Source organism: Gossypium raimondii, chromosome 12 (assembly GCF_025698545.1).
Source record: "Gossypium raimondii isolate GPD5lz chromosome 12, ASM2569854v1, whole genome shotgun sequence".
NCBI classification, from domain to species: Eukaryota; Viridiplantae; Streptophyta; class Magnoliopsida; order Malvales; family Malvaceae; genus Gossypium; species Gossypium raimondii.
This window is the reverse complement of record NC_068576.1, coordinates 52,826,368-52,898,456: the sequence shown is the minus strand read 5'-3', so window position 1 is coordinate 52,898,456 and position 72,089 is coordinate 52,826,368. Positions and strand designations below refer to the sequence as shown.

At 32.4% G+C, this 72,089-nt stretch overlaps 3 protein-coding genes and 1 long non-coding RNA gene across 5 annotated transcripts; 3 read left to right on the top strand and 1 right to left on the bottom strand.

Annotated features, from left to right (window-relative positions):
* Positions 1-24,988: 24,988 nt before the first annotated feature.
* On the top strand, positions 24,989-29,690 carry LOC105765120 (probable trehalose-phosphate phosphatase F). Of its 2 annotated transcripts, none has more exons than XM_012584064.2 (13): positions 24,989-25,215; positions 26,847-26,943; positions 27,043-27,586; positions 27,683-27,823; positions 27,928-27,999; positions 28,125-28,250; positions 28,372-28,431; positions 28,518-28,619; positions 28,706-28,783; positions 28,933-29,002; positions 29,079-29,149; positions 29,245-29,337; positions 29,436-29,690. In XM_012584064.2, the coding sequence occupies exons 3-13, from the start codon at positions 27,287-27,289 to the stop codon at positions 29,487-29,489; spliced, it is 1,167 nt and encodes a 388-aa protein (XP_012439518.1). In that variant the 5' UTR covers positions 24,989-25,215; positions 26,847-26,943; positions 27,043-27,286; the 3' UTR covers positions 29,490-29,690. The 2 variants fall into 2 exon arrangements, with proteins under 2 accessions (XP_012439518.1, XP_012439519.1); XM_012584065.2 differs by having other exon boundaries at positions 24,991-25,215; positions 28,375-28,431.
* Positions 29,691-32,387: 2,697 nt separating this feature from the next.
* LOC128035333 (uncharacterized) lies at positions 32,388-33,698 on the bottom strand. Its single transcript, XR_008191727.1, has 2 exons — positions 33,631-33,698; positions 32,388-32,785 (listed from the first exon to the last, which is right to left on the bottom strand). It is a non-coding gene; the product is annotated as an uncharacterized LOC128035333 (long non-coding RNA).
* Positions 33,699-41,079: 7,381 nt separating this feature from the next.
* Positions 41,080-44,925, top strand: LOC105765117 (acid beta-fructofuranosidase). Its single transcript, XM_012584061.2, has 7 exons — positions 41,080-41,558; positions 42,020-42,028; positions 42,922-43,778; positions 43,864-44,025; positions 44,118-44,353; positions 44,428-44,515; positions 44,622-44,925. The coding sequence occupies exons 1-7, from the start codon at positions 41,168-41,170 to the stop codon at positions 44,826-44,828; spliced, it is 1,950 nt and encodes a 649-aa protein (XP_012439515.1). The 5' UTR covers positions 41,080-41,167; the 3' UTR covers positions 44,829-44,925.
* Positions 44,926-53,556: 8,631 nt separating this feature from the next.
* On the top strand, positions 53,557-57,203 carry LOC105765118 (monocopper oxidase-like protein SKU5). Its single transcript, XM_012584062.2, has 9 exons — positions 53,557-53,974; positions 54,276-54,385; positions 54,469-54,739; positions 54,839-54,977; positions 55,223-55,589; positions 55,893-56,258; positions 56,348-56,426; positions 56,529-56,728; positions 56,830-57,203. The coding sequence occupies exons 1-9, from the start codon at positions 53,834-53,836 to the stop codon at positions 56,924-56,926; spliced, it is 1,770 nt and encodes a 589-aa protein (XP_012439516.1). The 5' UTR covers positions 53,557-53,833; the 3' UTR covers positions 56,927-57,203.
* The last annotated feature ends 14,886 nt before the right edge of the window (positions 57,204-72,089 follow it).

Here is a 72,089-nt window from a genome sequence, read left to right as displayed (position 1 = left end):
TTGGTATTATGTAATTATTCATATCATTTGTTAAAAATAAAATTATTGTTAAAGTTATAAAAATTGAATTGAATGTTTGAAGCGAAAGGAACGCAAGATAGAGTACATTCGTTCTGTACAAAGGAGGAATTGACGGCAAATTATCCAAGTAAATTGAGGTTCAACATTTTTTGCTAACTTCCGTGTTTGCTTTCAGTTTAGCTCTTATGAGCTTCAGTTAACTCATATGAGTTTCAGTTTAACCCTTCAGGTTTTAGTTCAGCTCTTTTGAGCTTCAGTTTAACCCTTATGGGTTTCCGTTCAGCTCTTATGAGCTTCCGTTTAACCCTTACGAGTTTCCATTTAGCACTTATGTGCTTCTTTGCAGCCTTCGGGCTTCCGTCTACGATGTACTCATATCCGTAAGACGTTCTCCAATTTGACAAAGGCTGGTAAGTGACATATGGATATTATTTAAAGACCTAACAGTGTTATCGATTTTGAGATGAAATAAGTGAATTCATCATTTAAAGTTGTGATTGGCAGGAAATGTGTAATGAATGATTTACTTAAATGAATTATTATAGTATGTTCGGTAAGATTTAAGTTTAAAGCCAACAAACTTACTAAGCTACATTAAGCTTACTTGTGTTGTTTAATGTTCTTTATAGATTTTCGAAAAGTTAGGAGGTCGGATCAACACATCAAATCACACTATCCAACTTGCTGGTAGATTTTGCTAAACATACTATGTTTTATATGGCAAGTATAGGGATTAAAATGGTTGTGTAAATATTAAAATTACATTTTGGTTATGTTTTCATATTAACTTATATATGTATGGTTTGTCATGTTTAGTATAAGTGTTAGTATGGGTAATGAATGAATTGGCATAGCATGTTAATATAGTACTTGCATGTGTGAATTAATTTATGTTCTAGTTTAGATTGTTAGAGTATATGTGATAATATGACCATAATAATGATAGAATTAGTTGTTTTGAAGATCTTGTTATGGCCTATATGTGTGAAATTTGAAATGTGTAGGTTGGAGTCGAGAATGAGTGAGAAAAGAGGCTACAAAATGACCTATTTTCGTCCACACGGGCAGAGACATGGGCGTGTGTCTTAGCCGTGTGTGATACACGACCTGGCACATGGGCATGTGGTCTAGCCGTGTGTCCCCTGCACCTTAAAATTTCAAAACAAAATGCTCAGATTTCAGCACACAGCCTAGCACACGGGTGTATGGTTGGCCGTGTGACCCAAGTCAGAGAGTTACACGGGTAAGGAAATGGGCTAGGACACGGCCGTGTGCCTCACATCGAATACCCACACGGCCTAAGACACAGTTCCTGCCCCATGGGCGTGTGTCCCCTGCTTCTAAGAAAATTTTTGAGATTTTGAGAAAAATTCCCTAAGTATCCAGTTTAGTCTCAGTTCACTTATAAGGTGTATATTGGGTCTCGATGGTCAATCTAAGGGACAATATGAGTATTTTATAACTGATTCTTGATATGTATAATAAGAGTTGTGAAATGTTCATATTTAATCTGTAAGGTCCGGTAATGCTCTGTAACCCTGTTCTAGAGTCGGATAAGGGTTAGGGGTGTTACAATTAACCTAGAACCAGTTGTTCTTACTCTCGAAAGAGATATTAACATTATTTAGGAATTTTTATGGATCAAGACACAAGTGAATAAATCGTTTAATTCAGATTCATAATAATAAGTGAAGTCTAGGTGGATTCTTTCCTAGGTATTGTCTATCTCATTGGTTATCTTCGATTATTTTCCTATTTCATTCTCTGTTGCATTCTTAGTTAGATTAGTTTAGTAATTTTAGATTAAAAACAATCACTCTAATTTGTAGGCTAAATAATAGAAAAACGGTAATTACTAGTACTTCTAGTCGTCATAGATACGATATTCCCTACTCACCATAGCTATACTATTGTTCGATAGGTGTGCTTGCATTAGTCGTATTTTTAGTTAGTTTAGTGATCATCAATTAAGTTTATATAAGTTTTTATAATTAAAGTTACAGACTATTTGGGCTACGAACCCAAATATAACAAGGTCAATGGTAATTATGCAAATAGAAAAAGTTTTCTTGCATCATATTACGAGGTATGATACCATTTGATAGAACAGTTCCAGACACAAGCACCATAAACAGTTCAGGAACTATTTAATTTAAGACATTCAAAACTTCAAGATGTGGTTAAGAAGATATTTGTTGCTCTAAAAAAGTATTTATCATATTAACAACATCACCTTAGTGTAGTATAAAAAAATAAGGTTGAATCGTACTAGCATGTTGTATATTTCATAATTTCAATCATAGGTGGAATTGAGATGAACCCTACTTCATAGAGTACATGGAAGAATGAGATATTAATAATTTTAATGATGCATATTTAAATTAAGATAATAATGAACTCGGTCAAGGAGCATATATTAAATATTAAAGAGGAATAACTCAACAAATATGCACTAGAACATTTAGATAAAATTGCATATGATGTTTATTTTCTTACTATTTTATTAGTAACCATGCTATCAACTACTTTTTAATCGAACATAATAATATGATGATTTGAATTTGATTATTATTACTTGCTTATTGATAACTTTTATAAAATATAAATTATGTAACTGTGAAATTACAATTTGTAATACCAAACATGACATAGGGAATTATGATGTAATTACACTCTTTCAACCAAACATGTATAGGGAATTACAATTCTTTATAATTACAAGAAAGTGTAATTACTAAGGTAGTAATTACACTTTCATTCTTGTCCAAACAAACCCATTGACTAAAAAGTTGTAAGCTTGTTACAAAGGCTTCCTCGTCTACAACCATCACCCATATTTCACCAATATTTCACATATTGGGACTTCCAAACAGCTTGGTACAATGTCTTCCTCGTCAACAACTAGTGTATGAGATACTCTTCACTCATTTACTTCAAATATAGTACATAATAAAAATTTCCCAACTGGTTTCAAGAATAGTATTTTTTTCAACTAAAGCCAAATTATAAACACAAATAAAAAACAATTCATTTCTTTTCAAAATTATGTATTTTTTTGGATTGTTTCATGGAATTATGGTTATGAATAGTACTAATATATGAGGATCCCAATATTAGTTCGAAATTTTAAAACAAAGTGGTGGAAAAAATTCAATGACTAGAAACATAATTCTTAGTGTTTAGATGGATTTTTCAACAAATATTCAAGATTGTGCAAGTCCATTGCCTCAAACTAAACTGTTGCAAAATTTACTGTTAGCGCATTGCTAGCTTAGGCCAAGACCAAAATAGAATATTGAAAGCTTATGGCTAAAATGTTTAGCTCAATGTACTTTGATTCAAAAGACAGTAAATCCTCAGCATCGTAAATTAAAACAATGGATCTTGTAGATGGTACTACAATAGTGACAATCACTAAAACCAATAAAAAATGATAAGAATGAGATAAATAGTGAGATTCCCTACAAAGTTTCTAAAATGTACATGCAAAAGTCTTCAAAAGAAAAAAAGATGAATAGTGAGGTTCCTCGCATAATCTTCAAATTTAAGGAATATATTCTAAAATGATTCAAGGAATAGTGAGATTCCTTACAAAGTTTATGAGATGAATAGTGAGATTCATTGCAAAGTTTCTGAAATGATTCAGGGAATATATTCTAAAACAAGATGAATAGTGTAGATTCCCTGCAAAAGTATCTAAAATAGTAATAATGTATGCAAAACTATTAAAATTTTAATGATGTATGCAAATAGATTCCTTAATAATGTCGTTGTAAAAGAGGTAAGAGCCCTCAATAAAAAAAACTCTCAATTTGGAGATGAAAGGCACGTTTTAATTTTCCCAAAATTCTTCTAAGCAAAATTTTTCCATCTTCTCAAAAAATCCCTCCATCAAAATTTTTTACAAAAATTTTAACTTTTTTAAAATTTAAAATTCTAAATTTTCATTTGCATCCATCCTTAGATCCTTGAGCCTCATTTGTATCAGAGCAATAAATAAACATGTAATTTTAAGTTTTAAAACTTTTTAAAAAAATTTCAATATTTTTGAGTTTTGGTTTAACTATATTTATTAATATATTGTTATTATCCATTTTGGATGAGTCCAAATATGTGTCAAACCGTCAGTGTTGAAGCTATCAAAACTATCTCAATTTTTATTGTTTTAAGAGGCTGAAGACACATAATGTTCAATGATTCATTATTAGGAACAGTTGAAACAAACCTATGTACTAGCTCTATACATTTTAATTGCTTCCCAAATTTTATGGTTTCAATAATTGATAAAAAAATATTTTAAAATCCTTGACCCTTCAAGTTCATACTCATACTTACAAGAAGCATCCTGGAATGGAAGGGCTAACATTAATTTATTAGCTCCATTTTAAAGTCATGTACTTCGTAGTCAACACTACAACTTTAGTCCATAGCTCAAAAGGAGAAACTCTTTTAATAGAAACAAACACCTTAAGATTCCACCGTATCCTAGTTCAGAAGCATCTGTTTCTGCTTTCTACTTGTGTCGTATGGTGAAAACACCTAGAAAAAAACGACTGTCATTACTTGTAATAATTGATTGTTAGGTCAAAAAGGTTTTTGTAATTTTTAACATTCAAAAGCTCAATTGAGTGCAATATATATAGGGGCTTATTTGATTTTTTTGAAAAAAGTTTAGGGGCTTTTAAAACTCTATAGCCTAAAATTTAAGAAAAATCAATATGAAGAAAGAAATTCTGGTCAAATAGTGAAATCTTAGTTTTGATTTATAAGTTTGATCATCGATGCAAAGATAAAATTCATTATTCTTCAATAAATTAGTTATAGTTGTCGACATCGCACCTAACAACCAATCTCTTCTTACCTTCTCGATAAAGCTCGTTAACATTATTTATCTTATTAACTAACAACCTTATAATGAAGAGCCTAAGATTTAATTTATTAATACCATAAAAAGCTAGAGAGGCCCAATTCTAGCTAACAAAAACACACAAGTTCTTTTAGACTAAATTACATATCCATGTAACAAAGAATTGCATAATTCATCATACACAATCATGCTCTTATTAAAATAATTAAACAATTATAGATTTAAAAATATTAATTGAGAAGACAAATATTCTAAAATATCAAATATTCTAAACTAATAGCAAATGCGATTAGGTATAGTTCTGAACTTAAAACTATGTATTTCAAGTGCAAACTTACAAGCCATTATTGAGAATTTTGTTGATGTTTTTAGGCTTTTTTAAGTGTCAAAATAGTTTCGTTAGACCTTTTAATTCCTTTCAAATAATTTGACAAATTATGGCAATACGAGTAACTCGTCCATTGAAGTGGAAAAGTGAAGGCAGGCCATACAAGTGAGCAACTTGAGGTTTTGGGGTAGGCCTAGCTTCGGGTTCTGCATGGGGATGAAAGTGTAGAAAAGAAGAGAATATTATTATGAAGAGCAGCTCTCGAGCTCGTTCTTCTCAATCCAAAAGCATGCCGATAATGGGTGTATGCACTTGCATAATCTTCATCAGCTCCAATTTGTTTGATCCAAATTCATTATATTTTTGTTGTTAACCATGCTTTGCTAAAACTAAATGTTTTATGAGGATAAATGATATACAAAAAACACCGTATTCTAACATGTTAGCAAGCTTATCTTTGACTGCAGGGCTCCAGCATCCTTCTTGGACCTTTTGGCCCAGAATTCTTCAAAGAAAACTGGTGCAGTGATATGAAATGAACATGGGTCAATTCCAAGAGCTTTGGACCAATGTTGAGCAGCCCACTCTTTAAGGGTTGGATTATCAAAATGAGGATCACAAGGATCTAAAATACAACATAACTGCCGTTGGTGCCTTGATCTTGACAGTCGAGTCTGGTTTTCAGGTAATATATTTATAATGTCTGCAACAAATACAGGACATTAACTTTGTTGAGCACCAAACCAACATTATCGTCAACAACACTTGGTTTATTTCCTCAAACGGCCCTGCTGCATCATGTGCATGTGCAATTATATGTTCAATCTCTCCACCATAATTTACTTGCCTCTATTTATTTATTACTACTTTGGGTATTTGTTTAATGATCACCAACTGAAAGGGAACAAACTTCTAGACATATTATACTAATCACACTTGTCTTAATAATTAATCAAACTGTGTTTTTCAGGTAACTGAGCAACATCAGTTTTTCTGGAAGTGGATTAGGTTCAGATCAGTTTTATTAATTCCACTTGATATTCTCTTCTTAGTCTTTATCCAAAACCAAAACAATCATTTTAAAAGTACATTTAACTGATATTCAAATCCATATATGCCAATTACGCTGTTTCCACCGATTGAATCCTCCTAAATCTCCTCATTGGCTATACATGCATGTAATTCACCATAGAATCCCAGGATTATATGTCACCATCTTCCTTTCTCTTTATCGTGAATCTCTTGCTTTAATCTCAAGGATTGTCTTTAATTATGACAAGTTGAGGGGTAGATAGAGAAGAAAAAAAAGCCCTTTGAGAGTAGGCAAAGGACAGCAAAGTGAGTTCCAAACTCATTAAAACCTTAGAATATATTTGAATGAATGAATCATAATGATGTCAATAATGTGCAGTGAAAGCATCAACAGGTTCAACTTGGCTCTGAACACAACACCTGAGCCAAGGAGTTATTGAGTTTAAAAATGAACTCGGTGAATTGGCTGATATATGGTTTCCTTTAAATAAGTTATCCTTTTAGGCCCAATTGGTCACCTTCTTGTACATGATTACACCCAAAACAAAAGACAGTCATTAAATGCTTGATAGAGGAAGTCCATGTCCTCCCTTTTATTAACTTATCCCTTCAAACCAAGTCTTGATCTTGACCTTTTTGCCTCTCTCAATCACGCACGCCTGATTATAATTATAATGCAAAGTTGGGTGGTGTAAAAGTATAGTATTTTTAGTGCTGACTAGATAGTTCTCTTAACCTTTTTCATGATTTGGAAGTGAACTAACAATCACAAAAGAAAAATCCCCGTAGTTCTGGAAAGATTAGGACTTGCGAACTACTTTTTTAACATAATATGCTTCACATGATGAGTTTAAAAATTGGGGGTAATAAATAATGATCATAGACGCTCAATGGTCAACATGAACAGAAATGAGTACTTATTTTGGATAGCGATGACCCTATAAGTTTATTTCTAGGATGCAAATAATTACAGAATACTTTATGAAATGTGTAGTTAATGGAATCCAATTAAACAATTAACCTATTGGATCTCGTCTTATTGTTCTTAATTTTTTTTAAATCTCAATAAATTTAGCTCTATACCACTTATTTTGGTTGATTAACAAATTTAAGTTAAAAATGATTGAAAGCATGAAGATCGGAAACACAGTAAAAATAGGTGTGGGTATAGAAATTGTTTACCCAATTCTAAAGTATTTCTAGTCCTATTGTGAGCCCTCACTCTTATATATCAATCTAAGATCACTTTATTTCACTTAGACTTAACTACTTGAAAACAAGATACTAAGCGTTCTTACTCAATCGTCCATAATCAATCTAAGCGTGCCTTCTTTAATTAGGTATTTAGGCTTACAACCTTTTAATCAGTGTAAACGTGTATTTCCTTGAAATGTGTTCAAGAAAGTCTTATACATTGAAATCAAATCATTGGAGATCTTGAAGTGTTAAAAATCAAATGAAACACAATCACATGTAAAGTTTCCTATAATCTTCTTGCTTGATACTCATCGAGTACTACTCAAATTTCTTAAAGGATGTAAGAATTAAACCTAGATATTTCAGTAAAAAAAATTGTTAAATTGCATAATCCATCAGTTGCAACTGATAATGGAGCATGCAACTAACAATAATAAAAATAAATAAAAAAAATCAAAATTCCAAACTTGATAGACATGTAATCACATGAAGCTAGTTAAATTTGAAATAAATTTGTTACCAACTTAGAGATTTCTGGAATCTCCTATGACAATAAACGAAATAGGCCAGAGGGCATAGGAAAACTTGTAATTAAAAGCAATAGGTGACCGACAGCATGGTGTTCCATTAATGCACTGAAAATTTGTTTGAAACCAAAGCTAGGAAGTAGCTGTCTGTTTGCTTATGTTGTGTTTCATGCAACTCCGAATCAAACTGATGCTGAAGAAAAATTGAAATGACAGAAAAGGGAAAAAGGCTTCTAGGTTCAACTTCGAACTGTATCGATGCCGCATGGAAAGGGGACCCTTTGTTTCCCCTTGTCCTTTTGTTTTCTTTTGACAATGGTGTCCAAGGGTTTGGTCTGGGACAATAACCAGCTTTTGATGGACCACCTTTTGCATGAGACGCACCATGTCCCATGCTTTTGGTCCTATCGTACTCACTGCTTCATTACTGTCGCAACGTTTTCAAGAATACTGGCTCGATTTGATATTAGGTTTCTTTTTTGTTTTCCTTTAGATGCTGTTGAAATGTTTTTGTTACTGTAAAATTATTGACCATTTGTTAAATTAAATGAACTTAATTATCACTTTTCTGTTGCAGCAAAGAGGTGGTTGGATTTAAACCCACAAATTTACTACATTTTTTTTGAAGTTTGAATACTATTCCGATTCAAACAGAACTATATTTATACTCAAAAAGAAAATATTAGCCTTTGAAATAAAAATTTGTAAATTAAAATATCTGTTGGTATGAATAATAGAGATTCATTTATTAAAAGGAGTCGAAGCTCCTATCTACCCTATCTAATTCTAGCTATGCCCCATTTTATGTAGACGATATTATTGTAAAAAAAACAAGAGTAGTGATGTGATGGGTAGAAAAATACAGGAGGAATGTAAACAGTATTTATCATAGGGTAAATATTTGGGTTCAATAATGTGGCCGAAAGTTTCATAAAAAAACAAAGGAATTGCATGCCCATTTGAAAGATAGCATTAGAAAAGAAGCCTTAAATTTCCCAAAGGTCGTATGTTGCCCTTGAAATTCCCTCTTTTCTTCATTAAAGCTTAAAAACGACCTTTCAGGTGCAGACAAAGGGAACCCAGTTTTCCCATTTTTCATTACGAGTCAATAGTATTATACTCGGCCGTGTCAGCACCGAGTCAGACTCTCTCTCTCCATTGCATCACCCTCCCGTCACCCACCTAAAAAGTAATTTTCAAGTTTGTAATTTAGATACTAAAAGAAGTTTATATAATTTATGAAAAACTTATCTTTTCGATGAAAAGTTTCAACCATGTCAGCAGGAGATTGGTGTCAATGATTGGGCATTGTAGTGGGGATAGTGGGCCAGGGTTTGAGTTTTGTCTTTTACGGTGGGGCAACCACATTCACCCTGGTGTATCCGACGCCACCCTAACCGTACTTCCATTTAGGATAAATTTCATTCAAAGTCCATAAATTATTGGTAAATTTATGTTTTAGTTATTTAATTTTAAAAAATATAAAATAATTATTAAAATGTTTTAAAAAAGTTATTTAAGTTATTGAATTATTCAAAAGTTTTTATTTAAATCATTAAGCAATTAGGGTTTTTTTAATCCAACTAATAAACTCCAAGCAACAATTCAATCATTGCTACGATGGATCCGTGCCCATTGATGAGTAGAATAACACACCTTAAATCCAAATCAATCTAATGGTCATTGTTCAATATCAAAGAAGAAAGCTATTTGAATTTTGATTCACAAATTTGTGACTTTCAAAGTTGTTTTATGAAAAACCTAAATTGCAAAAGAGAGAAAGAAGAGCTTTCAATTGGTGTAGATGGTGCAAACAAATAAGGTCATATAACAATTTAACAACTTAGGGTCCGTTTCATTGCCAGTAAAATATTTTTCGTAAACTGATTTCTGGAAAATGTTTTACTTTTCTGTAAAATGATTTACTGGAAAATATTTTCTGGTGTTTGATTGAATCTATGTAAAATATTTTCCGCTGTTTGGCAGATTTCCTGCAAATATTTTCTTGAAAAGTTGTTTTTACATATATTAAAATATATTAATAAATTTTTATATTTTAAATTGTTTTTACATATATTGCAATGATTTGTTTATAATAATACTCAATTATTAAGCTATAATATTAATCGTTATAAATTGAAAAAAACTAATATCAAATAAATTATTTGTAATTGTGTTAAAAAACAAGTATTGAATAATTATAAATTGCTTGAAACCACAATGCGTACTAGAAATTAATAATATTATCCAAATACATAATTAGTAGTACACCACATAGTAACAACATTGTCCAAGTGCATAATATTACACCACATAAAAGTATCAATATCTTCAACCTTGAGAAAATTTTTGAAGTCAAATTTTTTTATGCTTCTTACTTTTAACTAAAAAAGCTTTGGCCTCGGATTCATGACCCACTAGATAATCAAACACAGAACACAAGAAGCCATCACCAAATCCTTCTTCCTCCATCAACATCACTTGTTCGTAAAGCTGTGATGTCTTATCGGCAGTAAATTGTTCCAAAGCATTAGCAATTTTGCCAAGTTGTTCACCCACAAATTTAATTTGTTCATCAACGAGACTTTCTTGAATACTTTTTCTTTTACGTTTGGATGTGCCAGATGAAGATACATTTGTTCTTACCTCTTCAGCCTCTTCATTGTCCCAGTCTACAGGCATTGAATTTTCATTACCATCATCCAAATCTATGACAGCAAATGTTCTGGCAAAACTCCCTGTTGCCATATCTTTGCCAACAACCAAAGCCATTCATCATAATGATCAATGCTTTTATTCAAAAATGGTTCATACTTCTTGTGTGCCTGTTGGATATTATACACAATTAGAATAACAAGTAAAATATAATTGAAATATACTATACATATATATACATATATTACCATCACTGCTGCATCATATGTCGCTCTATCACATGTGATCATTTTTATGTTATCATCCCATCCAAAACCACTTTCACCTCGAATTTTGCATATAATCTACCACTGGTTTTTTACTGTCCTCAAATGATTTTCCACATGCTTTGCATCGCATTGGACTTGGAATCTTTCAGAAATGGCATCGACAACTCGATTAATAGAAACTGCTTTGAAAGTATTAGAAGGCTTATTTCCTTTTCGAGCCTCATTTGCTAGAATTTCAAGGAAAGCATGTTCCATTGTTTTTGTCCACCTGAATTGCTTGGAGGTCCTTTCTTTGTTGCCCTTACCCATTCTACATTAAATAATTGTCATTGTCAATCATTTCAATATCCAACAAGCTTAAAACATAATAATAAATTCAATATCCAACAAGGTTAAAACATAATCAATATCTAACAAATTCAAGACATATATCAAAATCCAACAATCTAAAATTTCAATATCATTATCCAACCAACATTTACAAAAAAAAAAAACAATTTTAATACTAAAACTTACATAACATAGAAACAATAACCCTAAGCCCTAAATCTACCTAATATTTCTAGCCATATAATCAGTCCACATAGTTTCTGCAATCTCATCTCTCTTAGCAGACCATTATCTTGCTTCTTGTCTTTCTTATCGCTCCGTGAGAGTTTGTATTATCGAATCAGACTCAGACGCCTCGTATAATCCTTGATTAAGTAAATCACTAGGATCAACTCCCATTATATGATTATGAATGATACAATAAGCCAAAATTATATCTACTTGAGTTTGAAAATTCCAAAATGGTTCAACATCTAATACACGAAACCGTTTCTTCAAAATCCCAAAAACACGTTCAACAGTGATCCGTAACGATGAATGGCGAAGATTAAAGAGTTCCTTTGCATTTTCAGGCCCTTCAGCATCAAACTCTTTTAAATGATATCGGACACCACGATATGGGGTAATACATCCAATTCGGATGTCATATCCAGCATCAGTAAGATAATATTTACCTACAATTTTACAATACATAATTAATACTAATAAACTATGAGCTTACTAGAACTATTTTTGATAAATATTACCTTCCGGAATTCTTAATCCTCTTGGGCGTGAAAGTGCATCACTTAAAATACGAGAATCATGTGCTCTACCTTCTCAACTAGCTAGAACATAGGAAAATTTCAAATCAAATATAATGGCAGCCAATACATTTTTTGTCGTCCCCCCTTTACGGCTACGAAATCTTCCTTGCATGCTAAGTGGAACGGATACACGAATATGAGTTCCATCTAATGCTCCAATACAATCTTTAAAATAAGGATAAAACCTTGGATTGTTTCTAATTTCACTAGGAGTTGACTCATCAGGTAATCTAATAACTAGTCTATACAATTTCAAAACAGCTCTCAATACAACCCTAAAGTAATGGTGAACTGTCTGAGTTCACATATGTATTTACCTACCATCAACCAAATATAACAATTCACCACTGCCATTTTGCAAATAATTTGTAACAACCACAAATGCATATTATACCAAATCATATATCAAGCACACCACAAACATATAACAACCACAAATGCCATGCCATTAGCAGACCAGAGTCAAGAAATAAGACATTCCTAATACGCTCAACACTAACCTCTTATGAAAATATCAACCAAGGCCACTAATAGGAGTAAGAATGCTGAGGTAAAGGCTAGGACAGCAAGAACTGTATAGCTGGAGGTCAAGCATAGAAAGAAATTAGAACCGTGTCAGCAAGAACATTAGCTGCAACAGTTGATGCAACCATTTAAAATCTTGGAAATATTTGATGTATCATGCTAGGGCATATGTAACATCCCTTACCCGAGACCGTTTCCGGAGTCGAGCACGAGGTATTTCTTAGCTTATCTTACCAATTCGGAGCATAAAAACTAGGTTTGAAAATTTATTTCACTATTTACAGCAAATCTGTCCAATCGCGCAGCAGTTACTAAATTAATTATAACTTGAGCTACAGAACTCGAAATTTAATTCCGTAAATTTTCCCTAAAACTAGACTCATATATCTACTCACCATAAAATTTTTAGAATTTTTGGTTCAGCCAATTAGTACAGTTTATTAGTTAAAGTCTCCCCTGTTTCACCACCTGACTGCCCTGACCTCTAGTCACTAAAAATAAGTTTTCTCACTGTAGGATTTTCATATGAAGTTCTTACTTGTTTCTACAGAAAATAAACTCAATGAGAAATCTATACATATAAACTATAACTCATAACCATTTTTTACAATTTTAATGATTTTCTAAACTCAAAACAGGGACACCAAAACAGTTCTGACCCTATCTTACTAAAATTCACATATCTTAAAATATAAATTTCCTTTTGCTACACCGTTATTTTTCTATGAAAATAGACTCAACAAGCTTTAATTCCATATATCATTCACCCTCTAATTCATTTTATACTATCTTGGGTGATTTTTCAAATTCACGTCACTGTGCTGCCTGAATTCTGTTTCTTTGCAAAATTTTATCCTTTCATGATTTCCATGCATAATTTATCACCTAATCTTTCATAACAACAAACACCTTCATCCTTAACCATTTTAATGACCATACATCATCAAATACTTACACATCACTCATTAGCAAAATCATCATTACAAACATACAAAATAACTAAATCCCTATACATGCCATAACTCAAACGTGTTTCGATATAAAATACCGAAAGCGATTGTAGTTGATAGTGTGGACGATCTCCGACTTCTTTAGGATCCTTGAAGTAGCTTTGCAATACTATAAGAGAAAGAGAAATAAAAGAAGTAAGCATAAAGCTTAGTAAGTTTACTAGCAAATAAATAACAATATTTAACTTAAATAATTAAACTCAATGTCTATATCTCTAGTTTACTCTTTAGTTAATCTCATACTAGTTCTCTTACTTGTTTACTTAGAATACTTGTGTGCATAACTTACTCAATCCTTGCTGCATCATTGAACATCAATTGATAGTATAATAAGTTCTTAAGTCTTACAACTTACCGAGCTTGCCATTTATGCCTTAAACGAACTTTCATGAACATGATTCATTTACAAGCCCGTTGAGCTACATTGGAATAATAAGGATACTCGGGTCTCTTCGATAATAACATGCCAAAGCCATGTCCAGACATGGTCTTACATGGGATGTTCTCATGTTAGTGCCCATGCCATGTCCTGACATGGTCTTATAAGGACCTCTCATCTCGGTATAACGCCATGTCCTGACATGGTCTTACATGGGACCTCTCATCTCAAGTACAACGCCATGTCCCGAACATGGTCTTACATGGGACCTCTCATCTCGGTGCCAACGCCATGTCCAGACATGGTCTTACATGGGACCTCTTTACCCAAATGTCATGACATTCAGTATCTAGTACCATCCTTATGTATCAACGGACTTTTAATTTTAATTCTCTATCATTTCATGCTTAGATCATCATCAAATAAATTCATAAAATAAATTCATAGTTGCTGGAAAATAACAGCATTGATAATAAATATTGAAATATTGCATTTATTTACCGTAAACTTACCTCGGTACCAATTATAGCCAAATTCACCAACTTAGCCTTCAACTTTATTCTTCCCTTTGTCTAACCTCGAGTTTCAGTACTTCTTGATCTAAAATAGTAAATTTAACTTATTTAATAATCACATTCATCAAAACAGCCTCGACTCTAACTTTTCAAAATTACAATTTTGCCCTAAACTTTACATAATTACATTTTTGCCCCAAGGCTCGGAAATTAAACTTCATCTCTTATTCTTATGTTTTATAACATTCTGAACATTTTTCCTTCTATGGCAACATCAAATTCCCACTCTAACATGTACTTATGAACATTAGGTATTTTTACCGATTATGTCGTTTTACTGCTTTCACTTAAAATCGCTTAGCAAAGTTGTTTAACATAATTTATAGCTTCATATTCTATCATAAAACATCAAAATAAAACTTTTCACCTATGGGTATTTTTCCAAATATAAACCCTAGGTTAAATTATTGCTAGAATAAGCTAAATTAAGCTAGGGATCTCAAAACGTAAAGAACATTAAAAGCGGGCTTGGGATCACTTACTATGGAGCTTGGAAGCTTGAAAACCCTAACTATGGCTTCCCCTTGCTGATTTCGTTCATATGAAGAAGATGAGCATAATTTGTCATCTTTTTCCTTTTAATTCATTTTAATTACTAGATTACCAAATTGCCCTAACTTAAAAATTTTCTATTTCACTTATCTCATGTCCATTTTGTCTACCAAGTTACCAATGGTATAATTACCATATAAGGACCTCCAATTTAAAGTTTCATAACAATTGGACACCTCTAACATGTAGAACTCAACTTTTGCACTTTTACAATTTAGTCCTTTTGACTAAATTGAGTGCCCAAACGTCGAAATTTTCGAACGAAATTTTCACGAAGTCATTTTGTGAAATTGTAGACCATAAAAATATAAGAAAAATAAAATTTTTCTCATCGGATTTGTGGTCCCGAAACCACTGTTCCGATAACCTCAAATTTGGGCCATTACAGCATATATGTTCAAATTGTGACCAAACATTGGTAGTTGATATTTAAAACTGGCAATTCTCAGTATGCATTATTGACTATGAATCTTATTTGTGCCTGCTTGAATTTCGACAACACAGCGTGTAAAGAAAAGCAAAGATCCGAGATGGGAAGAAGAATTTCAGTTTATGGTGGATGAACCACCCACGAATGATAAAATTCACATCAAGCATTCAAGACATCCTCCAGATAGGGCTCTGCATCCCAAGGTGCATAACAGCTTATTTTCTCATTTCTGCATTTGAAATATAAATACATGTTTTGTGTACTCGAATAATAATACTTGTTTACATGTATGACCAGGAATCTTTGGGTTATATTACTATAAGCCTAGCTGATCTTGTGAATAACGAAAGAATCAATGAAAGGTATCATCTGATCGACTCTAAAAACGGTCGGATTAAAATCGAGATGCAGTGGAGAACTTCTTAGATATGCCAGCAATTTGTTTATGAGGAAAGGAAGGTAGTCGTGTTACTTGAGACTACAGCACTGTCACTATGTTTCTTTCTTCCTTTCCCTTCTCCTGTTGATCAAGCTTCTTGACTCTCTTTTTTAGTGCGTTATTAATTAGTATGTTAATAAATATCAACTTCCTTGCAAATTCCTATGCTAAATAAACTAATTAGTATGTCAATATATATCTGTTGAAATATAGATGGTAGGGGACTAGTTTTAGATTAAATTGATGAAACCTTTTCGTTTTTACATGAAGTTGATGGAAATATGCAAAGAAATCTCAGTAAAACTCAAATTACAGCACCTCGCTCTTTAACAGAGAGCGTTCTATTTTTCAGGCTATTAATTTCTATCCTATAAGAATATTTTGAGGCAATTAATTTCTAGTCTCAAAAACCAATTCTTTAGTCGATTGAATATGGTTAGCATATGAGAAAATGAACGAACAAAATGGATCAATATCAGTGAAAACAAGCAACACATTTTCAAACAAACGAATCAATATCAGTGAAAGCAAGTGGAACAAAAACATAATTTAACAAATATCTTATCACTGTTTCATTTTTCCTTACAATTTGAAGGATTTGACGGATCATAATCTCGTATCTATATGTGTGGGGTAAAGAAAAACCACAAAAACACCTACATTTGAAAAGGGAAATTCAGACAGAAGGATACTAGGCATTCGAAAATGGTGTAAGAGGAAAATCAATTTCAGTCAATGTCTTGTAATTTATTACTGTAAAATAACAAAACCAGGACAGCACATGTCAAAATGAAGAAATTTCCTTCCTAAACAAAAATGGATCAGTGGCAAAAAATGGATCTGACCCCATACAGAGAAAATACTAAACAAAAAATAGATCAAACCGCAAATGACGAAATTCGAAACAGATCTGTTACCTACTGCTCCGATAAAGGCTTGCACTGCAGCAGCTGCGATATCCGTTTGTCCAGGTTCCAATACGAGTTCGAGCCCACAGAAAACCACGGTGATAATCAATAGAGAGGAATGAAGGAATGAAGGAGGAAAGTGGGGGATTACTGGAAAAAGATGAGAATGGAGTTTTCTAACAGAAATGAAGGAATGAAGAAGTAGGGACCGGAAAAATCGATAGAGAGGAAAACCAGTAAAACGTCTTACGGAAATTGAAAGGGGAAGACATTTTCCGTAAATTGTAAGGCATTTTACCCGTGTTTTGGAGTTGATTTTCCAAATGGAAAATCTTTTCCGCCAAACAAACATCGGAAAAGTTGGAAATGATTTTCCGGAAAATCATTTCTGTCAATCAAACAGACCCCTAATGACTTAAATGAAAACTTACGAATAGTTTACTAAAACTTAAATTGAGTGACTAAAACTTAAATTTACTAATAATTTAGTATAGTTTACCCTTCCAAACTTTTATTTTCCATTTTGTAAGCTTGAAGTTTTAACTCGATTGGCATAGACATTATTTCCAATGCAGGAGGATGTGGGTTCAAGTGAGTTGAAAAGCAGTATCCTCCTCTCCTATTTAAGGGTTGAGGATGAGTAGTTCTAAGTGTTATATCAAAAAGAACAAATAAGATAACAATCTGTAATGAGATTAATATTAATAAATAAATCATAACAACTTTTATAAATTTATAAATGTTTTTCCACATATACTACCCAAGATATGCTTAAAATTACATTAACAATCACAAAACATAATTGGAGCAGCATTGTCATATATAACAGATTAAGGTCTTGCTTTACTCGAAATAATAATAAATAAATATTCTTAATGATATTAAACAAAAGAATTTCCTCAAAATAAATGTAAAGACAGTTGCGTTTATATATAAGATCCCAAGTAATTATCCCTACTTTCCAAAAAAAAAGTAATTATAGCAATTAATCTCCACTAATTTAGAAAATAGACGTATTTATTGGCGAAAGGTGGGAGGTTAACGCACTTCTTTTTTATGCAATATCCCTAATCCTACCACTCCCTTTCCTTATGTTTATGGCACTTTAAAATATATAATACCATTTTCTGAACAATCTTGAATTGGATGAGGATTAAACTCATACCTTGAATAATAACATTCGTAATTGCTACCCATGGGTAAGTGGTAGATCTATTTTGGATGGACGGTGCGATGTATTTAGTTTATTTTTTATCTTACAGTATCGTTACAGTATCTAATCTCACTGTCACCATTATTTTATATTAACCGTAAGTAAACATATCATTCATCCAAACTTATCTCTAGTAAATGAGTGAGTTAACATAATTGACCTAAACATGTGAGTCATGAAGCGCACTAAAACAGGTATAGTGGAGAGTGTATCACATCAGATTAAGATTTGAAGCCAATTCTTAAACCAAACTTGACCCAGAAAGAAGGTATGGAAGGGAGGGTAGCTAGGATTTTGTTTGGTATCCACCTGACCTGATTAATATTGTTTGGTTGGTTATTCTATGGTGGGGTTTCATCATTTGCCTAACTTTACCTACTTTCTTTTATTTGCTTTTCCTTCCTCACTATTACGTTTACTTTACCTAAACATTAGAGCTACACTTACAGTGTTGGATGATACACAGTTGGTGAATTGGTATGATTCGTAATTATCGTATTTGATAAATTGAAGAATAAATTAACATAATCAATTGAGTGATTAGATCTATTAAGGGAGTTAGCGATGAAGTTTAAACGACTCGCATAGTTGAAGCTGTTCATTTGAGTCAGGTTCTTCTAGTTTGTAAGGTTGCCGAGAAATTAAATCGTGGGCAGTGTTCAAGGTTGTTCACTTGGTAAGGGTTAGCTACCGGGCTACTCCTGCAGTTAATTTACTACTATGGAAGAATGATGAGGTTTGAGGTTGTTCCTTGACTGTTATAATCGACTTATCCATTGGAGAATAAAATCTATTTTTTGAGATTAATTTGAAACCAAAGTCTAAATGACGCTAGAGATTAGAGTTTTTATTTAGATTTAATTTTGTTCTACTTATTTTTTATTTCATTTTTATTTAATTTCTATTATTTATTTAAGATTTATATTTAATCCCTTTTTTGTAATTTGAAGATTTATCTAATATTGGCCATAAGAAATATTAAAATTAATCAATCCCGTCTTTGTGGGATCGACCCTACTTTTTATACTGAAAATTTAATTTATTTTTTATTTAGACATAAGAATTTATTTTTGGTGGATTCGGCACCCACCAAAATTTGGTGTCGTTGTCAAGCACTAACACTAACTAATTTTGTGTTTTCTTTATGATCAAATTTGGACGTATAAGCTACTTGAGCATGATCTAAAAATAGAGAAGATTTCTCGTGAAAAAACTAAAAGATAAACGATTGAATGCGTTCTGCTATGGCTATGAATTGTCAACTGCTTGGGTTTATGTTTGATTACCCAATGAGATCACAAGGGGTAAATGTATATTCCATGCAAAGTAAACTTGGTGATATTACTAATAATGTTCATCAAATTGGTCCAGAAAATACGACGTTGATCACGGTGTATGGTATATTTATTGCACCCAACCTAGCGACAGAAAGCATGTTCTGTTTGGGAGGACAATTATTCGTGCAATTTAGTACTACTGGAAATTTTCATGAATAATCTCAAGGATGATACATCTCAATTTTTAAGAGATACAATTATGGGTGGAGAGATCATTCCAATATAGGCTACGAAATGAGACCCTAATTTAATTTATTTTATCAACCTAGCCCACCAATGCAACAACCATAGTCGTTAGGTATGCCTTTAGAAGACCTCGTGAATAACTTTGCCACTTAAATTTGAATCAAAAACTCTTCAATTCCAATAGGAAATAAGGGCAAGTAGAAAGGAAGCAAAGAACATAATGAGTCGGTTTGCCATATAAAAGGGTGAACTGAACTCCTAAAAGGAGTTGTCAACCCAAATGGAACTTAACACGAGCCACTCTAAAAAGCGGAACAATTTTGAAATTTCCTTCGGATTTTAAAATATTTTGAAATAATCTGTGCTTTCTTTATTTTTATTAATAAAATATAAAATGATTAATTTATTCTTTTATTAAATAACTACTATTATTATTTTGATGGTTTTTTAAATCTTTTCATACTTTTATATAATTTTAAATAAAAGAAATAAAACTAAGAACCTATGCCTAATATATTTATAAACAAATTCTTTCCCACTACACCATTAACTGTAAATTTTAAAAAATTTACTTTTAACATAAAATAATTTCTTTCACTAAATTTATGTATATGAATAATGTTACAAGTGAACTCGATAATTAATTTTTAAAAAACTGAATTTTCATTTTACAAATTAATCTACTTTAGTATTTTTTTATTATCAAATACAGTTTTTATTAGTTTGTGTAATTATTTTGACGTTGCTTGTAAATATTTTCCCAAGTTGGGTTTCAACTTTAATAAAGTTTTAATTTTATGTTGAAATATAGATATTTAATAATTTTAAATTAAAATTTGAGTTTTAAAATTAACTTTTGTCTAAATTGAATTAGAGTGAGAGTGAGTGGACTTATGACATATTAGGTGACATCATGTATTTTGTCGCTACATGTAATAGATGATATTGGAAAAATATGATTCTATACAAGAAAGATGTTGCAATTAGAAACACCTTAATTTCACAAGAAAATAAAATAGAAAACGTTGAACATGCTTTTAATATCAAAATGCAGCAGGACAATTTAACAATAATATGCTCTCTTTTTCTTCAATTGCCATGAAGAATGAGGTTGTTTAAAATTAAACTGTGATAAAAATTAGGTAAGATATCATTGAATTATTTGAAAGTTTTTATTTAAGTTACTAGGCTATTAAAATCGTTGTTGTATAACCTTTTCTATTTGTACCACCTCTTCTTCCCATTCTCTTCTACAATTCATTTTTTTTATGAAACAACTTTGAACGTCACGGATTTACGAATTAAAACCCAAACAACTTTCTTCTTTAATATTTCACACTGACTGTTAGATCAACTTGGATTTAAAGTATGTTATTCTACTTGAATCTCACTTTTAAATAAACTTAATAACCCAATGAATTGAATGAAAACTTTCGAATAATTCAATGACTATTTTGTAACTTTTTGAAGTTAAGTTACTAAAACTCAAACTTACTAATAATTCAGTAATCTTGAGTGTAATTTGCACTTTTTTGTAAAAAGAAAAAGAAAAAAGTCAATATAATTACCATTAAGACTTTAACCTCTTCTTGTCAGAAAAAAAAAACGTAGATGATGTTTTTAGAGTAGACTATAAAAGTTAGTCAAGGGTGAAATGGGCATGGAAAATTAACAAGTTTAATTCAAATTTGATTGATCTTAATCAAGAAAAGGTGAATATTGGACATTAAAAGATAGTGAGAAACAGGGATGAAAACTTGGAAAACAACATTTTGTTTTCCATATTCTACCAATCATTGAGCTACTAAGTGTTGATTAATTTGGTTAAGAAATTAGGAATAGATTCATCTTTAAGCTTAAAAAGTAACCATAATCAACTCATTTTAAACGCATAAATGGAGCTTTCTCAAAAGCAAACGCAAAAACAATAATATATATAATACTTTTATATAAAATTTTGAATAAAATTATTAAAATAAATTAATTGACCAAAAGTCGGTTTAAATTTTACTCTGAATTTGATTGTTATTACACATGTTTGAATAAGAAATGTTAGAAGTCGTTTATAATATGATTTAAATCGCATTATTTAAAGAATCGTTTATCCCTTGTATAAATAATAATGTACTTTATTTTTACTTCTAACCTACTTCTTTGCTTGACAAGTGTCATTGGTTATTTTATGATTCATGGAGTAAAATCAATGAAAACCAGAGTTGACCGTGATTGTGTAAAATACTAATTAGATGGAAAAATGATGAAAGGCTGTATTTGTGGTTCACAAAAATAGGCGAACTTAAATACCTGTGATGTTGGTTCATTTTTGCCATTTGGTCATGTTGGTAGTCACAATTTTTCTTATAAAAAGATGGGACTATAATTACTTCCAAAATAGTACTACATTTGGATTGTTCCATAATTTCAATTCTGTTGAAATACTAAGGATTTTGTCATTTTCTGGAATATTATATATTTCTTAGGCTTAATATGTCTTTTGCTTCTAACTTTCGTCACTTGTTTTGTACTAATTTTTTTTCGGTGTTTAAATTTTTATTCTATCATATTTTGTGTTAGGATCGTCCCGATTAAGCAACAAACAAATAAAAATAGTAGAAGAAATTGAGAAGATGAATACACAAATTTAACGTGGAAAACCCCCTCCAAAGAGGATAAAAAACCACGGGCAAAGATAATTTTACTATAATGCCAAAAAAACAAAGAGTACAAAAGATGGAGATAACAACTAAACCCCGAAAACATAAAATTCTCTGAATGTGTTATGAGTTCTAATCTAATGGGTATTTTTCTAAGATTGTAAAAGAGCCTATTTATAGGCTAAATTAGTAAGTCAAATAAACTATACTAATAAATGCTAAATATATTATACTAATAAATACTAAATCTTCTAGAAAGAAAATATATTTTTGTTTAACTTGACTTGCAAGTAATCTCTTAGAATTTAGGTCACACAACTCTAACATTTTGGTACTTCAACAGTAACATCGTTAAAATATGTTGTTGTGCTACTGAGGATCAATAGTATGATGACACATGATAATCTCACATTTTGAAACGTGATAAAAATTCAAAAATTAAAATGTTTAAAAATTATAATTTTTTACACATATGGAATGAACCTGAACAAACGATTGTCTAGATAAATTTGAATTTGGACAATGTTTGTTCAGTTTATTTTAGACATATATTTTAGTAATTTTATATATTTTAATTTTTCATAAGTAACATTTTTATAATATTATTAAATTAAAATTACATAAAATTTTATGTTTTATACATTTAATATATTTTAATTTCATAATAATATAAAACTAATATTTTATTAAAACTTAAAATATATAAAATTACTTTTAAAATGTATGGAATGAATTGGGAAACTGTTGTCCAAATATAGATGTATTTGGACAACAATTTGTTCAAGTTTATTTTATGTGTAAAACTTATAATTTTTTAATTTATATATATATATATATATATATATATATATATATTTCATATTTGAAAATGTGGAGCTATCACGTGCTACCATAATATTACTAGTCGATGCCACATCAGTGTATTTTAACGGTGTTATTATTGAGGTGTGTGATGTAATTGAGGAACCATAACTTGAGTATTTCATAATAACCACTGCAACCAAATAGTGTTTTTCTGCATTTTATTTAGCTTATAGCAACGTTTATAAACGCCACTAAAAACATAATGGCAACCACAAAAAACCCAATGAAACTGATGTCACAAATATTTAGCAAGGTTCGAGCAAGAAGTGCCACTATATTTTTATAAATAAGATGACCTTTTTAGATAATTTCTTTTTAATTCTCAAAAAATTTGGCGGTGGTTTGTAAAACAAGGTAGTAATTTGTCAAGCGTCGCTAAGTTGCAGCATTTTTTCCTAAAGCACTTCTAGAACTTTACATTTATAGACATTTGTCATAACAAATACATTTAGTGGCATTTTCTTGACATTTTATTTAAAAGTGAAATAAATAAATAAAAATAAAAATATTTTCTAATAAAATTTAAAATATCTATTGAGCATACTAATAAAAAATGAATTTCTTAAAAAATATTTAATTAAGCTGTATATTTTATTACTTGAATTTACTTTTAGAATGGGTAGTCGACTTTATTTTTTTCACCAAATAACACCATTCCGGTTAATTGTGTTGATTTAAAAAAAGAAAAAGCCCTAAGACATGCAAATGCATCGTGTCGAATAAAAAGAAGAAAAAGCTGTAACACATGCAGATGCACTGAATTGAATAAAAAAAGAATAATATATATTTTAAATGTTTCTAGTAAACTGGAGTGCATATTCTAAGAATAAATTCAATTAAATATATCATTTAAAAAAAATCAAGATTATTTGAATAGATGAAAGATTATATAAATAAACTAATTGATGTGTAATACAAATCTTTCCCAATGAAGGCCATTGAATTAGTTAACTAAACAGGGATTCCTTAATTCAGAAACAAGTGGGAAATAGTAATTTCATATTCTGCAATGAAATAGTTGCCCACAAGTTATTGAGTCAAATCTCAAACATGGTGAAGGGAATTAGGAGGTTACGTGCACAAATAACAAAAAGATTTAGGTCTCTAGGTGGGAAGTAACTTCCTCATCAGTCCTACATTATGGGAATCTACAGGCTATCAAAATATGGGAAGAAACTAATTTACTTACTTGTTTATTTACCCCACCAAAATGCTAAACAGTAATCATTTAGTTGATGTAAAATATGGAAATGTTGCCAAAAAGGTTCATGACACCACACTCTTATCAAAAACTAATAAAATATTTAACATTGTAGAAAATCTGTCCTCCCTTAATTTTCTTAATTTCTGCTCACATTGACGTCAATTACTTTCCTCCTGCCAATATCTGTTAGACTTCATTTTTTGGCATAATTTTTTAATTCAATCCAACAATAGAAAGGCACTTTGGGCAGCTTAAATGGCGAAGCCACGTGAATTCTCGCACGAGATGTGTGCTTCCATTCATCGCTAAACTGTGACAAAGCGGAAACTGTTTCTTTACTTTTGTTTCTTCCACGTGACACAAAAAATAAAATTAAAATTCCGGAAGTGAGTAAATTAGACACTAATAATCCGATTTTATTATCTTAAAAAGAATAAAACAATTGCGGTCACCGACGACTGCCAGCAATGCAAGAAAGCGACGTCCGTGGACCCAAACTGACACGTGGCCACGTCACCCGATGCTCTTACAGGTGGCATTGCTCTAATACGGTTCATATTTTCTTTTTCTAAAATAAAAACGAAAATTACAGCTTATGTTTCCTTAAAAAAAAAAAACCGACTTATCTTGATTAACACGTTCCCTTCCTCTTCAAACTCTATAAATAGGTAACCATTTTTGCCTCTAAATCCTCCTCCTCCTCTTTTTCTTCCTTCTTTTTTGCTTCTGTTTTCATTTTTTTCCCCCAGATTTTTAAAAAGATTTTCCATCTCCATAAAAACCTCCGTTTCTCTGTTCCATTACGTTATTTGCTTCTTCTTCTTCTTTTTGTTCCGCCTTTGTCGAATCTCGTATGAACTGCATTTTAGAGACCGGTTCTTCGTCTGGGTTTCACCTCGTTAGCCAGGTTCGTTACATTAAACTTTTTTTTTGTCTCTATATTTTTATTTGTTGGGTTCTCATTCTTTGATGCTTTTAAGGATTTAAGATCTCTTATTTCAATTCACATTAAGGTTTTTAACTCGTTTGGGTGAGACATGCATGTCAAATGAAATGAAAACACGCAAACACATAAACATATGATGTATCTATAACCCAGCTATATATTTCCAGCCTTTGGGGATGTTATACATTTGATTCTTCTTCTTCTGTGGGTCTGTTTTTAATCTTTTTCTTTGTTGTTTTTAAAATATATATGTATATATATTTTAATTGTTTTTTAATGGTGTACGGGATCTTTTCCTGTTTCGGTGGCTGTAGTGTATATAAGAGAAGAAAAACGATTTTGATTGTCAATTTCATTTGTTTGTTTATTTGATTTTGTAAAAGTTTCTATTTTGTCGGTTCCTACCTATGAAGAACTAGGTAATAAATTTATTGAAAAATTTAGAAACGTGTCTTAATCTTTTTCTATTCTCATGTTAACATTAAATAGGGAAAATATCAAATTACTGTCGATGATTCAATATTGCTATTATGTTTTCGTTAGGGTCGCCCAGTTTCAAATAAAATTGTTTTTTAAAGATTTGATATTTTTGTTGTTTGAGTACAATTTTATTATTGATTAATTTTCTTTTGTTTTGTCATTGGAATATCATTATATTGACGAAATTCGAATGATTTAACTTTTTTTTAACATTTCAAGAATATTAAAATGAAACCTTCTTTGCTGATAGTAATTATTCCATGAGATTATACCATGAATAGTCTTCCTTTTCTTTTAAAATATGAATGATGTTTTAATATGGTAGCTTTGTATCTTTCACTTTTTTTTCTTATTTCAACTGTAATTATTTTATTTACAATTTTGGGGTGGGTGTTAAATATGATCGTTTTGGTAGTTGCAGTTTCTTGGAAAAAGAGTTAATAGTATTAGTGACTTGTTTCTCTCTTTTATTAGTGTGTGTTTTAATACTATAATACTTTGATGTTGATGTATGGATTTAGATCTGCAGTGTAATCACATGTATGATAATAATCTCATGTATGTTATATTGATGTTTCAAGATCTTTTAGTTTGATACAAATTGGTGAGTCATTTCATTTAGATTTTCAAGTATTACTTGATTGTAGATGAATGTATGATCTGGACAAATTAGAAATGAAAATGAGGTGATACTCCCTACTATGGTGATCAAATAAGTGTATTTACTAAGTTTTTTTCCCCAACTTTTGTGTGTGTGTGTCTATATATATATTCGTCATTTTGAGTTATATTTTTTTAATTTGTAAAATATTGCTGTTGTTTTTGCTTAATATCTGTAGGCTATATGTGAAAATTTTCTGACATCTATTATTTGTTTTGTTTTATATCCTCCTTCAATTCATTTACCTTGTTTTGTTTATATAAATGACTATATGCTTTTCACTGTTTGCTATGTCCTTTTGTTGGAAAAAATATTAGTACTTGTTTGGCATATTGGCAAAACTGAGTTATTATTTTATGTTGTTATTGAATCACTAGTTATACATACGTTTATATATATTTATTTATGTATGGATGGATTATAGCGGTTCTTTCCAATTTTCTACATGCAGATTTTAGCACATTCTGGTCAAATTCGGAAATCATATTACTAGGCAAATAATGTTCTGTTATCTGCCATAAATGTGGTGTAGCTTTGGAGATGAGAAGGTACACACATGTTTTACTTGAGATAAAAGAACTTCAAATCTCAAATTTACAGCTTGCTGATATTTGGTATTTTGAATTTTTGCTTGTGATGTTCACCAGTTTCGAGGAAGCCCGCAATTGATGGACTGCTCACCCAGCAGTAGTGATAAGAAAACATTGAAGAGGTGGTTTTTCATTGACAAGAGGGTCGGATAAAAAGTTCTTTTTAAGGATTGAAACTTCATAACTCTACTTGACAAAGCTGATTCTATCGTAAACAATCTAGTTTAACCTGTTATAAGTGTATTAAAAAGTGATCTGAAGTTATCATCGACGAAAAGGAAAAAAAAGTGGTCTGAATCTTATGGAGTTGAAGTCAAATCATTCATCTCCAGTTCTCACTGATCCTATTCCAGTCAACAATTCAAGACTAGGAATCCACTCGAATCTGCTCTCCTATCAGCAATCAGGTGGATCTTTATCCTCGGGCAAGTATATGACGATTCCTAGAAAGAAACCTGGAAAGCTTGAGGATGTTTGGTCCAATGGTTGGCTAGAGGCGATGAGATCATCATCGCCCCCTCGTAAGAGGTTAATAAAGGACAAGGACTTCACCATTGAGGCTGCTGCTGATGATTTTGATATTGCTTATTGCTCCTGGATGGTATGCCTAGATTTAATTGTTGATACATATAATTTTACTTGTAATATACGTTTCACTAGTTAAACTCTCTTGCTTGTTGTTATGCCGAATATGCAGATTAAATATCCATCTGCACTTAAATCTTTTGATCAAATCTTGAAAAATGCCAAGAACAAAAAGGTTGCAGTTTTCCTAGACTATGATGGTACCCTTTCCCCCATAGTAGATGACCCAGATCGGGCATTTATGTCTGATTCTGTAAGTATGATGGTCCATTTAGATGCATGTTTATGGCGTTGCTTCGGTTGTCTTCATCTTCCTTCGATTAAAATTTAAGAACAAAAATCTTGCCATATTTTCAGATGCGTTCTGCTGTCAGGGATGTTGCAAAGTATTTCCCAACAGCAATTATTAGTGGCAGAAGCCGTGATAAGGTAGATCGTAGGTCATTCACGAATGTTCTTATGTTTTTACTCGCTTCTTTGTCCTTTGTTGCTATCATCCGAACTCGGGTAACAATATGGTCTCATTGCATTTTTGTTTTGTTTCTTAATTTCAGGTTTATGAATTGGTAGGACTAACTGAACTTTATTATGCTGGTAGTCATGGGATGGACATTATGGGCCCTATGAGTCATGCAGAGTCTGGTGACCATCCAAATTGTATTAGATCAACTGACCAACAGGTAAGACTTGTAATACTTTAGACAGCGTCTCGAATTTATTGTCTCCATAATGAGGCTATCAAATAGGTGTTTATATTGTGAACTTCATTCTCAATATCAAGTTAATCATTAGCTTTTGCAGCAGGGCAAGGAGGTAAACCTTTTCCAGCCCGCTAGAGAATTCATCCCTATGATTGACGAGGTGCGTAAATGTTACCTTCAGCTCCTTTTGTTCTAGATCACTCTTTAATAACATCGAGAGGTGAACATGCCTGGCTTGTTTTGCAGGTTTTTAAAACCCTTGTCGAGAATACTAAAGATATTAAAGGTGCAAATGTTGAGAATCACAAGTTTTGTACTTCTGTTCATTACCGTAATGTAGAGGAGAAGGTGAGAGATAAGGTTCCAACATCCAAGTGCAATTTTGTTTCTAGAAAGAAAAACATAGTTCCAACGATTTTGTTTCCTTTTCTCAGAACTGGCCAACCATCGCTCAACGTGTTCATGATATTCTGAAAGACTATCCTCGTTTGAGATTGACTCACGGGCGGAAGGTATCGAAACACGTCCTGTTTTTGTTATTTTGTATGCAATTCAACCCCTTTTATATTCTTTAGAATTCGTTGGCATTATAGTTAACATTATAGGAAAACTCTTACCATTTTACCTCATGCTATATTTACTTATTTTCCTTGTTCTTCAGGTTTTAGAGATTCGTCCTGTGATTGACTGGAATAAAGGGAAAGCAGTCGAATTTCTGCTCGAATCCCTCGGTACTTCACTTCACTCCATGTTTCGATGTCAAGATAATTTTGGTTTCGGTATAATTTAATATGCAAATTGGTGCAGGATTAAGTGATAGAGATGATGTGCTTGCAATCTATATTGGTGATGACAAGACTGATGAGGATGCATTCAAGGCAAGTATATGTAATTCGAATTCCAGGTTTACTGTATGTGCCATTTAGGGAATTTTCCATCAGATTCTAAATACAAGTTTAAAACACTAAATCAGGTTTTTCGGGAAAGAAATCTGGGTTATGGGATATTGGTGTCTTCAGTGCCCAAAGAAAGCAATGCATTTTTCTCTGTCAGGGACCCATCAGAGGTAAAACAAAAGTCATGGTGAAGAAATGTTATTATTTTCATTGCTTTCAAAGCAAAGCTATGCTGTAACATACACAATAACATGGAATTATGGTGCAGGTGAAGAAATTTCTCAAGGCTTTGGTGACATGGAAGAAGTTTGAAAAAGCTTGAAGAAAAGCATACACAGCAAATTTTCATCAAAGAGCACTTAATAATATAATAATTATATGTTTATTTTCCTTTTTCCTTCTCAGTTTCTTTTATTAAGATTCTGCCCTATAAAGAATCCGGTCGTTCAAATGCAATGGCCATATTATTTCAAATCTTTTGTCAGAATTTTGAAATATAATATATACAAATTATTTAAATAAACTATGTTCACCATGATATTGTAAAGCATTTTTCTCTGGTCCATGGGTGTTTTACATTTTCAGATTGCTTTATTTTGTAAGAGTATGATCCACAAGCTTAGCATCTTTTTCCTCCATCATTTTAGTGTACTTTGTCGACCTTCACTCTCTGACACGACAATATTGTAGTCTCTTTACAAGGAGAAAATATGTGATCAATAGTCGCATATCGCTTTTGACTGAATTATAGATAAGTTACTTGGCTTCTAGCAATATCAACTATGAGTATAAAGTAAATTAGATATGCAGCAACTGAACTTAAAGAAAAGCTGCTGATTTGAGCATTTTTGCTATACCAAATAAGATATTATTTCGTTCAATTTGTATTATAGGAATCCATGTCCAAAGTTGCTTATATTCAAGAACACGAATGGGATTTTTAAAATTAAACTATTAAACAACTTTGGAATCAATGAATGTTGAGTAAGTCGTTGAAAAATTACGACTTTGACACAGGCATTTTAAACTCTTACTACTTCAATTAAATTATAAACTTTTACAATTTTACATAAATATTAGAAATGTTGGTATTTATTTATATTTTTATACTATTTCTAATATGCTTAATATTTTATATGTTACCATTATCCCTCTTACCATATGAATATGTAAAGAAATTTAAAAATTAAGCTAACTTGAATAAAAATTAAGAAATCATCCAAATGATAATGATTTGTTTTCATAAAATGCATCTTGATTATTATCTTCAAAATATCATTTGTAACCATAAAATAATACATGCTAAAATTATTGTTGTTTGGGATGATAGGTTTATGGTGTAGGGTTTGGGTTATAGCTATAATGTTATGGCCTTTAAGTTTGTAGAAGTTATTGCTTTAACCTCAACATTAATGGGTATCGAGTTCAATGAATTGTTTGAAATTTATAATTTTCTATTTAGAGTTTAATATTTACTTGATCTAACTTTAACATTTCTAGGTGAAGACTTGTTTTACATGTTAAAGTCAAGCTTCGTTTTTTTTAGACATTTCCCATTACATGCAAAGAAAATAACCTAAATCTTTAACAGTTGGCTCATAAATACACTCAAACCCAACCTTTTCATTGAACCACAGTAATTCAAAACTTTACCTCCTTAATCTTATTAACCCTAAACTCGAAAGTGAAACATCAACTACCAAACTATTTTCCTCCTATTTATTCAAACTCTATAGCAATGGCAAATAAGATTTCTTTAGCTTAGTAATTTTTATTTGCCTCAGTCGAGAATTTTAAATCAATTCCAACTTCAACTAAAAGAAACCTCGGTTTTTTTTTTATTTTGATGTTTTGTGACCATATTCTTTCGCAAGTGTTGAAGCATTTATTGGATAAGGAAAAATCCTCTAAACTAATTGTAAATAGGATTTATTGTAAACCTTAAACCCTATTTAGGGTTAGTGCATATACAAAGTTTGAGTTGAAAACTGACTTTGTAAATTTGAAGACAAATTTTACTTATCAACTTAAAAAAAAGTTATTGTAACACCTCTAACCTGAATCCATCGCCGAAACAGGGTTACGGAGCATTACCGGAGTTTATAAATCAAATAGATAGAAAATACAAACATTTCATAACATATAGCATTCATGTTAAAAACCAATCAAAATCATACATATTGTCCCTTATACGAGCCCTTGAGGCCCAAAATACACATTAGAAACAAATCGAAACTAAACCAGAAACTTAAAGAAAATTTTGGGAACATTTAATATTTTCAACATTGCAGGGGTCACACGACCATCTGATCAGGTCGTGTGACTCACACGGTCAAGACAAACGACCGTGTCTAAGGTCGTGTAATTCACTGACTTGCATTCTTTTAAAAGATACAGGGGACACACAGCCTGTCACCTGGCCGTTGTCACGCACGACTGATACACACGCCCGTGTCTTTGCCCGAGTGAACGAAAATAAGCTATTTTAAAAGCCATTTTTCTCACCCAAGGCATGTACCTTTAGTTAACATTGTGCATATAAACAAGTCATATTATGACATCCAAAACAAGTAAAATCAATCCCTAAACATGTAACCAATATACCCTTAGGCATCTTAAATGACAATTACAAATATGTTTAACCATATAATCCATGTAACCAAGTAATCCACCAACTTTTATGTCTAATCATATTAATACACAACATATAAATCATTTACTAAAACTTACCATTTGGTACCAATTGTACCACTTATTCAATAACATCAAATACATATATACTTACTATAGCAAGGTACCCAATCACACCAAGTTATAGAACATACCTCATTTGCATTTTCAACTACTATTTTACCTTTCATCATTCAACCACAAATCATTCCACACATCAACATTTGAAGGCAAATTATACATATATCAAAATACCAAAACACAAGCCAAATGAGTGGTTAATATCAACAAAACACATATAGGCTAACATTTATCCGAAATAACCTATACATGCCATTATAACCAAAATCAAAACATCCAAAAGTACCGATAGAATCAATGGATAGTGTGATATAGCTCCGACAAGCTTCCAACCCAATCGAGCTTCCGATAATTTAAAAAATAAAGGAAAACAATTACGTAAGCAATAAATGCTTAGTAAGCTCGTATAAACTTTAATTATATTAATTCATTTCAAATATGAAATTTATGCACATCAAGAATAATTCAATATTGATACCGCAATACTCGTGAAGTTATATTCAACAACTCACAAGGCGAATAAATCCACAGCATCACTTATACATATTATTCCTAGCATAGTAGAATTTTAAACAACTTTAACTCTCTGTAACACCCCCTAACCCTAAATCGTCGCCGGAACAGGTTTACGAGGCATTACTGGACATATCAAACAATTTACAATTAATTCTTAAATAAATAACAAACATATTATAAAATGATTATAAATTCATATAAATTTATGCTAATTGGCTTCATATATATACAACTCGTGTTCAATCACCTAGTACATGCCACTTAAACAAAAGAAAGAAATACATCACCAAAATTTTCTTGATGGAGTCGGGATCTTTTTGGATGCTGAACTGGACCTTGAACCCTAATGACCTGCGCACGGAAACAACCGTACGCTGAGTATTTCATACTCAGTAGTATTACTATAATTTAAATTATTTAAGTAAAATAAAAAATAAACATGCCAAATTATATAACAATTAATTCATAAATAAACTAATTTATTCTTAACTTTCATTTCTCAACAATAACAACTCAATTTGGCTATTCATCAATTTAATATCATATAACATTTCATTTGAACATAAATCTCTTCATGAATCTTTGATTCATTCTTTTCATTCACATTTCTCAATTTCAATTCACTTTTCACTTCATGAATAAAGTCGATCATTTTCATTTGATTTTTGTTATTCCATTTTTTGCCCCTATTAACAAGACTCGGACTTTGGCGGATACACGGATCCAACCAAACACACCAGAATGACACCCAGTGCCTCATCGGATAGTTCGAAGCAAAGTTGGCACATAGTGTCTCATCGGCCAAGCCGAAGTAAGTTGGTACCTAGTACCTCATCGAATCTATCCGAAGAAATATAGTGACACCCAGTGTCTCACCAACTCGAGGTCGAAGTATCCCTAAACTCTTCCAATCCTATGGCATGCCAACTATATCCGACTCAGCTCGACTAGTTAATAGGGTATTCAAATCATTTTTCTATTTCAAATTCACTTTCGATTCAATCACAATTCAATTCAATTTCACTTTCCACTTTTTAATCAATATACAGTTCAGATGATTTCACTTCGATTCAATTCATTTCATTCACTTTTATTCAATGCAATATTTTAATACTCACCTCAATTTCACTTACCAAGTATTTTAGTTGAAATTTAACAATTGAAAATAAATAAATTCAAATTATAGTAATACAAACCGTAAATCTCCCGTTTTTGTCCTCGATAGCTTTCTCCTTTCCTTTTGATGCCAATGCCTCGGGTTCTTTGTTAGGTACGAAAATAATAATAATTTACACTATTAATTACAGCACTAATTATGATAAATAATTGAATTTCAATTCAATTTCTTCTTTATTCTCAATTTGATCCTAACTAAGTTCACTTACTTTCCTAATTCAATTCACACTCTATTTCTATTCAAATTTCATCCAAACTCAAATTTAACTATTAAAATTTCAGCATGTTTTCCTAATTTCGAATTTCTCTCAATTTAGTCCCTAAAACATAAAACTTATAGTTTGTTTTACAATTTAATCCCTTTATCAATTCTAACTTAAAATTCATTCAATTAAATCCCTAATTCAACAATTTATTCAACATGAACCATGCTTAAAAACCTATAAACTTCCAAAACCTCAACTTATTTTCAACAAAACTTTGTTTTAAAGCTTCTAAATCATCAAAACTAAATAAAAAGGGCTTAATTGACTTACCAATCAAAGCTTTAAACCTTTAGTTTTTCCTTTTCTTTTCTTTCTTTCTTTTTCCTTATCCTGTTTCGAATGGTCTCTGTTTCTTCTTTCTATCTTTTGTTCTTTATTTCTTTTATAATTCATTTACTTTATTTTATTTGTTAGCTTAATTTATTTTATTATTTTATTATTCTATTAAATATTTAATCATATATTCACATTTGTACACCATCAATACCGTACAATTGTCACTACTTAATTTGTCTATCAAATAAAAATCTCATAATATAATTATTTAATTAATAATTATCTTTTCTAAATTTTCAAGTAAATAAATAAATATAATACACTTGTATTTTATTATTATTATTATTATTTTTACCATACACTTGGCAAAATCATAATTTATTATTGACCAAAATCTTATACTAATAATTTAATTATTAAATATCTTTTAATTTAATAATAATAAATAATAAAATATCTTATGCTTAATTAATAAGCAATTTAAATCTATAAACTACAATTGTATACATATTTTAATTTCACATTTATTATTTTATCACCATACAATTGTCTTCTTCTTTTTTCTTTTCTCATTTATTTCTTAATATAATATTTATAATATAATTAATTTAATAATATACTTTATAATTAATTTATATATTTTTAAATTAAATCATTATAAAATCTAAGACGCCTCAATTAGGATAAATGGCATAATTGCTATTTTGGTCCTTTATATTTTCTTTTAATCTATAATTTAACTTTTACCCCTTATTCAATTTAGTCCTTTCTACTAACTACTCTTAATTTAGCTAAATCCACCTATCTAAAACCTAATTAAACACACAACTAGTCTCGTAAATATTTCTAATAATTATTTTTGAACTCAATTTACTAAGACGGAGGCCCGATAATGTACTTTTTCGATGCCCGTGAATTTTTGGTCATTACACTTTCAAATTTCTTTATTTTTATTTGCATTTCTTTACTTTCCACGCTCATTCCATATGCATAACACACAAGTCATAAGCATATCATTCAACCATAACCACAAGCTAGTGTATTTAAACATAGCCTTTTTCGAATTAATCACATGATAAGTCATTTCATAAGAAATTGTTTAACTTAAACCTTACCACTCTTTCATGAGCACTATCATATTTTCATTTGAGTACTTACGCTTCCAATGCATCATATAAATAAACATCTTACCATTCAACCAATAGCTTGGCACTTGCCTAAGCATCAAACAACAACACTTATTAGTGTACTTGAATATATTTCATATAAATTCAACATTGATAAACTTATTTTCTCAACATGTCACACTTGAGTTTATTACTCATCTCAACTAACATAATTTTCATGTATAAACATATCAAAAATATTCACATATGTACATGTCATGATACATATCATTCTCTTTCCGTTTCTTCATATACATATATCATCCCTTTCAATATATCAATATATCATATACTATTATTTCCATGTATTTAATGTATACACCAATATTAATTCGTATCGAACTCATTTCATATCGTAACAGAACATTGTCCGTTGAACCATTAGAATATCGTTGGATATACGAGTAGTACACACGAAGTGTACAATTCTGTAATCCATCAATTCATGTACTTGTATGCTTATACAAGCATGTAAATGGGAAGCTCTTCCGAGCCATATAAGTTACCTATTATCATTAATTAAATTAATTTAAGTAAGTGATGATATTAAATGCTTATTGATTAAATGCTGAAGTTACCTATTTTATGTAATTAAATTGGTTAATTTATTAGAATGCACCACTAATTTTTCCATGTTTATATTGAATTTTATACATGGGTGCAATTTGGGCTAAATAGAAAAAAAGGAAACAATTGGACTAGATTGAAGGAAGAAGCAAAAGAAGGGGGGTCGAAATGGAATTTCGAAAAGATGTAATTGGCTGAAATTTTCTGATTGACTTCGTAAGAGATTATGTAGAGATTTATTTTGATCATGGGGATATTTTTCCTTGATTTTATGCACTTTCTATGTATAGTGGCTTTTAATTAGGAAAATTTACTCAAGCCACTAGTATAAATAGGTGGTATTATGTTCAATTCATAATCAAGCTTTCATCTTCTGAAATATAATCTCTCATTCCTTCTTGCAAATTTATTTGTTGTCATTGGTTTTTTTTATTTGTTAATTTCCAGCTTTGGAAACATTGCACTAGTAGCCAAACCCCTGCGTCACCAACCTACACCCACCACTTACGTTTTCTTTTTCGAATCCCCTTTTCATTTCAAATATATCAAACCCCAACATGCCCCAAACTTTAGTCAACTAAACCACTTTCAGCTTTAGGACGGTGTTAACCCCGTCAAAGACCCGTGAGTTACGAACCTGAGCAATTTAACTCCTAATTTTCAGTATTTATTATTTCTTCGGATTAAGAGTATGACTTCATCAACTCACAAAGTCAAATCAACACTAAGTCAAAAAGGACGTCGTTTGAGTCAGTGTGGTTAGACGTACAGTTGGAATTCCGAAAGGATCGATTGTCTAATCGATTTTCTGTGAACACATTGGTGTGCCAAGTGGGGATTGTTGTTTGGTTCTGTCAAGAGAAGTAGTAACCGAATTTAAATGTCCCATGCGGTTGAGGGCATTGGTTCGAGCTAGGCACTTCTAGAACGCAAAGCTGCCGGAGTTCTAAATCACGAACGTTTCGTAGGTTGTTCGACCAGCAAGGGTTAGTTATAGGACGTTCCATAACTAATTTACACAAGGAAGAGTTGGTGTCCGAGGCGTCCTTGGTAGCTATAACTAGCTTATTGGAAAAGAGAAGGTCATCTAATTTCGAGGATCGGTTCAAAGACGGAAAAACCCGTGCCTGAAGCTGAGCTAAATTTAATTAATTTTTCTTCAAATTTACTTAACTGTTTTTCTTATTTAATTGTCTTCAGTTTTTACTTTTTACACATTTTTTTCCTCTATTTGTTTCAGGTTTCATATTTTATCCCCCCAAACTTCTTGGGCACGACAACTGTCCAGACATAAATCTGGTCGAAAGAGAAATAATTTTCAGTAAACCCAGTCTCTGAGGGATCGACCATACTCCCTATACTGCTCAAATTTGCAAATTAGGTGTAGGATTATATTGGTGGAATCGACAACCATCACTTATTTTATCTCTAATTTATTAAATTAATTCAAGATAAATAAATGAGTATAAATATTTGTGGAACAATCAAATGAACAAGCCATTCTACACATCCACAAGTCTAGATATCTAAAAGTTAAGAAATCAAAGCATCATCATCTATTCAAGATTAGGTCTACAAGACCCTTGGATCAAATCTTCATCACTCGTCTTTAAAATTATATTTCAACAACCCTTTAAGCGGATTACATTGATTCAAGATCGAGTCTCAAAGATCCTTAAGTCCAACACAAATTAAATTCTCAAGGAATCAACTCCTTAAGCCTCACTTCAAATTCAAATCTCAACAATTCTTGAAGCGACCTACATCTATCCAAGATAATCAAAGAATTTATCTAAAGATTGTAACTCATAATTAATAAATAAAATTATTTAATTTATTATTTTTCAGGCCTTATTTTTAACACGAAATTAGTGTGTGGACTTCTTTTTTCGATTGAACAAGATCATAAGACAACTTTCTTTAAAACCAATATGGTATTCTTCAAGAATTTTTTCAAGTTGTATAAATTCTTTAAAATTTCTTGAAATTTTGGAGAGGATTTAGAATTCTCAAAATTAGTTTTTCAAGATTTTTTGGATTTCGAACTTGTAAATATGTAGAATGGCTTAAAAGAGATCCTCTTTATAGTATTAGTCATTTGGGTAAAAGAGAGTTCTTGTAAAATATAAACTCTTCATTTAAGTGATCCACATGCATCTAATTTATCTCACATTAATTTAATTAATTAGAGATAAAATAAGTATTTAATATTATCACTTAATTGTTTTTTGTACTACAGTGATTTGAACTCAGGCTATTCTTGGGAAAGATAAACATTCAGCCAATAGGTCACAACTTGGATAATTTTGATTATTTACCTCTTAATTAATTTAAATTAATTAGAGAAAAATAATTATGACACGTATGTGATATCATCGTTTTAGCTCGTCGTAATTTTAGCTTTGACATAAGGTGCTTTGTAGTTGATTCGGAAATATCTTTGATACAAATGCTCCTTAAAAGATCTTTTCCTTTTGCCATTTTGTAGTTACTATTTTAAGGGGTTAGATTGTAATTGATCTTTAGTATGTTAGCAAGCCTTTAAAACGTCTATATATTGAGATACTTGTATAAGTTTTGTGTGAGAGTATAGATAGCAATTTATTATTCGTAGAAGAATGTATTTTGTAAACGCAATAGAAAGTAAACCGTTTATGCTTACAACTTTAGAACTGAATGTTCTAGCCTTTACAAATTTCTAATTATATATTATTTTATTAGACAATTTGACATTCAATTTAGTTCATACAACGAAGTTGTTTTAGGTGAAGAGTGTTTTTTTTAATCAATTGTTCAATTATTTTGGGGGGAATCAATAATAACCACTAAATTAAACCATAGGCATTTAAATCGGACATAGGAGAAAATAATTTTAAAGGCTTAAATCAGATGATGGAGAAATATAACTGGAAATACCATGCGTACTAATAGCCAAAATCCTTAGGAGCCCACCCCAGTCTCCACCTCAACCTTCACCAACCATATTCTGCATTATATGGTATAATTATTGCAGCAAAATCATGTACGTTTTGAACTATACACTGTTCCTGATTGGTCCACATATCTCATTTGACGACAAATTTAATTAAAAGTTTAAACAATAATCCCCCCCCCCCCCAAAAAATTGCATGTGGAAACATGCAGGACAGGCAAGACATTAAAACAAAAGAGGAACATGCAATATGAGGTCACCTTTTGTATTGATTGCTTTTGTTTTTATTTAAGGATTTTGAGTGTGTTTATAATAATTATAACAATTGATCATTTTTTTACGTGTCAACAATTAGAGGAGGAGAATGATAATATCATGAATTTAACATACAACTTTTAAAGGTACCCAAAAAATAGGCCACATCAATATATTACTATCGAAATTAAAATTTTGTTTTGCCATTCCTGACACCAACTTTTAATTTCAATATCTTTTTTTAATTTTAATCTTCATCATTAGTTTGGTTTTGTCCATATTTTTTGTGCTCTTATTTTGTCAACTCTATCTTTTTTAAAAGTTATAAGCAGTTTTAATTTTAATTTTTAGTATATATATATATATATATATGAGATTCACCAATATAATGGCGTCATTAGATCTATTAAGAATTGCTCTCGAAGGGTTTTATCATGATAAATCGTAGCAATGGTGACAAATTTGAGATGATGAGATGGATGATAAGCTATCTGAGACTTGACCTTTTGTACATCACTTATGTGATGAGGCTTTTGACAGTTTTTTCTTAGTTGACTGGTGTTCCTCGTCAGGTTGATTGATTTGATGATGGTGAGGTTAGGTTGCAAATCAGTGATTTAATTAAATTGATACATCTTTGTTTTGTTGAAGACTTATTATTATTTTGATCTCTATTAATAACAATAATTTCTTTAAAAATAAAACATTAACAGCTGTTGTTTAAATTGATGTGGGGAAGTAAGTTTTAAAATGTAGTTGAAGAAGTTCATTCATTTGAATGTAACATTGAGCAGAATAATCAATTATCTTCTGCATGAGGATAGGAGCTCCACATGATCCAATAATTTATGTGGTGGCTGTGGATGGACCATTTCTTTTCAAATCCTAATCAGCACTTACTCATTCATCCTGGTTTTTAACTGAATAATTGCCGGGCCTACGTGTAATTAAAGCTACCAATTTAGTAAAATACCCACAGTTGTATTCCTCTTTCTTTACTGATATATCACTGCTAAAATTTAATTTCATAGAAATAAAATGAAGTGTTAAATGAGCCTTGCTGTCATATTAAGTAGCCAGATAAAAAGTTCCATAAAAATCCTTGTTTTCTACATAATTAATATACTTCCATAACTGCAAATAAGCAATTATTGGTATAAAGCCAATATTTTGTAATTTCCCACCCCCACCCAACCGGCTGCTAATATAAAACTGTGAAAGCACACCTCTCTCTTACCCTCTGAAAACAACATACACGAGACTTGTCTGCGGTTATTGAATGGATAACATGATTGGATCCTATGCTCTTTTCTTTGTTTACTGTAATAACAGCTAATACATGTGCCAGTGGCAGTTCCCAAGTAGAATGTGTATCACAAATTATTTTGTTACGCTTTTAGATTTCATTGCAAGTGTTTGATCTAAAATTTCATTTCAAATCAACTAGGTTTAGTTTTCTCTGTCTATTATTCTGATTGTCTCAAAGCCGTTAACACAATTTAAGAGACTTTTTTTTAGTGACTTAAATTAAAAAAATTCATCAGCTTTTAAAAAGGATAAAACATTGAAAGATTTTAACATATCCCTCGAAAAGATAATTTAATTACAGATAGTCTTGTCAAATTGGTGCGAGACAAAAAAAAAACGAGTTTAAAACTATATGGAGACTCTCCTTTAAAGAAGCTAGTTTCATGTACTTTATTTTACACACAAAAAAAACCATTCATATTAATTTTTGTTTCCGATAATTTTATACTATTTTAATTGAATTATTGTTTAATTTACTCATGATATTAACTTATTTAAAATTTTAATATAAATATAAATAAAATAATATTTTAATAATACCTCAACCAAGTTGTTCTCTAATTAACTTCCTGAAAAATAAAAATAAAAGGTAAAATTAGTGTTGGTTTTGGTCACTTTCTTTGCCCCCGTCAAATGTCAATCCTGGAAACCGCCCAACTTATTGGCCAAGCGAAGCACAGTCCTTATATAATAGTCAGACCCCAACTCTTCAAACATACTCAGCCATCGCTCATCCCTTTCTAACTCACATTTTTTCCATCTCCATTTTTTAACCAAGTTATCCACAATGGTGGATACAAGGCCATTCCTTCCGGTTTCTAGCCATGCCGGCTCCGATCCAACGGGGCCTTCGGAAAATCGCCGGAAACCCATGAAATTGCAGCTTTCAATCTTTTTTGTGTTGTTGACGGTCGGATTTTTTGCGGCTTTGTTGACTAGTAACAATGGATCAGATAATGGTTTCGTCAAAGAAAACGAACATGGCTCATTGGCTTCGCCCTCCTCCGAGAAACAGTTGCGGCCGGTGTCACGTGGACCGGCTGTCGGAGTGTCAGAGAAATCGAACAGGCTTTTTGCCAAAGATAACGAGAATCAGCTGGCGTATCCATGGAATAATAGCATGCTGTCATGGCAAAGAACAGCTTTTCACTTTCAACCTGAAAAGAATTGGATGAATGGTAAGAGAAAAAAGAGGTTCCTTTTTCCCACTTCCTGTGAAATTATTTAAAAAGTGCCCCTACTTTTTGAATATTATACTAGATAAAAAAGTTTATTAATAATTTCCACTGCATTTCAATCATATTATCAATGGTCGAAAGCTGAAAAGATGTGGGAGAAGAACATGAAATACGTACTTAGTTGAATCTTAACAATTATATTTTTTTTCTTTATAAAAACACCATGAAAATGAAGTAGCATATACTTGATTAATTTCGGGTGGATTCAAATTTCCAACAGTTCCTTATTTCATGGAAGAAAATGAGGAGTGATTAGATCTGGGTTTTTCCTTTTCTTCTTACATATGCTGTTTTTTTTATCACATATCTCTGACATTTTGGGTTTTTTGTTTGTTTGTTTGGCTGGGTGCTTGTTCATACGTTGTTGCTCTGACATGGGAATCTGGTTCGTTCTGCTTCAGATCCTAATGGTAAGGCCCTGTATAATTTTGTATACCTAAGCTTGTATAAAAGTGAAACCTTTACGACCTCTTATTTTTTTTGAGGTTAAAAAAGAAGAGGGCTTTTGGGGGGGCACACGCAATCCACAAAACAACTTTTTGCCCCCCTTGATTAACTGCAGTATCTGATTGAATAGACAACTAATTGCAAACTAAATATTCCCTACTTAGAATTAGATTCCATAATATACTCAATAATTCCTACTTTGTCGAAAAGTTGGAGCCCACCATTTCTATTAATTTTACATTCATTATTATTTAACCATACACTGTTATGAAAGTACATATCATTGAAATTTTATTCAATTATTTTTAAAATATAACATTCATTAAATTAAATTAGACATGATTTTTTTTCCTCTTTTGACGTAGACAGCTCATCAAATGAGGAAAATTGATTGTTTTGGTATTTTCTTTCATTCATTTGTAAAATCCAACCTAAAATTTCTAGCATTATGAACTTGGGCTGTAAGTCTGTAACGTGAACATGATTAACTGTTCAATTATAGCTTCTTTTTTTTAAAAAAAAGAAAGAAAGTGCACGTGACTGACTGGCTTAAAAGTTGCTATTAAAATGATAAAAAAGTAAGAACTTGAATGTTTGAAAAAGCTCGATAGGCATAATTGGCAGGGCAGAAAACCGAGGTTGCTTGTCCGCATATTACAGCATAGGCATAATTGGCTTTTGACAACTAAGATTCATGTATTTGAACGCATGAACAACGAAAATGTAATGGCAATTACTTCTGTATGATTTGAAGTAATTTCATGGCAATCAGTTCCATAAAAAATGTCAGAATTCTTTTTCTAAACGACATGTTTTGTTTATGATTGGCTGAAATTTGGGCTGCTAATCGTTACAGGTCCATTGTTCTACAAGGGATGGTATCATTTCTTCTACCAGTACAATCCCCATGCTGCTGTGTGGGGTGACATAGTTTGGGGTCATGCGGTATCCAAGGACTTGATCCATTGGCTTCACCTCCCACTGGCAATGGTTGCTGACCAGTGGTACGATAAAAATGGCGTCTGGACCGGTTCCGCCACGATCCTCCCTGACGGCAAAGTTGTTATGCTATATACAGGATCCACCACCGAGAATGTTCAAGTTCAAAACCTTGCTTATCCTGCTGACCACTCTGACCCTCTTCTTATCAATTGGGTCAAGTATTCTGGGAACCCTGTTTTAGTTCCTCCCCCGGGCATCCTTGACAAGGATTTCCGCGACCCTACTACCGCCTGGTTGACCTCCGAAGGGAAATGGCGCATTACCATAGGGTCCAAGATCAATAAAACCGGCATAGCTTTGGTGTATGATACTAAGGACTTCATATACTATGAGTTGTTAGATGGGGTACTTCATGCTGTGCCCGGAACTGGCATGTGGGAGTGTGTGGACTTCTTCCCTGTTTCAAAAACGGAGGAAAATGGCTTGGACACTTCGGTTAATGGACCGAGTGTGAAGCATGTGGTGAAGGCCAGCCTGGATGATGACAGACATGATTACTATTCTATTGGGACTTATCATGAGAAGAATGGTACATGGATTCCTGATGAACCTAAGATTGATGTTGGCATTGGACTAAGGTATGATTATGGTATATACTATGCTGCCAAGACTTTCTACGATCAGAACAAAAACAGAAGAGTTTTGTGGGGTTGGATTGGAGAATCCGATAGCGAAGCTGCTGATATGCAGAAAGGATGGGCATCTGTTCAGGTATCCACCATAAGCATTAACTAGAAAACCGCATTTCTTCAGTTCCTTTAACCGTTTAACTTGTTTCTAATGTGCTGTCTTACAGAGCATCCCGAGGACGATTTTGTTTGACAAGAAGACTGGTACTCATTTGCTTCAGTGGCCAGTGGAAGAAATAGAAAGTTTGAGGTTGAAGAGCTACGAATTTAACCAGGTGAAAGTCCAGGCCGGATCAGTTGTTCCTCTAGATGTTGGTCCAGCCACACAGGTTCGTCTTTTTGTCATGTATTTATGTGTATCACCGATACGTTCTCGACCGAGATCCTGTTAGTTGACAAGAAGATTCTGGTCATGTTACAGTTGGATATCATAGCGGAGTTTGAGATAGATAAAGAGGCTTTAGAGAAAACAACAGGGTCCAACGTAACATTCAGCTGCAGCAGCAGTGGTGGAACTATAGAACGTGGGGCATTGGGACCATTTGGTCTGTTGGTGCTTGCGGATGACAGCCTCAGTGAACAGACACCTGTATACTTCTACATCGCCAAAGGATCCGATGGCAAACTCAAGACTTTCTTCTGCAATGATCAATCTCGGTATGCATAAACCCTAAGCTGTTCTTCACTTACCAGATATCTCGGCCTTGGACTTACCATGTTGTATTTTTCAGATCATCTGTGGCATCTGATGTTAATAAACAAATTTATGGGAACTTGGTTCCAGTACTGGAGGGCGAAAAATTATCCCTCAGAGTCTTGGTGAGTTTAAACTCGGTTCCATGCTCTCCTACTACTACATGTATAAAATGCATCACTATCTATGAGAATAATCAATAAAACATGAAAATGGTATTTTGGTTTGCAGGTGGATCATTCGATCGTTGAAAGCTTTGCTCAAGGTGGAAGGACAGTCATCACATCTCGGGTTTATCCGACAAAAGCAATCTATGGAGCTGCTAAGCTGTTCTTATTCAACAATGCTACTGAGGCCAGTGTCAGTGCCTCACTTAGGATCTGGCAAATGAACTCTGCTTTCATTCGACCTTATCCAAACAATAAGGAGTCCCAATAGGACCCAATAGAAGTTAATCCAAAAGTCACCATTGATTAATTAATTATTGTACCTCCTGCTATTCAAAGGAAAATGAAGTTTCTTGTTTTTTGTACTAGTTATTCTTTTCGGCTTTTTACTAGGCCAATAAAAATTTTATTAGAAATCGAAGAGTTAAACCGAGTACTTCAGAGGAGCAAGAACCCCTTTAGTAGAGAGAAAACCGCGAAAAAGAAGGATGGATATATTAAAAGATATATTTGCAATATGTCTTAACAAATTTGATCGTGGCACAAGCAAGATAAAAAAAATTAAATTAGGTATAAAATATGAAATAACATTAAAAAAAAAAAAAAAGAAGAAGCAGCTCGAACAGGTCGAAATATATGTCCGATTTGTGTAGGGTGACCATACATGCATGTCATGTAAGCCTAGCCTGCAAAGCATCCAAGTATATGGAGCCTTGATTGGGCTGAGAATTGAGAGCCATTTAGGTGGGAGATCCAGCCCATGGCATTATTCTGGGTCCATTTATAGCAGGTACTCACTCCCCTGGAAGATTAACCTTCTAAGAGAATGTACCTTTGCTAAACATTGGTGGACGAAGTTGAGAAATGGCTCTCCAAACCTGAATGAATCCAATGCTAACTGGGAAGTCTAGCTTCGATACAATTTTAACAGCGCATATGCCAAAATCCCTCGGGTCACCATATTCTCTGGGAAATCTGGATCCAACGGTTTTTGGCAGATTCGAATAATATAAAGGCTAGAGTGTTGTTAAACACAATTTTATGCCCTCTCTGTACCGCCAAGGATAGTCCCGTTAACACCTATTTGGGGAAGAGAGCAAGAACGGGTTCTATAAAACTCAATGCAGATTGATCATCTATGGGTAATTCGGACGAGCGGGAGCAGAGCAATCATTCACGACCATGAAGTAAATAGGATCATCGGGTTATATACACACATTTCTAGTGTGATAAGCTGAACTTTGGACATTTTGAAATGGACTTGAATTTGTTCGTTGTTTACGTAATACCAACAACAATCGAATTTTCTCAGAGAAGCCATTGAACTAGCATAAAATGCAAACTAAGGTCGTGAAGAAAACAAAGAAGAAAGGAATAGAAAAACATGTCTGGCTCTATTATTGATAGGGAGCAATCTTTTCCTTTCAACTCTAGTCAACTGATACTTATTTTCTTATCTGACTGTTCTGGGGAGAAGATGCATCAAACTCTTGAATGATATCTACTACCTTTTTCTACCAAGAATTTCCTGTTTTGAAAAATTATTAGCCTTTTCTTTCACAGGAAAAGTATTGATCTAATGATGATGGAGTTAAAAGCTTTCATATTTCTAGATAATATTGGAAAAATTAAAAATAAGCGAAATATACTCGTATTATTTAGAGATATAGTCATAAAATGTTCCTAAATTTTGTAATTTTTCTCAACATTGTTGTTAATTTGTTTTGTCCATTAACCAATAACTTACTTCATTTTGAACCGCTAATAATATAACTTTGAGACTTTACCATTTTAAATCATAACTGTTTAAAGCCAACACATCACCCACAAATTAGTATGAATCGAGATAAAAATTAATTGAGCCAATGATTATTCGGTTTTATCGTTTTATATATATATATATATATATATCTTTAAATTTTAGGAAAATTTTAATAATTTATTTATTTAAAATCGGACCATCGGTTGGATTAAGAATAATGGTTTGATTGGTTCGACCACTAATCCCATTTCAAAACCGATGATGTAATCTAAAAATACAAGAAAAATTTATAAAATTATAAAGATATTAGGTTAAAATATTTGGTTAGCCCTTGTACTTTGACAATATTTTTAGATTTAATCCCTATACTTAAAAATGTTAAAACTTAAGTCCTATTTCTTATTTAAAATCTTAGTCTAGTCTAGTCATTAAAATTGTAAGTATTTTCTATCAAAATTTATTAATTTGAATTTTTTATTAGGTTGTCCTTATATATTGCGGTATATGGTTTAGGGGTGTTCATTCGGTTAACCGACCCGAAATAACATTAACCGAATTAACCGACTGTCGAAACCGTTTTTTGAAAACAAAAATTTTAGTTGTCGACTTTAAAAATGAAAATGGGAGTCGCCACCGATCCTTGATTAAGGTGTGATCGGCTCACCTTAAAAATGATTTTGGTCTACGAAATTTGAGAAAATGAGTTCGGGAGTCAGTTACGCACGAGGAAGGATTAGCACCCTCGTAACGCCCAAAATCGGTACCAAATTGATTCTTTAATGCCTTGGTGTCGAAAATTTGAAAAGATTTTAAGAGGAAACTTTTTATCCCATGAATGAGTCAAAATAATAAGACATTCTTATTTCAAAGAACTAAAACACCACACCCAGTGAGTTAGGGCACAATATTTTTAAATCTTCAAAATACCTGAATATTGCCTTTTGCTTTTGAAAATTCTTATATCGAGTAGTCAAAATATCAGGACCAGTAAGTTAGGACCCAACATTTTGAATTCCCGAGAATAAGTTTTTATTTAAAATTTGTGAATTTAATGCAAAATGAATACTTAGCGTTCTAAATTCATCGAAGAATAATCGCAATCCAGTAAGTTAGGACACGGTCTTTCTCGAGAATTATGTACACCAAGTATTTTGAAAATTTATAAAATATGATGATTTTAATGTTTTGACGAAACCAAAATACATATTTTCTAAAAGGTATGCTAAAAAAATTAATGTATAACATGAAACAAATACTTTAATTTAAATATATATGTACATGTATTTACAAAATATATATATACAGGCACAATATACAAGTAAATTTGAGAATTTGTGTATGTCTATATGTAATACACATATACAAGTATACATATAAAAAGATGGAATGAAATATATCAAACAAAAAAACTAATAAAAAATGCATGTATATATGTGTTTGAAAATCGTGAAAATAAGATAAAAATATAAAAATATGTATTTATGTATATATTTAAAAATAATAAAAATGTGTAAGTATATATATACATATAAAATATAAGGTATACAAAAGCTAAAAAGATAAAAGATAAAACAAAAAGAAATAAAAAGATTTATGAAGGATAATACAAAAAGTATACGTATACATATTTACAAAAAAGAAAATTTGAAACCAAAATATAAGAGTACGTATATATATATATATAGAAATTAGGAATAAAATTGAAAATAAAACATATGAATAAAATATATATATAAACGTATACTAAAAAACATATGTGCATTATATAAAAAACCTATGCGCATGTATATACAGTAGTAATGATAATAATACTAATGGTATAATATAATAGAAATAATAACATCAAAAAAAAAATAGTAAAACAATAAAAAAATGGACTAGATTGAATTAAAGATGAAAAAATAGGGTAGATTTGAAAATAGACAAAAAGAGACCGATTTGAATGTGCTAGCAATAACGGAGGACCAAAAGAGAAATTATTCCCGCCTTCCTAAACGCTGCGCAGCATGGGACCGAATTGAAACAAAATTAAAATATGCGGCCCAAATTTAAAAAAGAAATAAAAGGGTTTAATTGAAACGAAACGCAAAAAAAAGGACTAAACGCATAATTTCCCCATTCAGGCCAGAACGCGCGGATCCTTCCCTCCGAGTCGGGTCACCGCGCGGGTCTGGCCCCTTCAAAACGGCGCCGTTTCAATTAAATTATAAAACCAACATTTTAAAAAAAAAATTCATTTCCTGCTATGCTTTTCAAAAAAAAAAAACTCTTGAAACCCTAGCCTCCTCTGCTAGGGTTCTAACTTTCGGCCACCACCGCCGCCTCTGGAGATGGAGCCTCCAACTCCGATGACGACGAAGTGAAGGTCCTCCGATTACTCAACGCCGGTAAGTCTCTCCTCTACTCCCACTCCTTGTTAATTTGTTTTAAAAACAGGAGAAAAACAAAACAAAATAAAACAAAAAAAAATAGAAAGAAAAGGGAAAAAAAATGGCACTGATTCGTCACCTTCAAAAATATTTTTATTTTTTTCTGATTTTCTTTTTTATTTTCTTTAATTTCGTCGATACAAAAATGTCCCCCCCTTTACATTGAAAATCCCTTCGGTTTTATAGCCGAATCTTAGAGAAATAACAATAAAAAAATAAAAATCAAATAAAATCCCTTGATTCTCTCATTTTTTATTGTTATCTATTATTGCTGCGTTGCATGCCCTTTTTTCGTAGGTTCGGTGGCGTTGAGTGCTGTGACGCGCAGCGGAGTGACAAGCGCGACGTATGGGATGTCTGGCGCCTCTGAGGTGGTGTGTGGCTGGGGCTAAAAGCTGGCCTTGAGTCTCATTGTAATGCCTAGGGTTTCTACTAACCTTCGGTGTTTTGGGCTAGCAGCTTGGTTTTGGGTTAATCAATTGGGTTTTAGGTTTGTAAATGGGTAATTGGGTCAGTTAATTTTGGGCCTTAATGTTTTACTGGGCCCAGCAGAGAAATTGGTATTACACCGACCTTTCAAAATCTTTAACCGTTAACTGAATCAAATTTTTTCAAAAAATTAATCGAACGAAATTTTTTGGTTAATTGATTGATTAACCGAATTAACCGAAAATTATATTTTTTTATTTTTGGTTAAAAATTAACCGAATTAACCGAATTACCTGAATTAACCGAACCGAATTACCCGAATTAACCGAATTACCCGAATTAACCGAATTACCCGAATTAACCGAATTACCCGAATTAACCAAATTAACCAAATTGAATCACTACATAATTAAATTATTTTTAGACTTTTAGACTTTAGTTTTAGTCTTAGTTTTAAAATTTTATTTTTATTTATTAAATTATTTGTAATTTAATTTTATGATTGGGTTGGGTTGGGTTGGGTTGAATACTTGAGTTTAGATTGGGTTTAGGTGAATAGTGGGCCTATTTATATATTATAATTTTATTTATTAATTTTTTCGGTTAACTGAACGGTTTCGAACCGAATTAACCGTTAATCGAAAAATCAAAAAATAATTAACCGACCCCCGACCGAAAAAATTCGGTTAACCGACCGATTAACCGAATTCGGTCGGTTAACCGAATTTTTTCGGTTTTACCCGAATTTTGCACACCCCTAATATGGTTGACAAAAAAAAACATGTTAAATTAATAAATTTTGACAGAAACTAGACTAAAATTTTTAAATTAAAAAATAAAAGGAATTAATTTTTAAGATTTAAAGAAGGAGACAAGCTAGATTCTACAAAAAGAAAAACCTTATATATACTTAAATTAAAATGTTTGATTGGGCGTCAGAATACATTAAGCTTTAAAAGATCATAGCATTGAATGTGATGGTGGAGCCAATCGCTGCTGGAATTATGGAAGCTTGCTTTGTCACCCCATGTTTTCACAATAAATAAATCAATCGGACACCCAACCCTTTTCTTTTCTTCAATTTTGATTATATGACCACAAGAAGTTTCTTGTCCGTTTGAGATTTTCCCAAGTTTATGGTATTAACCATTTTCCATTTCTTTCTTTTATCTCATTATCTCACCTCTATTTTTCACATATTTAGTTCCTCTATTTTCCGGATTTTAAATTTTAAGTTCAATGATTAATCCTATTAATTTTTGTTAAATGAAATAATAATAAAAATACTCACTTAAAAAATTACATTGGGATCAACCTAAATTTAACAAAATAATTTTAATTGTATTAACAATTAGGCCTAAGTTTTAAAATATGACAAATAAAAGAGATTAAATTCGAATATACAAAATTTGTCTTTTGAAATTGAGAATATTAAGAGTTGGTTTAATATAATATTCGGTACTTGAACTTGACACTTTTTCTTAATTTGCTACCTAAACTTTTTTGGTCCAATTTGGTACCCAAATTTGACAATTTTTCTTAATTTGGTACCTAAACTTGACTCTTTTTCTAATTTGATACATTTTTCTTTGTTCGATTTAATACTTGTTAAACGTTTTACAAATTACTCCAATAGACTAACAATGTTATTTTTTATTAGGTAGCAAAAATAATCAATGAATGATCGACATGTGACAAATGATATGATTTTTTTAATTTTATATGTTCAATTACTTTTAGTCTTATTTATTTTATTAATTGAATATAATGAATTTCTTTTAATTTGGGGTTTTAAAAAACTTTTCTTATTTAATATTAATTGTTAAGTCTCAATACTGTTTTTCTTAACATGAATTTCCTTTAATACTAATAATATTTTGTAGCATAAAAAAATTAACATTGTTAGTGTTTTGCATAATTTGTATAACATATAATAAATTTAGTTATCAAATTAAATCTAAAAGCTTAGGTACCAAATTAGAAAAAAATGTCAAATTTAGATATTAAATTGAACAAAAAAATTAGGTACCAAATTTAAAAATATAAAGTTGAAATACTAAATATTATATCAAGAGTTGAACATAAATCCTTGATTATTTAAGTTTTTTTAAGTTACAACTACAATAATAACTGTAAGTACTAATAATACATATATAAATATTTATACCTAAAACAACCATTATTAAGCATAATCAAGCCTTGGACAAAAAAAATCGTACCATATGTTTAAACTTACACCTCAAAATTCATAGATTCTCAATCTTATTATTAAGCAAAAGTTTCATTGGCATATTTATGTATTTTTTTAAATTACAAAACTATTTATTTTTATAATGAAAGAAGGCAACCAATTGCCATTAAATCAAATAACTCTTACATGTGACGCCCCGAATTTATATTCTAACAACAATTTCCTAACAAGAAAGTCACGAAACTCGAAAATAATAGGTTTAACATCATCAATCGAGCCTGGTTTAGAAAACTAATATGCTACCATATAACTCTCTCTTGGAACAAATTGGAAGTACTTAACTTATTGTAATCGTCTACTAACGAGTATCCACAAAACTTTCTACTATTATCTCAACAACATCCATGCAGTCACTTTCAACAATAATCTTACTATAATTCCTTAATCGAGCCACTTCCAGTCCGCTTAAAATAGCCCATAACTCAGACTTAAGGGTAGAGCCCCTCTCGATATATTTTTTGAAACCTTCCATCTAGTTCCCCGCCGAATCTCACACCACTCAACCAACCATCAACCAGTGTCCATTCACGTTTGAAGACCCATCAACATTCATCTTAACCCTTTCAGGACTCAACTCTCACACCTTGAATCACTCCCAATGTCCCTGAATTCATTTTTGACTTGCGGATATTAGAAACAAATCAATTTAGCCTGCAAACAATCTCTTCAGGCCTATTTTCTATTTGCTGAAATATAAAATTATTCTTACTTTTCTACAAAAACCAGCACAAGACAACAAACATTTCTCATGAGCATCATAATTACCACCAAAATCACCAGTCAAATTGATTACTACCTAATTCAAAAGATTTAAACTAAAGAAGTGAGACAAAGAATTTGGGGTACCACCATTTCCCATACCTTAATTAGCTGCAACAGTTTGGGGTATATATTAACAAGACAATAGCTTAATATGAGTAAGAGGGTATTATCATCTATACAATCAAATTAAATCGAAAAATCCTTAAAAAAACCCACATGATAAAACTTAAACTTAAATTAAAGTGCATTTCAATATTGACCTATATTTTATAAATATAGTTTTACATTAATTTTTCCACATATAATTGCAGGTCAGCTATAATTTAGTAACAATCATGCTAATAACTTTTTTTATATAGAAACCAGTGGATGCTCCTTTATGTATTTTCTCAACTCTTTTGCATCACAAATCTTATTTTATATTTGTTGGGACGAAACTGAACCTGAACAACATTAAAGGTGTGTTTACTGTTATTTTGTAATATGATTAAGTATCTAAAATATAATTTCTACATTCAAATTACTTAAAAACGTGTTAATATTGAGTTATAATAAATTAATTTATATTTTGATTGAAATATCATATTAATAAAAAATATAAATATATATTACTTTATAACATAATATTAAATCTGTATTGATAAAAATCCCTAAATAATGACAAACAAATTTATTATTATTACTTTGTTGGAGTTAGTTGGAAATTTATCCCTTTGCATGCAAAACCCTGACAATATCTATGATGTAGAATGGATACAGGAAACGACCACAAAGTCTCATTGTCATCTTCTTAAATGATAATCCTCATCACGTCTAAAAGAAGATCCCTCTGTATTAAAAAAACAGCAAGCATTGAATTTTACTTTGGTAAATTGTCTCTAAATATAAGGATTTTATTATGGTAATTGGTAAAAGAGAAAACAACTACAGTCAACTGTCAGTCACTCTGTCTTAGTAACCAACTCTTCTTCTTAGTATTTGGCATCTCGAGGAGTAACTGTTAAATTATAAGACCACTCTTTGGTCCTCTTTTCTGTCAATTGGTTGCTTCATTAATGATAATTTATAAAAAGAACATGTGGCAATGCATGAGATTAAAATATTACTACAAGTATAAACCTAAATTAGAGAATAGCTTAGCAGCTGCTGCTGCAATTTATAACCAAAAACAAAAACAAAAGGGCATTAATTTCATGGCGGGGGGTCCATGTGCCGGCAATCATGTGGACGTTACAATTCTTCCCCCATGTACAAAACCAAACCCCTCTCCTCACACACATTGGTCACTTTTTGTGTATTTGTGAACTGGCAACTGCCTGTCACCCTCTCTTTCTCTCTCCGTACAGCAAAACTCTACGCTTTTCTCTCTCTCTCTTCCTCTTATGAATGATGACCGATGACTGGTGACCGACAATATGTACTGGCCTCTCACTGATTCATCATAATCCTTCATACTGTTGTTCTTTTCCCCACTAAACCAACATCTTATAGCCGTTTCTATCTTTAGAGAATCTGGACCTGCTTTCTTCTTCTCCTCTATCTTTTGCCTATCAGATCATGTAAAGCTCAGTAAAGTTGTAGCTGAGTTTTCCCTCTAAAAATTTTGTAATACAAGCCCAAAAGATTCCTTTTTTCTTTGAAAAATGGCTTTGAGTAAGTTCTTGGGTCTGTTTCTTATCCACATTGCTCTGCTTTCGAGCTCCTGTTTTGCTGCAGATCCGTTTGTCTTCTATGATTTTGAGGTCTCTTACATCACTGCTTCTCCTTTGGGTGTTCCTCAACAGGTATGCTCTTTTTATTACTTCTCTTTCCTCTGTTTGTACATTTATTGCTACTATCAACTTCATCTTGCAACTATTTTCTCTACCTTTTTTTTTTTTTTTTTCATGTGGTTCTGCTGAACTTTCATGACTAGAAATTGGTTGCTTTAATATTGCTTAAAGTTTCAATTTTTAACTTCAGATCTACAATAAAATGTAGCTCTTTTTTACTTGCTCAGTGTTTGGGATTTAAGTGAGCTTTGGAGTAATGTTGTTTGAGCTGTTTGAGTTCTATAATGGTTTCTGTATCTGCATTACTTTGTAGGTTATTGCTATAAATAACAAATTTCCTGGCCCAACTATCAATTCAACTACTAACAACAACGTCGTCATCAATGTTCGAAACAAATTGGACGAAAGTTTACTCCTACATTGGTGGGATCTTTACTTTGCCATAATCTTTGTTAAGTAAAACCAAAGTGCAAAATAGATAAAGTGACTGACTGTTTGGTTTTCAGGTCTGGGATTCAACAGAGGCGTAGTTCATGGCAAGATGGGTTACCAGGCACTAATTGTCCTATTCCCCCAAAGTGGAACTGGACTTACCAGTTTCAAGTTAAGGACCAAATTGGGAGTTTCTTCTACTTCCCATCACTGCACTTCCAGCGTGCGGCTGGTGGTTTTGGCGGCTTTATCATAAACAATAGAGATATTATCCCTATTCCTTTTGGCTCCCCTGATGGAGACATTACAATTTTGATTGGTGATTGGTACACACGCAACCACACGGTTAGAACTTTGTTGAGTTACTGGATTTATGGCCATGTTTTACTTTTCAGGGTAGGATATATAATGTGTTCAGTGATGAAACCTTCCTTTTGATTCTAGGCTTTGAGAAAGGCACTTGATGCTGGAAAAGATCTTGGGATGCCGGATGGAGTTCTTATAAACGGCAAAGGCCCTTACCAATATAATGACACTCTTGTACCTGATGGCATTGATTATGAAACGATTGACGTCCATCCAGGTGAATATTCATGCAATGCAAGGCATTGTTTGCTTATGATTTGCTAATTGCTACTCATTTCTAAATATATATGTTCAACTGCTTGTGTAATTATGGGTTTTTTTAGTGACTGAAAAATGGAATTAATTCTGAAGTGAAATGGCAGTTAAATACATATACATGTAACTAACTTGAATTAGTTGTTACCTGTATGCTTTTGGTGAGCTTTTCAAGCTCCTTATAACATTAATTATAATGTTGAACAGGGAAGACTTACCGCCTTCGTGTGCACAATGTGGGAATATCAACCTCCTTGAATTTCAGGATTCAGAGCCATAATTTGCTTCTTGCGGAAACCGAGGGATCATATACGGTGCAGCAAAATTACACTAGCTTAGACATACACGTAGGGCAGTCGTATTCTTTTCTGCTAACCACAGATCAGAATGCTAGTAGCGATTACTACATTGTAGCAAGTGCAAGGTTTGTGAATGAATCACAGTGGAAACGTGTTACCGGTGTTGCCATTTTGCGTTATTCTAATTCCAAAGGAAAGGCAGCTGGTCCCCTCCCTGATCCGCCGCAGGATGAATATGACAAAACCTTTTCAATGAACCAAGCAAGATCTATCAGGTTGGTTTTCATCGTGGTTCAAGTTCACAAGTCATTAATTCTCACCATGGTAATGGTCATTGAGACTCCAAACAATGTGATTAGTTCAGGACATGTGAAGTATTAACCTTTGAGTTCTCTGTTTAATAATTTCATCTTCACTTAGTAATAAAGCATAAAACTTGTAAATCCGGTGAGCTACTGTCAAAAATATCAGTTTTAGTATTATTTCAGTTGTTGGTTAGCTTCAAATGTTGAAAAGTATTATCTGAAATACTTTAGTTGGTTATATGCCTCCTTACTTTCTGTGCTTGAATCATGCAGATGGAATGTATCTGCCAGTGGTGCTCGCCCTAACCCACAGGGATCATTTAGATATGGTTCAATCAATGTGACTGAAATTTTTGTGCTAAAAAACAAGCCACCGGTAACTATTGATGGGAAAAGACGAACAACTCTCAGTGGGATATCGTTTGTCAATCCTGCTACACCTATCCGGCTTGCTGACCAGTTCAAGGTTAAGGGAGTATATAAGCTTGATTTTCCAAGTAGACCACTTACAGGGCCACCTAAAATGGAGACATCGGTAATCAATGGAACATTTAGGGGATTTATGGAAGTCATCCTACAGAACAATGACACCAAGGTGCAGACCTATCACCTGAGCGGATATGCATTTTTTGTTGTCGGGTAGGAATTTGTTTCCTCTGCAAATCATGTATAAGCATACGGCTGTGCAGAATGATTTTAACACTAACTCTTCAATTAAATTGTTGCAGAATGGATTATGGTGAGTGGTCAGAAAATAGCAGGGGAACATATAACAAGTGGGATGGCATTGCCCGCTCCACAACACAGGTAGGCACATATAACTAGTCTTGGACTTGCCACCAACAATGCTTACTCAGATCATTTGTATGAAATGAAACTCACAAGATAAGTGACTTGTCTGTCATGTAGGTTTATCCCGGGGCTTGGACAGCAATCTTGATATCGCTTGACAATGTTGGAGTCTGGAACCTTAGGACAGAAAACCTAGACTCATGGTATCTTGGCCAAGAAACATATATCAGGGTCGTGAATCCGGAGGTTACGAACAAAACCGAATTGCCTATGCCAGACAATGTCCTCTATTGTGGTGCCCTCAGCAAAAGGCAGAAGTATGCAAAAAAGAGTCGTTTTTATGTGAATGGTTATCTTCGAAAGATGGCCGTAAAAACTAATAATGGCTAGTTCTAACTCTGCTTGGTTTCTTTTTCAGGCCACAGGATATCTCTTTCGCCACATCAATCACAACCAGTAGCTGGAAACTGTTCCTCGCGGTGCTAATGGTTGCCTCTGCACTACTTTTCCACTAGGTTTTTTTCCTTTGGGGGTGTCGGTGTAGATCCTAGCTGCTTCCCACGTAAGGTTTGGGGCTGTGTCTTAATTTAGGTGTGTAAGTGTTAGTCTTGTTGATATGAATCTTGGGTGATTTTGACATGTATTTTTTTTTTTTTGGTTCCACAAAGTTGATAATGCTCCCGGGGTTCCTTGTTTAATGTTCAGTGGGGATATCATTCTTTCAATACCCATAATTTATGTCCTGAATGACAATTCATCAAATTTCAATACAATTTAACTTCGTGTCTAAAATGCATTATGAATTTGTACATTTAATGGGCCTTTTTTATTGAGGTCACAATGGCAGAAGAACCTATGATAAAAAATGTGTTGTACAAGAAAATAAATAATGACCGACCGGTGTAGTAGTTGAAAGTAGTTACTCAGGGTTAAAACTTGAGGTTGACACAAACAAGTTAGAGAAGATAGAAAAAGGTTAAGTGCTGGTCCCCTTTTTTGGCCCATCTGTTGTAGAAGAAGATAACAAGTCTTGGGAAGATAACAATTTTCTGTAAAAATTGAAGCATCAAATCATACACAAGGCTCGGCATTGTGTTTTCCTTTTTACCGATAGATTTGGGAATGGGAAAGCAGGCATGGTTTGGCTTCCAAGATAGCTGTAATCAATGCAAGTATGGATGAGACTCTTTTTTTTTCACCAATAAAAATTCACGCCAAAAGCTGTTCCATGCCAGACGAGACCCTTATAGTTTTCATCAATTAATTATTTTGTCATAAAAGCAATGGTTATGTCTTTCACAGCGGATCCATAATAAAGTTCTTCATGAATCTAACATAATATTTATACTCTTCATGTTTGCTTAAGTCAAATTTTAATTCGATTTGAAATATGAGTCTAAAATTTTATTCAATTCCATCCATATTTGTAAATAATTAACTATATTATTTTTAATTTAATACTTAATAGTTTTATTTTGTTTATTTATGAAAGTTTTATATAGTCATTTTATTTTTCTTAATGTTTACATTATAATAGTATTAAAAACTACTATAGATTTAATTTTTACGTATTATAGATGACATAATATATAAAAATAACATAATATAAAATATTATAAACTTAAAAATACGGGTCGGACCAAGCTCAAGTTTCAAATATTCTAACCCTGAATCCAACCAATATTTTAAATGAACCTAGTTTTTTGCATAAACTTATTTTTCGGATCTAATATTTTTATTCAATCCCTCTTAAATTTTGAATAAACTTTCAGGTTTAAACGAATAACTCCACCTGTTATAATCCATAACTACTACCACCAATTTACCCTTGGCAATCGGGCAACACTGATATAATGAAGGGTTTACAATCATTATAGTATCAAACAACTTTGTCATGATTAAAACAAGTAATTGTCACCTAGACTTGAGTTCAAAATTTGGATATTCTCCGCCCCATAAAAAAAATTATAGTTTTATTCCTTCTAGTATGTTAGAATTTGAGTTTTCTTTTTATAAGCTCCAGTCAGTGACAACCAATGCAGAGTAGATGCTTTATGAAAAGCTGAAAATGGAAAGTAGTGACCTACAGCGGGGTTATGTTGGAAATGAAAAGGCTGCATTATTTCACGCATTTCATTTCTGCTTTTTGTATGGCAAGTGGGAAGAAGCAGCTTGAAACCAAATCTCTTTTTTTTTTTACCAAGTAGACTTTGAGACTGGGGTGGTGATGGTGGACTTCACTTTCCATACCCTCTTCTCCATTAACTGCATGCACACTGTTGTCATCATGTCTTAAGACTGTGGGGGGAAACTCCTCTTCTTCTTCCTCATAAGGACCGAATCCTATGCATTGTTGCAATATTTACTTTTTATTCAGTTTTCAGAACCACAAATGCCAAAATTTGGGTTGATTTTCTTCCTTGGATCCCCGCATCTTATGCTGTAAACAACTTCCAGTTTTGTCAACCATACAGCCTTATAATGTGTTTTTAGCTGACTCTTTCCATGGACAAAAATGTTCAGTTTTTTTTCTGTTTATGCTATTCAATCAAAATTTAAGCTGACCCCACAAGATTTCTTTTTCTGGGTGAAATAATAACTCTGATTTGGGGGGGGGGGGAGAAACTGGAATTATTTATCCCTTTTACTGGAATTATTTATCCCCTTTACACCCCCTTACAGTCTTTTTACAGGTTTCATATCATAGACATCTCTTGGAACTTTATTTTACTGGATATACCATACGTTTTATTGCACCACTCAGTTATGAATTCTTTCAAGTCTTTTATGGAATAACCATGGATGGATTCAGAGTGGGCCTGCAAACATAAGTACAATCATGAATATTTCACACCACCCACACTATTTGTGAGTATAATTATGCTCCCCAGTATTGGACGAAGCAGATCATCCTCTTTGGATTGCTATGTTTTTTATATGGAACCCAAACATTCATACTTTTTATGTTGTATTCATGGTTTCTTACTTTTATGCTAAACCGAATTTAAAATATTTTATATATATATATATTATATTACATGTTAATAGTTTTTGAACATAGTTGAAACTCAACATATCTGGTATTGTGTTTTTGAACAACTGACATCGCAGTCCACCCATTGAACCCCACTTAGCTGGACCAAGTTAATGGGTCAGTCGTAGTTGGATGTTAAACCTAAAAAGCCTAATCAAATTATCAATCATTCTCTGGGCCTCAAAAACATTTTATTTGTTTATAAATCATAAGTAAACAAATTCAGGATTTGCTAGATTATTGTAGATTCGGGTGAAACAAATATTTATAAAAAAATATTTAAAGATTAAATGTAAACTTAGTTTAAATGATAAAATATTAAATATTACATCAAGTTCATTTTTTAGATTTTACATGATCTAAAATAATAAAAATATTCATTAAGTGTTTATTATTTTATAAAAAAATATTTTCGGTAATTAGTCTATTAAATTGGAATGACACAAATTCAATAAATCTCTTAAATATGATAACATAGATATTTGATACATACATTAATAATATATAAATGCATGTACTAAATGAATGAGATGATAATGTATCATAAAAATTATTTATTTTAATACTTCTTATCTAATTCACTAATGAAGTATAGAATTATATAATCTTAGTGTAACAAATATTAAATTAAAATTTTGTTTATATATTGAAGAAATACAAATGGAAGAACTAAAACTAATTTGAAAACTCTCTTTTAATTCTGAATTTAGACTTCTTAATATGTCGCATACAATACAAAGATAGTATATATATAGTCCTTAGAAATAACTGCTTCTCTTAACAACTAGCTAACAATCTTAGCTAAACACTACCTCCCTAACAGACTAACTATATCCTTAACATTCATCCATCTTCCCCACAGGTAAGACCCGGAGAAAATTTCGAAACCGAGTGAAATAAGAACCTGAGGGTGGCTTGGTAAGCACATCAGCGACTTGGTCTATAACAGCCCGATTTTGGGCCTAGTCGAAATAGTGGTTTTAGGACCACAAATCAGACGAGGAAAATTTTATTTATTTATTTATTATATTTTATGGTCTAAAATTTCACAGAATGATTTCGTGAAAATTTCGTTCGAAAATTTTGACGTTTGGGCACTCAATTTAGTAAAAAAGACTAAATTGTAAAAAGTGCAAAAGTTGAGTTCTACATGTTATAAGTGTTCAATTGTCATGAAATTTTAAATTGGAGGCCCTTAAATGGTAATTAGACCATTGGTTAAATTTGTGGGCAAAAATGGACATGAGATAAGTGAAATAAGAAAATTTTAAATTAGGGGCATTTTGGTAATTTGGTAATTAAATTGAATTAAAAAGACAAAATAGGCAAAAAAATCATCATCTTCTCATGGGGGCTGGCCGAATATGTCATGGAAGCCATGGCTAGGGTTTGGTTCAAGCTTTCAAGCTTCATGGAGTCTTTGCCCCGTTTTTAATGTTCTTTACATTTTTGAAATCCTCGTAGCTCGGTTTACCTATTTTTATCGTTATTTTGAGCTAGGGTTTATGTTTAAAAATTTACCCATAGATGATATGCATGTATTCTGATGTTTTATGGAAGAATATGAATGTTTGGAGTGTGATAATCGATTTTTACTAGGTGATTTTCGATAAAAATATGTAATTTGTAAAAGTTATAAAATATGTCACAGGTGTGTGAATAAGTGAGAATTTTGGACTATTATAATTATGAAAATGGTTTGGCTAGGCCTAAAATGAAAGGAAATTGAATAAAAATTATTTTACGAGCCTAGGGACAATCATAATTTTGTGAAACTTTAGGGGCAAAAATGTAATTTATCCAAAGTTTGATTTTTGGACTAAATTGAGTGTTAAACAAGTTAAATGTGTTATTATAAATCAAGAAAGATGAGAAATTGACTTTGATCAGTGAAAAAGAAAAGTGAGAAAAAGTGAAATTATGAAAGAGTACATTTAGCAATAAAACAATTTAGACAGCAACAGTTGTGTGATTTTGAAAAATCACCAAAAATGGTGGAAATTGAATTAGAGGCTAAATAATATATGAAATCAAATCTGAATGAGTCTATTTTCACATAAAAGAGACAGAGCAAGAAAAAGAGTTTTATATTATGAGATATTTGAATTTTAGTGAGACAGGGCTAGAATGATTTCGAAATTCCCTGTTCTGAATTTGGAAAATCATTAAAAATTGTAAAAAAATGATTATGAGATAAAATTTATATGTTTATAATATTGAATGAGTCTATTTTCAAAATAAATAAAAGATAACATTATCTGAATTCTGTACTATGAAATAATTAATTTTTAGTGAAGAATGGCAGAACTGTCGAGCAGTGAAACAGGGGAAAATTTAAAGAATAAACTGTACTTATTGGCTAAGCCAAAAATTTTGAAAATTTTATGTTAAGAATATATGTGAGTCTAGTTTTGGATAAAATTAACGGATCTTAACTTGGAGCTCAGTAGCTCGAGATATAAATAAATTAGTGACTCAGACTCAGAGAGACAGTTTGAATTAACATACAAGAAAATAGTGAAAGTATGGTTAATGTTATTTAAGTGTCTTATACACATTAAGGATGTGGAATGGAGAGGAGAAGGAGGAAAATGGGGAAATATATGAATGATTTGTGTATAATTGGTCATATGCTCGATTATGATTGATAAACGATGAAATAGAAATGATGCTTATATTTGCGCATGATTGGTCATGGTTTAAGCTCATGTGGAAAAATAAAGTTTCATAGTATGTGTGTGGTATATTTGGAATATGATATGGCTTGAAGTAATGTTATGAATGGTTTATGAATTAACACATGTTGGTAAGTTTGATGCATGAACAAATCTTGTGCTCATCTATGCTTATAATGCTTATGCTATATGTTTATTTGGTTAACATATTTGGTGTACATGCTTAGGCTTTGGCCAAGTTGTGGTTGGATTGTGCCACGTTAAACTTATAAGTTATGCATTCAGATGGTAAGTGCCTAACTGGAAATATGCTTGTGATCATGAGAGAGATGGTAAGGTTTAAATTATGTAATCTCTAGTGAAATGGTTTATCATGTGTTTAGTTCCAAAAAGAATTATGTTTAAATGCATTAACTTGCGACTATGGTTGAATGATATGTTTATGTCTTGTGTGATATGCATAGGAAATAGGTGTGGAAAGATAATGAAATAGTAAGTTCATATTTGAAGTGAAAAATGACGAAAAAGGGGATGATGAGTTTAATTGATGTTGTTATTTAAGCTAAAGTGATATTTCAATTGCAAAATTGAGAATTTCATAAATGTATTAATGAATGGTATAATCGATAAACATTGAGTTAAATGGTAAATACGTATAAGTATTGAACTTACTAATATTGAATTGTATGTGAATTAAATGAAAATTGCTAGTGATAGGATTTGAATTGTGAGCATGAGAAATTGTGAATTGAATAAAAAGAAATGAAGCATTGAATTGCATGAGTATGTATCGGATCTCGTAGGTCCTATTTATTATGAATATAATATTTTGAGGACATATTGTGAAGAATTATAAAAGCATGTTAATAATTTGAAAGTTTTAATTTAGATGAAATTTTATAACTCGGTTCAATACGTTTACAAGTGTATGTGTTCTGGTAATGCCTCGTACCCTATTCCGGTGTTGAATACGAGTAAGGGGTGTTACATGGTCACACGCAGGAACTTCACCAACTAGAACTGAGCCATCAGCAACCTTTTCGCGAACAAAAAATAGATCCAGCTCCACATGTTTGAACTTGGAGTGTAACACAGGATTGGCAGCAACAGCTACCGCACTGGAACTATCACACCAAATATTAGGAGTATCATCAGACTTAACGTTTAGTTCTTTAAGTAACGATAGCAACCACGTGACATCGTTGGTGGCTGCAGTAAGACTCCAATATTCAGCTTCAGTCGTGGACCTAGAAACCACCTGTTGTTTCTTGGAAGACCAGGATATCGGAGTTGAACCAAAATATACACAGTATCCTGACGTGGATCTCCAATCGTCAAAATCCAATCCCCATTTGGCATCAGCATACTCAACCAGAGACAACCGATCAGATGGGCGAAAAACAACCCCATAGTCAAGTGTGCACATAGGTATCGTAAAATCCGCTTGAGCGTAACCAGATGAATAGTGGTAGGACTATGCATGAATTGACAAATTTGGTTTACCGCATACGCAATATCAGGCCTAGTAAGAACAACATACTGTAACTCTCCGACAAGACTTCTATACTCAGTCGGATCTGTCAAAGGATCACCGTCATCCTTAGAGAGAGTCGACGAGATAATCATTGGCGTATGAACATTTTTCGCTGTAGACATAGAACTTCATTCACGAAGATCACGCATATACTTCTTTTGACAAAGATGAAGACACCCGGAGGTAGAACGATCAATCCCAAGGAAGTAATAAAGATCACCCATATCCTTTAATGAGAACTCATCATTCAATAATTTAACAAACCAGTTAATGGAGGTAGGTGGATTTCCAGTTACGATAATATCATCTACATACACAAGAACATAGAGTGTGGAATTAGGCCGTACACGGACAAACAATGAGGCATCAGATTTTGAACAAACGAAGCCAACCGACATAAGAAATTGCTTCAGCTTTTCAAACTAGGCCCGAAGAGCCTTGTAATACCCCCTACCCGTATTCGTCGCCGAAATAAGGTATGAGGCATTACCAGATTTTACCGAATAAATTTTTTGTTATTACGAGTTAAATACCATTCACTTATCGAAACATGTCATGGCGTCCCTTAGATGGGCCTCTAAAGCCCAAAACATACATCGGGACCAAACTGAGATTAAATCGAAACCATAAGAAATTTTTTGCAAAATTATAAAGTTTTTTTTTAAATGAACTCAATATAACACCTTTATAATTATCTAATCCTCCCTGCAATTTTAAACCAAGACCAATCCAACACAACCAATCCATTTCAATATATTTTCAAGATAGATTTAACATATTCATAAGATAACCTCATCACATACCAAAACCAAAATTTGTTAGCCATACCAATGGCTAACCATAAATTCATTTCACATTAACATTTACTTTACTAGCTTATACATGCCATTGATTTCCAAAATAAAGTTTCTTTATATACCGAGATCTTGTGGTTGATAATGTGATGCGTCTCCGACCAAATCCGACCTCCAAGCTCTTAACACTACAAAACAGGGGAAAAGGAAATAATGTAAGCACTTTGTGTTTAGTAAGCTCATGTAACAAGAATTATACTTACCTAATATTTTCAATACAATGCAATAAACATTCATACATCCATTCAATGCATTATTCCCTTAACATGCACAAACTCAACATTCAAGTTAGTTCAATAATTTCCATGTATCAATAATATATATACCATGATTGATGAGCTCATCAATACCATGATTTCCATTCCCTTGTTATTTTTCCATATTTATCCCGTTGAACTACTTGAAATTTCAATGGATTTTCAGGGGTACACCTAAGTGTACAAATCCGGGTTCGTCAATTTATATTCATGTGCGCACATTTCCATTTCAGAGAGCACACTCCCGCGAACCTCATCCTTACAGCGGGATTACCAATCCAGGCTAAATCCCCTATAATATAAACTCATAGAGTATTGTCGGGATTACCATTCCAAGCAAAATTCCCCTGCAATGACAATTACTCTAATGAGCTTGGATTTGAATTACCAGTCCAGGCTAAATTCAGACCCTAATTCGAATTACCTGTCCGGGCTAAATCCATTTTCCACATATTCTTTGGGGGGGGCTATATCAGGATTGGATCACCCGTCCGGGCTAGATCCTTTTTACTGTCAATTCATTTTCAAAGATCCATCAAAGTTTCCTTCCATTCAACCGGGATTTCTTCCCCTTTTTATCAAATATATCAATGTTTCATCAATTTTCATGCAATGAACATTCAAATCATATTCACATCAATAACAAACATTTCAAGCATTTAAGAATATAATTCAAGTTACACGAACTTACCTCGATACTTGCTCGTATGCAAAAATCTACTAATACCGAACTTTTTCTTTTCCTCGATCTAGCTTCGTATTTGAATTTTATGGATTTTAATAAATAAATTTAATCATTAATTTAATACATTTCATGTTCATATGTAACATTCTCTATAATCTCATTATTATTTATAGTTCATTCAGAGCTGTCTTCTTGAGTCATAGTCACTAAATTATTTATATCTTGAGCTACGGAACTCCAAATTAAGATCCGCTAATTTTTCTTGAAACTAGATTCACACATCTTCTTACCATAAAATTTTCAGAATTTTTGGTTTAGCCAATAAGTACAGTTTATTCTTTAAAGTCATCCCTATTTTGCTGTCTGACAGTTTTGACTCTTCTTCACTAAAAATTAATTATCTCCTCATACATGATTTAGATGATGTTCTCGTTTGTTTTTTTTAAATAGACTCATTAAATATAAATTTAAGCCCCTAATTATTTTTTTCCAATTTTTTATGATTTTCCAAAGTCCGAACAGGGGAACCCGAAATCATTCTGACCTTGTCTCACAAAACCTATTATATCTCATGATTTACAATTCCATTGCTTAGACTATTTCTTCTATAAGAAACTAGGCTCAATAATATTTAATTTCATTTTTTATTCATCCTCTAATTCGATCTCTACAATTTTTGGTTATTTTTCAAAATTAGACTACTGCTGCTGTCCAAAACTGTTTTAGTGCCAAGTGTTGATTTCCATTTTACCCTAAATTTTACAGTTCATACAATTCAGTCCTTACTCAATTAACCCCTTAATTAACTCACTTGGTGCAAAAATTATGAAATACCAGCTTGAATAAACCCTTAGGACATTTTTGGCTGATGACAATGAAGAAAATATGAAGAGAATTCTAGATATTACAAGTTGGTCCCATTTTTATTTTAGTAAATTTTATTATTTTCCCATTTTGCCCTTATTTCACCAATTCTCCTGATTTTTCTCAACTTATGCCACCCAAAATATCTTCTTTTGGGCTTATTTTCAATTTATGTCCCTCCTCATTTAACAATTGAGCTATTTAATCCTTCTAGTAACTTTTACACCCTTTTCAATTTAGTCCTTTTCACTTAATTAACTACCCAAACGTAGAAATTTTCTAATAAAATTTTAATACCATATTACTAACACTTCATAAATGTTTATAAAAAATATTTTCGACTCGATTTTATGAGATCGAGGTCTCGATACCTTGTTTTTACCCAATTTCTTCAATAATTTCTTTTTCTAACTAACCACTAAATCGGTAAAATTTTTCTATCGATATTTTCATACAATTTTCCTATCATATCAATATTCATGCAAAAATATTAAAATAAATTTCTCTTTAAATTAGATTTGTGGTTACAAAACTACTATTCCGATAACCTTGAATTTAGGCCATCACAAGCTTGACGAAGATCATACAGAGCTTTCTTTAGACGACACACCAGGGGTTTTCCATTAGGATCATACTGTACATATCCCGGAGGTTGTTTCATGAACACTTCACTATCAATATCATCATTTAAGAAAGCATTATTCACATCGACTTGACGAAGTGGCCAACCTCTCGAGACCACAATAGATAAAATGACCCGGATAGTGGCAGGTTTCACCACCAGACTAAATGTTTCCTAAAAATCACAACCTGGAATTTGAGAACAACCTTTTACGACTAATTGCGCTTTACGACGACCGATAGTGTCATATGGATTTTTCTTGACCTTGAACAACCATTTACTCCCGATAACCTTGCGATTCGGTGGTAGCAGAACAAGTTCCCAGGTAGAATTACGAATAAAAGCATCATACTTAGCCTGAACTGCAGCACGCCACTCAGAATTAGCAAATTTCTCCTCAATTGTAGCTGGTTCCATAGTTGTAATAGTCATGGCTTTTGGTTTAAAAACACCAGCCTTTGACCGAGTAATCATTAGATGAGCATTTGTAGCAGGCAAAGAAACCTCCAGTCCTACAGGTGCATATTGAACTTCAACAGTAGGCGTAGTGGATTGAGCATCAGCAGGTGTAGTGGACGATGAATCAACAACATTAGCGGTGTGCGGGTTTGATAGGTGACGGATCAATAGCCACTCCATCCTAAGGAATTGCAGACCTACTAGAGGAACCTCGATAAGCAAGTACAGATGTTAAGCCCGCATATCGAGAAGAGATAGTCTTTACCAGAGGAACACACGTTGGTATAATGGCCGACACACAACCAGACCCTTGCATATCAGATGACGGAGAGAGAAACCGTTGTTCATCAAATTCCACATGACGAGAAATTATAAGTTTACCATCAGGTAGGAGACACTGATATCCCTTGTGTCGAGAACTATAACCCAAGAAAGTGCAGAGCTACGGCCGGAAATCTAACTTATGACGCTGAAATGGTTGCTAGTACGGATAACAACAACACCTAAAAACATGCAAATGATCATAATTTGGATCATACCCATAAAGAGCTCTATATGGAGTTTGTCCGCTCAGCACTGACGTGGGAAGACAATTGATGAGATGAACTGCACAAGAAAACGCATACGCCAAGAACTCCATGGGAAGACCTGCTTGTGCCAAAAGGGTAATCCCTATATCACAATGTGTCGATGTTTACGTTTAGCTACTCCATTTTGTTCAAAAGTATGTGGACATGTCAGGCGATTAATGATGCCTTGAGAATTTAGAACCGAAGTAAACACTCGATACTCGCTGCCTCAGTCACTCTAAAATTGTTTTATATTTTACCAAACTAAGTCTGAACTAATTTCTGAAATTGACGAAAATAATCCACGGCCTGAGATTTTTGTCGAATCAGATAAATCCAAGTAAACCAAATACACATATCAATAAATGACACATAATACCAGTTGTTAGCACAAACAACAAATGCAAGTCCCCAAAGATCAGAAACAACCAACGCAAAAGGATCAGTATACTCAGTAGTCGAAACAGAAAATGGCAACTTATGAAATTTTCCTTTTTTACAAGCAGTACAAATACTATCAAGAGAAACTTTATTCAATTTGATATGACACTTATTGAGAACAGTATTGACAACAGAAGTAGACGGATGGCCAAGGCGTTTGTGCCATAACAAAAAAATCTCACCGTCATCAGCCCGATTCTGAAGTCTAACTTGAGCAGCAAACGGATTTATGGTATTCTGAATAGATGCTCCCGGTAGAAAAAAATGATACAGCCCATTACGAATATGCCCCGTCAGCAAGATTTCATGTGTTATATTGTCCTTAATAGCATAATATGTGGGGTGAAATTTAAAAAATAAATCATTGTCAGTTGTAAATTGAAGCATCGACAGTAAATTGTTCCGTATAGCAGGGACGCACAAAACATTAGATACCGAAGCAACCTAGAATGCATAGGTAAAACACCCTGGCCGATTGACAAAATCATAGCAGGCGTTCCATCACCTATTAAAAGAGAAGACGTACCTGAATACGGGGCAGCATCATGCAACACTGAGGAATCCCGACAGACATGATTACTAGCACCAGAATCAAGGTACCAAGATGTAGTGCCAATCAGCACAGGGATAGGTGAGTCAGTGCCATCACCACTAGCCCCATGTTACGTGGTGTTGATATGAGAGCTGGAAGTGTCAGAGTAATCAAACGCATGAATATCACCAATTCGAGGAAGCCCGGTGCACGGATCAGACCCAGAGTATACACGAGCTCGGGGTTTAGTATGCCACAGAACCGCTACACCACCCGATGGTCCACCATGCAGCCTGAAAGCAAGAGAGGAATCAAACTCAACATTATTAGAAACAAGCTCAGTAGCCATTTGAGGAGCAGTTGGCCTAGTAGTCCCATGAACAGGCCCAAAATCACCATGTGGCCAACTATTGAATCCAAAACCATGCAGCCCACTATTGTGGCCAAACTAAAGCGGCTCATTATTTTGAGGCCTAGACACATGCGGCCCATAACAATTGGGCACCCCAATATTCGGTCGACCATAATAACCTCACTTTTGACCATCATCATAACAATTTTGACCAGCACCATAACAATTTGGACCATCACCACAACTATTTTGACCAAGGTTATTAAACTTAGGTCGGGTATGCTGCTGAGAAGACCACCTATGGAAACCAAGATCATCATGAGTCGAAGTCGAAAACACTGCAGAAGAAAAGTCATCAGGATGATATCGGTAATAACATCACTGCACGACATGGCCAAACCGCGAACAAATCTGACACTGGAGGCGAGGCCGAAAACTCCTCCCACGACCACGCAAGAACGAGCAGCCACCACGAGTAGATCCATCCACAGTCGGCGTCGAAGAGCCTTCTACCAGATTTGCAGCAAAAACGATCTCTTGAACTGTCCACGCCTGACGATTTTCTCATTCGACAAGAGCATCAACTAGGCGATGAAAAGGCAAAGGAGTTAGAGACAAAGAGGCGGAAGACACCACGGCGTCAAACTCAGAAGGCAGACCGGCAAGCAACACTGCCATTCGCTCTGTCACCGAAATTGAAGATCCAGACACTTCCAAGAGAGCACACAAACCTTTCAATTTCGCAACATAATCTCGAATTGAAAGATTCCCTTTCTTGAGGGAATGTAACTCGTGACGCAATTGGGATTGCTTCGCATTAGTATCGACTGCAAAAAGCGCATTCGTCGTCGTCTACACATTAGAAGCCCATTGCACGTCCGCGAAGGAAGATAAAATGGACGAGCTAACCGTGGAGAGTAACCACGACGTTAAAAGATTATCCTGCTGTTGAAAAGCCGAAGCGGCCGGATTAAACACAAGAGCACCGTCAGGTGCTTGCACGAACCTTATCGGAGCCGAAAGAGTACCATCAAGAAAACCTAACAAATCGTAACCAGCCACAATGAAAAGAACCTGTTGTTTCTATTGAACAAAGGTTCCCTCATCAAGCTTTACTACCTCATGCCTAGGAAACAAATTGATGATTCGATCTACAATAAACACAGATCCATGCGGTTCGACAGAATCGGAAGCAACAGAATTCGTGGTTGCCATGACCAAGGATCACCGAGTGACTGATACCATAAAGAAATATAGGTAATGGAAGAACTAAAACTAATTTGAAAACTCTCTTTTAATTCTGAATTTAGACTTCTTAATCTGCCGCATACAATACAAAGATAGTATATATATAGTCCTTAGAAATAACTACTTCTCTTAACAGCTAGCTAACAATCTTAACTAAACACTAACTACCTCCCTAACAGACTAACTATATCCTTAACATATATAAATGAAAATTTAAGAGATTTTATGCCATAAAATTTTAGTATAATAAAATGATAAAATCTAGAGATTTATTATTAGTTTATTATGATTTTTAAATGTCAAGGCAAAAATTAGTTTGCTTGATTTAAAATGCCATAAAATTTTAGTATAATATCTATTTCAATTAGTAATTATTAATGATGTCATGAGGAATTTAATGAAGGATGGTTATTTAATATATTGGTGGTAAATTTTACCTCCATAAAGGATATTAAGATAATAATTACATGAACCCGTATTGGTTTGATAAGCAAAGTGTTTATTGTTTTAAGTGTAATTTGAGTTCAAATCGTGTTGTCATAAGATTTTACTCTCTTTTATAATTTAAAAAAGTATTTAAATAATAAATAATATGAATTATTATAAGATTCACTATTAGTGGAATTAGAAAATCCAAAAGAGATAGAAAGTTTTCGTGTGTTTTCTAATTACTTTTTATTGCTTAAAATATAATTTAAAGACTTTTAATAAGTTTTAAAGTTACATTATTAAATAAAATTTTCCAATCACATCTGTTATTAAATAAGATTATGTAACAACACAATATTTACAAGGATGGCTTCCATGCTTTCCCATAATTTCAACTTATAAATTAATTTTAATGAATATATATATATATATATATATATGGTTCTTTTCTTTTCTTTTAATTTTATTTTTATCCATCAATTTTTTTGGTAGCTGTGATCAGATATTGATAAAATCATAATAGTTATTAGATTTGTATTTAAAATCAAAGTAAAATATGTTTAGGTTCGAGAATCGATTATAGGACCCTTGTAACATCTAAAATTTGATACCTTATTAATTACATATTGCTTCCAACTTTAAAAATATGAGTTCAGACTTGTAATGTTTACTTATGACCCCTTAAAATTACAATTACAATTAAAATAAATATTAACCCTCGCTATATAAAATTTTTTAATACAATCTACACACCTATAATGTTTGTACGAGAGTAAACACAATTGAGCAATGGATCTAACACTAAGTCAAAGTGAGAATAAAGTCAAACGCACTTAGTTTCCGGTGATAAGGACTTCAGTTGTTGTACCGACATTCAAGAACTACAATATTCATTTCCTTGTACATTTTTCTCTCACTTATAAAGGCAATAATTGTACCTAAGTAGTGCGGAGAAATAGAATGGACTGATGGACACTTAGATTTGAGATTAAAATAGAGTCAATGTGATGTATTAATTAAATAAATGATGTGGTTGATTTGCACATGCAAACTCTCAAGTTACTACTTTAGTGTTTGAATTCTAGCTATAGCAATAGAGTAATTCAAGGAAAGGTTATTTAAT

Bases quoted from the DNA above. Each gene is read 5' to 3' on its own strand.
- LOC105765120 (XM_012584064.2), top strand. From the start codon at position 27,287: ATGGAGTTGAAGTCAAATCATTCATCTCCAGTTCTCACTGATCCTATT. The intron at 28,000-28,124 runs GTAGATCGTAGG...TCTTAATTTCAG, and splicing joins GTGGCAGAAGCCGTGATAAG to GTTTATGAATTGGTAGGACT. The intron at 28,251-28,371 runs GTAAGACTTGTA...TAGCTTTTGCAG, and splicing joins TTAGATCAACTGACCAACAG to CAGGGCAAGGAGGTAAACCT.
- LOC105765117 (XM_012584061.2), top strand. From the start codon at position 41,168: ATGGTGGATACAAGGCCATTCCTTCCGGTTTCTAGCCATGCCGGCTCC. The intron at 44,026-44,117 runs GTTCGTCTTTTT...GTCATGTTACAG, and splicing joins ATGTTGGTCCAGCCACACAG to TTGGATATCATAGCGGAGTT. The intron at 44,516-44,621 runs GTGAGTTTAAAC...TTTGGTTTGCAG, and splicing joins AATTATCCCTCAGAGTCTTG to GTGGATCATTCGATCGTTGA.
- LOC105765118 (XM_012584062.2), top strand. From the start codon at position 53,834: ATGGCTTTGAGTAAGTTCTTGGGTCTGTTTCTTATCCACATTGCTCTG. The intron at 54,978-55,222 runs GTGAATATTCAT...AATGTTGAACAG, and splicing joins AACGATTGACGTCCATCCAG to GGAAGACTTACCGCCTTCGT. The intron at 56,427-56,528 runs GTAGGCACATAT...TCTGTCATGTAG, and splicing joins TTGCCCGCTCCACAACACAG to GTTTATCCCGGGGCTTGGAC.